The sequence below is a fragment of the Dipodomys spectabilis genome, unplaced genomic scaffold (genome assembly GCF_019054845.1).
Source record: "Dipodomys spectabilis isolate Male_0828 unplaced genomic scaffold, ASM1905484v1 ptg000305l, whole genome shotgun sequence".
Taxonomy (NCBI): Eukaryota; Metazoa; Chordata; class Mammalia; order Rodentia; family Heteromyidae; genus Dipodomys; species Dipodomys spectabilis.
Window position 1 is genome coordinate 1,551,056 of NW_024870982.1, and position 72,089 is coordinate 1,623,144.

A 72,089-nucleotide genomic window follows, 5' to 3' on the forward strand; every position below is an offset into this window, starting at 1 on the left:
GATTTCATCCCACTCCAGCCAATATGGCTAGAGCAGAAACAACATCACATAACACATGAGGATGCCAAGAGAAAGGAGTCCTGTTAGTGGGAATGCAAATTAGTGCAATTATTATGTAAATAAGCCTAAACTGATTTCCTAAAAAAAAAAATAGTACTGTATGCTGCAACCATGTCATGATTGGGTATTTTATTTATTGAATATTTTTAGTGGGAGTAGGTATTGAATTTAGAGCCTTGAACTTGCTAGGCTGGTGCTCTACCACTGGAGCCACACCTCCAGCTCTGCTTTATGCTGGTCATTTTCAAGATGGAGTCTAGCAAACATTCTTAGGCAGGTTGTCTTTAAACTGTGATCCTCCATATCTTAGCCTCCTGAGTAGGATTACATGTATAAGTTATCATCATTTGGCGCACACTTAGGCATTTATCTGAAGGAATGAAAGTCATAAAACAATAAATGTACTTATATATCCATGTTCATTACAGCACTTTTCTTAATAGCCAAACCTGAGAAAAACCCAGATGCCCTATAACTGATGAGTGACTCCAAATATGTGCTCTATATACACAATGGGCAAGGAAAAGAACCACATGGTCATCACAATAGATGGGGAAAAACATTTGACAAGATCCAACACCGCTTTATGATGAAAGCTCTGGAGAGTCCAGGAATATATGGGACATCCTTCAATATAATATAGGCATATATAATATAGACAGACCTACAGCCAGCATTTATTTAATGGTGAAAAGTTAAAACCATTCCCTCTAAAATCAAGAATGAGAGAAGGATGTTCACTCTCTCCACTCCTCTGCAATATAGTACTGGAATTTCTAGTCAGAGCAATAAGGCAGGAGACAAACATAAAAGGGACCCAAATAGGGAAAGAAGAAATAAAACTCTCCCATTTTCCAGATGACATGATCCTGTATCTAAAGAGCTCCATGGATTCCTTTCCTAAGTTACTTTGGCTGATTTGAAACTTGGTAAAGTAGCAGGGTATAAAATTAACCCCAAGCTAGGCATCCTAACCACTCAGAAGGCTGAGATCTGAGGATCGTGGTTCAAAGACAGCATAGGCAGGAAAGTCCGTGTGGCTTATCTCCAATTAAGCACCAGAAAGCCCGAAGTGTCATTGTTGCTTAAAAGTTAGAGCACTTACCTTGAGCTGAAGAGTGCTGGACAGAGCCCAAGCCCAGAGTTCAGGCCACATGACTACCAGAGGAACAAAGAAAGAAAGAAAGAAAGAAAGAAAGAAAGAAAGAAAGAAAGAAAGAAAGAAAGAAAGAAAGAAAGAAAGAAAGAAAGAAAGAAAGAAAGAAAGAAAGAAAGAAAGAAAGAAAGAGAGAGAGAGAGAAAGAAAGAAGGAGAGAAAGAAAGAAAGAGAAAGAAAGAGAGAGAGAAAGAAAGAGAGAAAGAAAGAAAGAGAGAAAGAAAGAAAAAGAATGAGAGAGAAAGAAAGAATGAGAGAGAGAAAGAAAGAGAGAAAGAAGGAAAGAGAAAAAAAGAGAGAAAGAAAGAAAGAAAGGAAGGAAGGAAGAAAGAAAGAAAGAAAGGAAGAGAGAGAGAGAGAAAGAAAGAAAGAGAGAGAGAGAGAGAGAGAAAGGAAGGAAGGAAGAAAGAAACCCACAAAAATCAGTAGCTTTTCTGTATGCCAATAAGGAGAAGAGTGAATCTAAAATCAGGAAAGAAAGTCCTTTTGTAATAGCCTCAAAAAATACTTTGGAATTACCAAAGAGAAGAAGGACCTCTGTGATTAAAACGTTAGAAACAGGTTTAAGGAAGTAGAAAAACCTCCCATGCTCCTGGATTGGAAGGTTTAACATCATGAAAATAGCAATATTGCCCAAAGCTACCTACAAATTCAATTCAATACCCATCAATATCCAACAAAATTCTTCAGTGATATAGAACAAACAATCCAAAAACTAATCTGGAATAATGGAAGACCTTGAATAGCACAACCAATCCTTAGTAGGAAGATCAGTGCTGGAGGAATATCAGTACCAGGAGGAATATCAGTACCAAGCTTTAATCTCAATTAAAAAGCTATAGAAATTAAAACAAACAAACCAAAACAACTTAGTACAGGCACAAAATAGGACAGAGGACCAATGGAATAAAATAGAAGAACCAGAAATGTATTTACAGACCCATAGCCACCTAGTATTTGATAAAGGAGCCAAAGGATGGCAAAAAGGACAGCCTCTTCAAAATTGATGCTGACAGAATTGGCTACCCAGTACTTGTCCAGAAAACTGAATTTAGATCCTTATATATCAACCTGCACCAGAAACAACTCCAAATTGATGAAAGACTTCAATGTAAGATCAGATACCATGATAATATTACAGGAAGATATAGGGGACATGTTAGGGGGGTGGTACAGTTCAAAACTTACTAAGTAATGATCCAGAATCAGAACAAATCAAAGGCTAGGTAAATGGGATTGCATACAACTGAAGAGTTTCTGCCTGGCAAAAGACATGCTTTAACAATTGCTGGTGGGGATGTGGCCAAAAGGGAACATTACTACACTGTGGTTAGGAATGCAAACTGGTTTAACTACTCTGGAAAGCAATATGGAGGTTCTTCAATAGACTAAACATATAACTTCCCAATGACCCAGCAATTTCACTCCTGGGTATGTATCTAACTGTCTAAAATCAGGCTATACAAAATGCCACCAGCATGACCATGTTCATTGCATCATTTATTACCATACACAAGACATGGAATCAGTTCAAATGTCTCTCAAAGGATGAATGGATCAAGAAAATGTGGCCAGGCACTGGTGGCTCATGCCTGTAATCCTAGCTACTCAGGAGGCTGAGATCTGAGGATCGTGGTTCAAAGCCAGCCTGGGCAGGCAAGTCCAATAAACCACTAGAAAAAAATAGAAGTGGTGTTGTGGCTCAAGCCGTAGTGCATTTGCCTTGAGCTGAAGAGCACAAGGACAGGGCCCAAGCCCAGAGTTCAAGCCCCACGATGACAAAAAAAAAGAAAAGAAAAAGAAAATATTGTATGTAACAATGCTCAACAAGAAATATACTCATTGCCTTACTCATGTAACTGTAACCACTCATGTTTAGAATAGAACAAAACTGTTTTTAAAAAAGAAAGAAAATGTGGTATGTATATACAGTGTAATTCTATGCTTCCATTGGAGAGCATGACATTGCCTCGTTCATAAGGAAATGAAAGACTTGGAAAAAAATTATACTAAGTGAAGTAAGACAGACCCAAAGAAATACAGGCTGCATAATTTCCCTCATTTGTAATAATTAAAATGTGTCTATAAATCTACAAAAAAATTCCAATGGATAGTAAAAGACAAATAGCTACACTTGGACATGATGAATTAAACAGAAGTCTAAACATTCATACAGTGAGACCAAAGGAGGATATCCTTAAGAGAAGGCTCAATAGTTATGTACATATGAGCATATAAAATGATATTTATAGAAATGAACTCCAAAAAATGGAAGTAAAAAGTTTTTTTTATTGTACTGTTTCAGTATTTTTAAAAAAAAAATCTTTCTTCTCTTCTTTTCTTTCTTTTTCTTTTAATTTTTTTTATTTTTTTTTACTGTGAATATACTGTACAGAGGGGATACAATTACATGGGCAAGATAATGAGTACATTTATTATCAAGCATGGTAGCCTCCTCCTTTGTTTCCCCTTCCCATCCCTTCCCAACCTCCTCCCGCTCCTCCACCCCAGCCTTCCAGGCCTCCCCCCACCAAAGCTGTAAAGTTCGTTTTCGACATGAGGACTTGTACACCTCATTGTTGCAATGGGCCCACCTGTATCCTTATTTAAACGACTTGTTTTTCCCCTTACTCTCCACAAATTAAACCGACATCAAATACAGTGAAAGCAGGGGTTATACTGTGGGGGAGGGACATACAAAGCAACAAAGAAATAATCTTACAAATGTGTTAGAAACAATCGCATGAAAGAAAAAAAAATATTTGAATAAAAATCTTAGGGTTCATTTTCCTAACATCACCTTATCTGACCTTTTTTGCTTGACTCAGACATATACTAGAGACTGCAAATGAGGGAAACCTTGGGAACTATGTTTCTTTGGGCTTGGCTTACTTCACTTAATATACTTTTTCCGAGTCTTTCCATTTCCTAACAAATGGGGCAATGTCATTCTTTCTGATGGAGGCATAGAATTCCATTGTGTATACGTACCAAATTTTCTTTATCCATTCATCAACTGAGGGGCATTGGGTTGGTTCCAGATCTTAGCTATGGTAAGTAATGCTGCAATAAACATAGTTGTGCTGGTAGCTTTAGTGTGGTCTTGTTTGTAAACAGTTGGGTAAATGCCCAAAGTGGGATTGCTGGGTCATAGGGGAGCTCTATGTGGAGACATTTAAGGAACCTCCATACTACTTCCCAAAGTGGTTAAACAAGTTTACACTCCCACCAACAATGCAGTAAGATTCCCTTCTGTCCAAATCCCCTCCAGCATCTGTTGTTGTTAGAGTTCTTGGATACAGCCATTCTAACTGGGGTGAGGTGGTATCTCAATGTTGTTTTGATTTGCATTTCTTTTATGGCTAGAGAGGTTGAGCATTTTTCATGTGTGTATTGGAAATCCTTCTTTCTTCTTCAGAGGAGTTTCTCTTTAAGTCTTTAGCCCCCTTATTTATTGGGCAGTTTTTTCTTTGAGGATTTGTTGTAGGGGGATTTAATTTTTTGAGTTCCAGGTATATTTTAGATATGAGACCATTGTCCGTTGTATGGCAGTGAAGATCTTGTCTCAATCTGAGGGCTTTCTATAGATCTTGCTTGCTATGTCTTTTGCCATGCAGAAGCTCTGCAACTTCATGCAATCCCATTTGTCCAACTTTTCTTTGATTTGTTGTGTTTCTGGGTCTCTATTAAGAAAATTTCGGCCTGCACCAAGGAGACCTAGGGTTTCTCCTATTCCATCCTGTAATGTTTTCAGAGTGTCTGCTTTGACTCCGAGGTCTCTGATCCATTTGGAGTTGATTCTGGTGCAGGGTGATATATAAGGATCAAGCATTAGTTTTCTACAAGTAGTTAACCAGTTTTGCCAGCACCATTTACTGAAGAGGCTGTCTATCTTCCATTCTATTTTTTTAGCTCCCTTATCGAACATTAGATGGCTATAGGTCTGAACATTCATTTCTGGGTTTTCAATTCTATTCCATTGGTCCTGAGGTCTGTTCTTCTGCCAGTACCAAGCTGTTTGATTACTATGGCTTTATACAACAGTTTGAAATTTGGTATTGATATTTCTCCAGCAGTGTTCTTTCCGTTGAGGAGCCTTTTAACTATTCGGGGTCTTTTATTATTCCATATGAATATTTGAATTGCCTCTTCTATTTCCTTGAAGAATGAGGTTGGAATTTTGCTAGGAATCACATTGAATTTGTAGATAGCCTTGGGAATTATTGCCATTTTGACGATGTTGATCTTTCCAATCCAGGAGCATGGGAGATTTTGCCATTTTCTAAGTTCTGCTTTGATATCCTTTTTTCACGTTTTTAAAATTTTCATCATAGAGTCCTTCACTTCTTTCGTTAAGCTTATTTCTAGGTATTTTATTTTTGTGGGGTTATTACAAATGGAGTTGCTTTCCTAATTACAGCCACACTTTTCTCATTGTTGGCATACAGAAAAGTCATTGATTTGGGGGGTTTAATTTTATACGCTGCTACTTTGCCAAAGTTTTGAATCAGCTTGAGTGATTTGGGAGTAGAGTCTATGGGTTGCTTTAAATACAAGATCCTGTCATCTGCAAACAGAGAGAGTTTTACTTCTTTTCTTATTTGGATCCTCTTTATGTTTGAATCTTGTCTTATTTCTGTAGCTAGGCATTGTAATAATAGATTGAAGAGAAGTGGAAAGAGTGGATATCCTTGTCTTCTTCCTGAGTTAAGACGAAATAACTTTAGTTTTTCACCATTAATATTATGCTGCCTGTAGGTATGTCATATACAGCTTTTATTGTATTGAGGAATGTTGCATGGATTCCTAATTTTTCAAAAACCTTCATCATAAAGGGGCGATTGATCTTATCAAATGCTTTTTCAACATCTATTGAGATAACCATGTGGGTCTTATCTTTGCTCCTGTTGATGTGATTAATTATATGAATTGATTTGTATATATTGAAGAAGCTTTGCATCCCTGAAATTAATCCTGTTTTATAATGGTGTATGATGTTTTTATGAATTGTTGATGTACCTGTTGACCTAGATTGTATCTGCAGACTATTGACTGTGCAAATACAGACTTTGGTTGATGCTTGCCTTAAGATAGTGTTCTAGCACAAAACTGGTGTTATTTTCATCCCAAATGGGCAGAGTAAGGCGGAAAAAACACAAGGAAAATGGCAAGTCCCGGTATCTCACTCCCACTCATGATAATCAGGGACAGAATAGATAATGAATAATCCAGAATAGAGTTCCCAAATAGCTCTATAAACACTGCTGGCCAACATGATAAATGAAAAGATTGAAAACCTACAAAGGACTCTGTATGAGCGTGATAGTGAGAGAGAGGAGGCAAACCAAAGGTTTATACAGGAATAGCATGAGTGTGAGGAAGATACTCAAAAACTAATACACGACTTGCATGAGCAGCTTGAGAATTCTCAAAGAGAAAGGCAGGAATGGCGTAGGAAGGCTAAGAACACTCAAAGAGAACTACAGGAATGGCGTGAACGTGAGGAAGCTAAGCAAAGAGTAATACAGGAATTGCGAGAGCAGGATGAGAATACACAAAGATCACTAAAAGCATGCATGGAATCCATTAACAAAGAGCTGAAGGAAGTCAGGTAAAGGGAATGCTGAATAGAACCCAACAGAAGGAATGGAAGTCCAAGGAAACCATAACCAATCAACTAAGTGATTTGAGAATAAACACTGAACACCAAATTAAGGAAGTAAAGAAGTTCATACAAGATCTAAAACAAAGCTTCAACAAAGAATTTGAAGCCATCAAAGCTGACCAATTAGAAGGAAAAGAAATAAAAAACAAAGTAGAAAGTCTTGACAGCAGGTTAGACCATGCAGAAAATCTAATCTCGGGGATTGAAGACAGCCTAGATATTATAGAGAAAGAACATACAACCATCCAAGACAATTCCAAGAAATATGATAGATCTACCCAACACTTGGAAAACACAAGCAAAAGGAATAATCTGAGGATAATGTGTGTAGAGGAGCACCTAGAAATAGAAGTTAATGGTCCAGGAAATTTGTTTAACAGGATCCTAGCAAAGAACTTCCCAAACATGCAAAAAGATAGGCCTATTCAGATACAAGAAACTTTTAGAACCCCAAATAGACAAGACGAGAAAAGGACATCCCACCGCAACATTATAATCCACACTCATTACCTGAATCATGCTACCCCTGTGTACATCACCTTTACAATAGAATTTTTAAGAAAGAAAATGTATTTTATTTCTAAATAGAAGAAAGAAGAAATGGTTGGAACTGGAAACACATTAATTGAAGTAAGCCATGTTCAGAATGACAAAGGTCAAATGTTTTCTCTCATATGTTAATGCTAGACCTAAAAAGTTAACATATACATAAACACATAAAGAATGTTTGTAATTTAGGGGATGGTTGAGGAATGATATAATGGAAAGGAAAAACAAATGTTAGCTGATGAACAATATAGAAATACAGTCCACCTGTGAAGAGACCAGAATGAAATTCAATGAAAGCATTTGAGTAATAGGTAGTACTGGAGATAGGAGAAAATTAGAGCAAAAGAGGATAGCAATAGAGTAAATTACACACATGTAAAAGGGCATGGTTAAACCCGTTGGAATAATAACCATACACTGAAACAAGCGAATGACAATCAGGAAAAACAGGTCTTATCCAGGGTATAGGTACTAGTGGCAAGGGGAAGGGAGAAGGAAAAAGAGAGTCAATAAGATCAAACTACTCTATGCTCAGGTATGAATAATGGTTAATGAAGCTTGTTGTGATTGGTTTGGGAAAGGTGGAAGGGAAAAGAGGGAGAGTGAGGAGGGATTGAGTCTAATGGAAGTGCATGGTATAAGTATGGACATGTCAAATTGTTCCTCTACAACTAATTGGTGCTAATAAAAATATACAAAAGGAATTGTTATGCACTAAAATGTGATTATTAATTTAAGCTAAAAAACGATTATATTTGTTGGAAGTGTGCTATTACATGTAAATAAAGAGATGGCATTAAGACTACTTTCAGCAATCATTTTTATAGTTTGTTACTAGAGAAACTCTGCTGATTGTGTAGAGTACCACTATACTATAATGGGAAAAAAATCAGAATCACTACAGATCTCTCCACACTGAATGCAACAAAGGCCTGGGAAAGTATGATCTGAGCTTTGAGAACCAATAACTGCCAGCGCAGACTGATTTAACCAGGAAAGCTAGCAATCACATCCAATGGAGAAACTAAAATTTTTAATAACAAAGAAAAAAATAAATGGATTCATAAACAATAAGCTATCATTACAAAGAATATTAATATGGGGAACACAACCTGAAGAAAGCAATCATGAACAGAAATTCACATCAGCAGATATCACTAGAAGTCTGATTTAATAAGCTCAGGAAGAAAGGAAAGAAGAAAAAGTTAGGAAAGCAGGAAATTGACCGGAAACACAATGCATCTCTCTATAATAATCATAAATATTAATGGGCTCAATTCATCAATAAAGAGAAAAAGAACTGAAGATTGGATCAGAAAACAAGACCTATACACCTGTTGCCTTCAGGAGACCCACCTCACAGACAAACATAAAAACAAACTCCGAGTGAAGGGTTGGAGTAAGATCTACCATGCAAATGTTCCCAGCAAGAAAGCAGGAGTAGCTATCATGATATCTGACAAAATAAATTTTTCATCAAAATCAATACAAGGAACAATCCAAGAAGAATATATTACCATGATTAGTTTATATTACCCAAATACTGGTGCACCCAAATATGTTAAGCAAATACTCTCAAACTGAAAGAATAAAATAGATCCAAATACTATAATACTGTTGTGCCCAGATCGCAGGACCCCCACCAAAAAGAACACGAGGGTCAGACTTTACAGCTGTTTTAAGTTTTAATTTAGATGGGCTGCAGCTCGGGCCTCTTCCTACACTCCAACACAACGGAGACTAGGAGGAGAGCCCTGAGATAAGAATTTGCAGGGCTTATAAATGCTCACAACCCGATGTACCACCACGTGTTGCCCTACTAGCTGAAACAAGCAACAAATGGTCACTGCCTCATAACCATTCATTCCTCGCCCCGCCCCGCCCCACTTGACTTACGGTCCTGAGACACAATCTTGTGGCTCCGGCCCAAAATTAACTCCAACAGTTCTCGATCTTGAATGAGTTCTTATATTTCTAGTCCCTCTCTGACAATAGCCATAAACAACAATTCCAATAACAATCAGTCCATTTTTCTTTTCTTGAAGCATATGTGAAATGGTTGGTTAGGATGCTTGGAGACTTCCCATGTTTCCCCTGGTCATCCAGGGCAAAGAGGTCAGCTGGTCTGGAATGGGAGCAGTGGATCCAAGCAGCAATGCCATCTACCTTAAGGGCAGGAGGAGTAGCCAGTAGCACCATGTAAGGTCCTTTCCACTGTGGTTCCAGAGATCTCAGGTTGTGTCTTTGAACAAGCACCCAGTCCCCTGGTTTAAACGAATGGGGGGTAGGAATAGAGGCAGAATCATATAATGCTCTAAACTGGGGCACACACTTTTGTGGACAAGCTGTAGATAGTCAAGTTTACATAGAAATTGAGTATCACTCAAATCAGCAAGCAATTCAGTCTGAAGGCTAGGGATAATGGGTGGAGGGTGTCCATACATTATTTCAAAAGGAGTAAAGCCAAGCTGATAGGGTGAATTTCTTACTCTAAACAGGGCAAAAGGAAGGAGCGATACCCAGTCTACACCAGTCTCCAAAGCCAATTTAGTTAAGGTCTCTTTTAGAGTCTGATTCATTCTTTCTACCTGCCCTGAACTCTGGGGTCTATAAGCACAGTGCAATTTCCAATCCATCTCCAGTGCTGCGGCTATTCCCTGAATTACTTTTGAGATGAAGGCCGGTCCATTATCCTACCCGATGGTGGATGGAAAGCCATACCTGGGTAGGATTTCTTCCAGGATCTTCTTAGCCATGACATTCACGGTCTCATGCTTTGTTGGGTAAGCTTCAACCCAACAAAAACTAGCAAATATTTATATCCAAATTTTCCAGTTTTATTTTCTGTGAAGTCTACTTCCCAATACACACCTGGCCTATCTCCATGGAGGCAAGCTTCTTTTGTAACCAGTTGAGTGGGGGCATTGGTGAGCTGACAGGATTTACAGTTTTTAACAATGTCCTCAATGAGTTGATTTCCTTGCCTAATTTTTACTTCTGAGTGTCAGAGCAAGTCCTGCATTCTTCGGGTTTCCATGTGAGAGGTCCAATGGATTTTCTTAAGTATCCCCTTTCCTAACCTTTGTGGCAAGATAAGTTTCTCCTCACCAGTTTTCCACCAGCCCGGGTTTTATAGGCCATGGGAATTTTCTTTATCCACTCCAATCTTCTTGGGAGTACTGAGGGTCATGAGGCAAAGCTCATGGCCCTGGATCTACTAGAGTCAGTACTTCAGCTCTGGGCTGGAGGGCCACCTCCTTAGCTGCCTGATCGGCCAAGTTATGTCCTTTGGTTATAGAATCAGTTCCCTTTTGCCGGGTGCTGGTTGCTCTCGCCTGTAATCCTAGCTACTCAGGAGGCTGAAATCTGAGGATCGCAGTTCAAAGCCAGCCCGGGCAGGAGAGACCGTGAGAATCCTATCTCCAATAAACCACCAGAAAACCGGAAGTGGCGCTGTAGCTCAAATGTTAGAGCACTCGCATTGAGGTGAAGAGCTGAAGGACAGTGCCCAGGCCCAGAGTTCAAGCCTCAGGACCGACCAAAAAAAAAAAAAAATCGGTTCCCTTTTGATGGCTCTGCAGTGCATAATGGCAATATTTGCTGGTTCCCATAAGGCCGGGATGAGGCTTAAAATTTCTTGTTTGCTTTTAATAGCCTTTCCCTCAGCTGTCAGTAGTCCCCTCTCTTGGTAAATGGCTCCATGGACATGCATGGTGGCAAAAACATACCGACTGTCTGTGTAAATGTTTAGTCTCTTCCCTTTTCCCATCTCTAGGGATTTTGTTAGCGCCACTAGTTCTGCTCTTTATGCAGACATTCCCTTAGGGAGTGCTTCTGCCCACACTATCTCAGTGTCTGTGGTGACTGCTGCGCCCGCGTACCTTTTTCCATCTTGAATGAAACTGCTACCGTCTGTGAACCAGGTATGTTCGGTATGCCATAGTGGCAAGTCCAACAAGTCTGGCCTCTTTTCTTTGGCCAAGTCTCTCTTTTCACGCTCAATTTCATGTTCTCTGTCCTTCCTTTCCTGTCTTTGCTCCTTTGTCTCTCTCATATTGTAAACCTTTTCCACCATGGATACTAGATCCCTAATAAACTTTTCACCAAGTCTGTCTAGAGCCTGCAACTTTCGCTTTATGTCTGGTGCAGCTTGATTTATATAGGCAAACATAATCATCTGAGTCGACTCCTGGGTCTCAAGGTTTTGACTAAAAACTTCCATGAGCCTCTCAAGATATGCTGCCAGACGTTCACTTCCTCCCTAACATCATAAACTTTGGCCATGTTAGTAGGTCAGTGAGCCGGCAACTTGAGACCTGCCAACAGAGCCTGGCGATAGAGGAGGAGTCACTTCCTAACTTCAACAATATTGTAGTACCATGTTGGTCAGATCTCAGGAAAATAGGCAGCAATCAGGGCAGGATCTGTGATGGGCGCTCCTGTGGGCCCAGGGATATGTTTCCAGGATGCCACTCGGATACGGTCTGTCTCTTCACTGATAAAAAGTACCTGCAAAAGCTGACTACAATCATCCCAAGTGGGCTGATGAGTAAAGAGAATAGTTTCAAGTAAACGAATTAAATTCTGGGGTTTCTCAGGAAAGGGGGCATTTTGGGCAAACCAAAATGGTAGAAAATGGCCATTTTTGGAATTGCTGTCGACCATCCGCATCCACAGGATCTACAGTGCATAAGAGAAAAACAGCTGCATTAGATGGCGTCGTCGAGTAACTGGCCCCTCAGAAATTTTAAGGGCAGGTGCCGAGTGTTCGGCTGCTGGTTCTATAGCTGCCTCCTCCTCTTAAATATTCTCAGGCTCCACAGAAGGAACCTGGGAAGAGGAGTATGGGGGAGGAACATTTCTTCTTCCAAATCATCTCCCTGAAAAAGCGGGGGGTACAATTTCTTTTCCTCTTTCTTAGTTTCTTTTTGTAAGTCTAGGAAGCTAGAGGGAGGGTTGCCCATGGTTTCCAGTTCCGTCAGTCGTACAGTCCAAAAAACAATAAATAATACAAACAAAACACATGCAGTCCTGACAATTACGAAGTGGAGATCTCCCAAATTGGTCCGCTGACTCCTGTCACGGCAGGGTTCCACAACACCCCACGCCTCACAGCAGCAGTAGCAGATCCACAGTGGGCGAATTGGGCCTTGGTTAGGAGGCCCTCTTGGTCAGTTCTGGCCCAACACCAAACAAACCCATACCCCACAATTCTCACGGTGGGGTTCCAAGAACCCCCCCCCCACAAGAGGATCTGGGACTTCTCCCAGTTCCTCCAGGTTTTTTGTGCCAGCGTGTCTATTTCAACAACCCTTTACACAATATGAATCGGAGCGTTTGTCCTCACAAAGGAAAATGAAAGTACAAACAGACAACAACAGGACAAGACAAATTAACAAAGACAGTGCTGTTTTACCTTTGGAGTCTGAGGTCTCAGGGGTCTTTGGGGGGATCTTGAATGAGTCCCCACTAATATGTTGTGTCCAGGTTGCAGGACCCCCACCAAGAAGACCACTGAGAGTCAGACATTACATCTGTTTTAAGGTTTTATTTAGATGGACTGCAGCTCAGGCCTCCTCCTACACTCTGTCACATCAGAGCCTTGGAGGAGAGTCCCGAGCTAAGGATTTGCAGGGCTTATAAAGTCTCACAACCAGGTGTACCACCATGTGTTGCTCTGCTAGGTGAAACAAGCAACAAATGGTCACTGCCTCATAACCTTTCAATACTAGGAGAGTTTAGTACCCCAATCTCACCAAAAGACAGATCTACCAACCAGAAGATTGGCAGAGAAGCCACAGAGTTAAGTGAGGCCATATTTCAAGTGGAATTAATTGACATTTACTGAGTTTGCAACCCTAAAATGACACAGTGCTTATTCTTCTAATAATCTCATGGAACTTTCTCAAAAATAGATCATATCAAACTTCATACAAGGAATTTAAACAAATACAAGGAGACTGACATAATCCCTTGAATCCTGTCTGACCACAATGGAACCAAGCTAGTTCTCAATAACAAAGGACACTGTAGAAATTGCTCAAATACATGGAAATTGAACAGCACACTTTTGAGCAATACCTGGGTAACAAGAAATTAAAGAAGAAATTTAAAAGTTCCTACAATTCAATGACAAGGAATACACATCACAAAGAAACCTGTGGGACAGGACAAAAGCAATCCTGAGGGGTAAATTTATAGCTTTCAGTGCCCACATGAAGAAAATAGACACAGACCAAGTAAATAATCTCATGTTGTGGCTGAAACTGCTGGAAAAGCATGGGAAAATAAATGAACCTAAGGTTACTAGATGGAGCAAGATAATCAAAATAAGAGCTGAGATCAATGAGAGAGAAACTAAGAAAACCATAAATAAAATTAATAAAACAAAAGGCTGTTTTAAAAAAATAATAAAATTGATAGAACTTTAGCAAGATAAACAAAAAAAAAGAGAAGAAACCCAAATCAATAAGATCAGGGATGCCACGGGAAAAGTTACAACAAATACCAAAGACACCCAAACAATTATAAAGAATTATTTCCAGAAACTATACTAAGGAAAGAAAACCTAGCAGAAATGGATGAAGTTTTAGAGAAGTACAAATTGTACAAACCGAACAATTAAATAAGCCAAGACCTTACAATGAGAAATAGGAATCAATCAGAAGTCTCCTAAGAAGGAAAAGCCCAGGACCAGATGGATTCACTACAGAACTCTATAAGACCTTTAAAGATGAACTAATACTCATACTCAGATGCTTCCGAGAAAGAGAAACAGGGGGAGATATCCCAAACTCATTGTATGATTCCAATATCATACTCATCCCCAAACCAGGCAAAGACCCAACAAAAAAAGAGAACTACAGAACAATCTCCTTGATAAACACAGATCTTAACCGAATTCTAGCCAAGAGAATCCAGAAAACACATTAAAAAAATCATACATTAAGACCAAGTAGGCTTCATTCCAGAGATGCAGAGATGGTTTAACATGCATAAATCAATAAATGCAATCCATCGCATCAACAAATCCAAGGTCAAGAACTACATGATTATCTCCATTGATGCAGAAAAGGCTTTGGATAAGATACAACATTCAATCATGCTAAAAGCTATGGAGAAAATAGGAATAGAAGGAACATTCTTTAAAACAATAAAAGCCATATACAACAGAACAATAGCCAATATTATACTCATTGGGGAAAACTACAACCAATTCTCCAAAAATCAGGAACAAGGCAAGGATGCCCACTTTCACCACTCCTCTTCAATATAGTTCTGGAATCCTTAGCCAGTGCAATAAGGCAGGAAAAGGCATTAAAGGGATCTCCATAGGGAAGGAAGTATTTAAATTACCTCTTTCTGCAGATGACATGGTACATATACCTCCATGATCCAAAAAAATCCAACCCCAAACTCCTAGAACTTATAAGTCACTTCTACAAAGTAGCAGTATACAAAATTAACTCACAAAAATCAGTTGCCTTTCTGTACACCAACAATATACAAGCAGAAAGGGAAATCAGGGAAACAACCCCATTCACAATAACCTCAAAAAAATTTAGAAATTAACTTAACTAAAGATGTAAAAGAACTATTTAATGAAGCCTATAAAAACTTAAAGATATTATAGAGGATACTAAGAAATCGAAAGACCTTCCATATTCTTGGATAGGCAAACTTAATATAGTGAAAAATGGCCATACTGCCAAAATTGATATACAAATTCAGTGCAGTTCCCATTTAAATCCCAATGACCGTTCATTACTGAAATAGAGAAAACAAATATAAAAATTCATCTGGAACAAAAAGGGACCTAGAATACCCAAAATTATTCTAGGCAAAACAGACAACACTGGAGGGATCTTGATGCCAGACTTCAAACTCTACTATAGAGCCGTAATAACAAAGACAGCTTGGTATTGGCACAAAAACAGACCCAAAGACCAATGGAATAGAATAGAAGATTCAGAAATAAAACCACACACATACATCAGCTGATATTTGACAAAGCGGCCAAAGTCACACAGTGGAAGAAGCACAGTCTCTTCAACTACTGGTGCTGGGAAAACTGGGTGGCCACCTGAAGAAAACTAAAAGTGGACCACAGCCTGTCACCATGCAGTAACGTAAACTCAAAATGAATTGAAGACCATAACATCAAACTTGAAACTAAAACTACTGCAGAACAGAGTAGGAGAGACACTTGAACTTATAATAGGCACAGGCAAGAACTTCCTGAGCAGAGGTCCAACAAATTGGAGAGAGACTCGACAAATGGGACTACCTTAAAATAACAAGCTTCTACACAGCTAAAGGCATTGCAATCACCCTAGAAAGACAGCCAACAACTGGGAAAAAAATACTTACCAGCAATATATCAGACAAGGAGCTAATATCCAGTATATGCAGGAACTCAAGAAAATAATTCCTCCCAAACCCAACAAACCAAATACAAATGGGAAAGGGAACTAAAGAAAGACTTCTCAGAAGAAGAGATAAAAATGGCAAAAAAAAAAAAAAAACCCATGAGGAAATGTTCACCTTTTCTGGTTGTAAAGGAAATGCAAATAAAGACAACCCAGAGATACCACCTTATCCCAGTCAGAATGGCCCACAATCTAAATTCTGCCAGTGACAAATGCTGGTGGGGATGCAGAGAAAGAAGAGCCCTATTACACTGCTGGTGGGAATGTACACTTATACAACCACTCTGGAAAGCATCTGGAGGCATCTCAGAAAGCTAAATATAAACCTCCCCTATGACCCATTCATACCATTCCTAGGCATCTATCCTGAGCAACAGGAACCAGGATTCAAGGACACATGCATCTCCATGTTTATTGTACCACTGTTTACAATAGCCAGAATATGCAAACAACCCAGATGCTCCACTACAGGTGAATGGATACAGAAATTGTAGTACCAATATACAATGGAATATTATGCAGCCATTAGGAAGGACAAAATAATGGCATTCACAGGGAAATGGATGGAACTAGAAGAAACAATGTTGAGTTAGGTAAACCAAGAGCAAAGAGACAAATGGCACATGGTCTCCCTGATAGGTGGATGTTAAATACAAAATGTAAAGAGAAAAGAAAAAGTAAATAAGACTTGAGAAACAAAGGACCTCCACTCATCTGGTCAAATCATTACTAAATGACCGCATGCTGCTGACCACATATATGGCATATATGTGCACATTGGAGGAGGACACAGAAATAGAGGGAAAGAGGGGAAAACATATAACAATGGGACCCATCAGCTGCACTGGATATTAATCAAAACGAAATAAGCAACTCAATGGCAGTGATGGGAGGGAAGGAATGAGTGGGAAAGAGGGAACAGCTGACATTAAGCAAAAGGAAAGAAATATACATATCACCTGATATTAAAAAAATAACTGTGTTGTCAAACCTCATAGAACTCATAAACTTTATAGACCATGATAAAGACAATTGCCCCATGAATCTTAGAATGTGTTTGTGATTTAACTATCCCACAATACAGTGAAATTTGTGAAATTTATGCAATCACTTAATCACAATTTAAAAATTGCAAAAAAGAAATGGTATCAAAGAGAGACACACACACATACACATATTTGTGTGTGTGTTTATATGTCTGTTTATGTATGTTTATATATATACACATATATTAATATCTATATTTCTATATCTATAGATATAGATACTTATATCTATAGATATAGAGCTACAGGTATAGATATATTACTCCAGTTCTATGGTTGTACTCAGGGCCTGGGCGCTGTGCTTGAGCTTCTTTGGCTCAAGGCTAGCACTCTAACACTTGAGCCACAGTGCCACTTCAGGCCTTTTCTGAACAGTGTACTATAGATAAGAGTCTCTCTGATTTTCCTCCCCAGGCTGGCTTCAAACCACAATCCTCAGATCTCAGCCTCCTGAATAGTGAGGATTACAGTTGAGAGCTATCAGGCCTGGCTCAGACTTATATTTGACCTTATACTAGTCAAGAGCAGTCAGCAGCAGAGAAATGTTATTTATTCATTTATCTATTTGTCTATTTATGTATTTGCAGTTCTATGGAGCAAGGAATTGCTTACATAGATGATAGGAAAAGGTAGGGTGGGCAATTCAAAGATCAGTGTGCACAGAAGCAATGACAAGTAATAGGCTACAACTCAGGGTAGCAGTTGATTTACCAGAGCTTCAAAGTGGAGGCCATGTAATGAAGCTAAAACTTTAGTTAGATTCCCCCAGTGGAACTAAGGTTCCATCGGAATTCAAACCTTACTTTCAGGTCCAGTGGGTCTAGTTGTAGTTTTTTGAGCTGGAGCTGCTTCTAGAAAGGTTATTTCAAGCACAGCAAAACAGGGGAGGTATTCAATCTTGAGTCCTCTTATCTCCGAGTATCTACTGGTCCTAACCATCCCACTCCATGGAAGCCATTCAAAAGTAGCTGTGTGCAAGAGCTCCTGCCAAAGAGTGGAGGACAAGGGGTGGGCAAGAAGAGGGCAGAGGATACATCTGAGAGCAAAGACACACTCAAGACACCATATTCAAATTCTTATCCACAATACTTGAAATACTGCACTGACAGAGTCTACTTTTTCATCTATAATGGACATTTACTCCCTAGGGTTTTCATAATTCTAAATGCATTAATATATATGCATAGTGTCTGGACATAGGTCTATTCCTTTTTAAGCATTGGTTTTCCTAGAGAGGTGAAGCGGCTAATGATTCTAAAGTGAACTTCTCCACAAAATCTTTTTTGGCAGTGCTTTCATTTTGGATATTTGATCAAAAACATCAGCAGAACCTAAAACTTCCTCAAAGAAGCAAATACTTAAAGCTCACATTTGTGCTAGAGGTCCCTGACAAGGTACTGCTTGTAAGAATGCTCACAAAGATCAATGTAAAAGTGTTATGAAAGACAAGTCAGTAGCAGCTAATCCTTGCTGGTAAGATAGAAACATAATTTTTCATAAATCTACAAATAGAGAGCCTTTAGTGGCTGCACCAAATTTTTCGGAGAGGCATGTTTCTTAACAGTAAAATCTGCTTTCAAGGTTAAAAGAGTTCTCAGAAAAAATATATCTGAGAAAAGGCAATATAACTTTAGTTAGTTAGTTAGTTAGTTTGACCTAATTTGAATTTAGAAGGAAAACTTGGTCTGGGAAAGATTTAGGTTCCTGCAAGAGGATCTAATTAATTAAACTCAGCCAGTTCCTGCCCACCACCTACAGCTGCACATGACCTAGAGCTGAGCCCAGGGTGAAAATGCATCATATTTCTCATACTGTCTCTACTTTCAAGGACTTTGTTTCTTGTTCTTTGTGCAAATTGTGATTTAGGGAGCAAATGAAATAAATCTATTTGATAATAAATAAACAAATAAATAATAGGCAAATTTTATGGATCACTGTAATTCTTTTCTGTGTGTGCTGGTCCTGGGGCTTGAACTGAGAATCTTGAGCGCTGTCCCTGAGCTATTATGCTCAAGTCTAGTGCTCTACCACTTGAGCCAGAGCTCCATTAACAGTTTTCTTTGTGTTTAACTGGAGATAAGAATCTTATGATCTTTCCTGCCTAGGCTGACTTTGAATAGTGATCCTTAAATCTTAATTCCTGGCCTGGATGAGCCACTGGCAACTGACTTCCATCTATATCTACATATGTAACATTTATATATATATATATATATATATATATATATATATATCACTATATATATATATATATATATATATATCACTTGATTAAAGTTAGCTGCATAAAACTCTTACTTTGTTTAAAGAGACATTTAATTTTAATGGAAATAATAAGGATTTTCAACAGCTTGTTCTGGAACAATATAGGACTTTGTCATTTACTAGCGGAATGGTTTGGGGAAAATCACCAGCTTGTGGACAATAATATTGACTCTTGTATTTCCATAGTGAGTACCTAAGGATCACCTAAGAGGGCTTGGTCTGCTGCCTGGTTCTACATTCACAAGTAACATGAGACTAATTCATGTGGACATACTCCATCTCGGAGCATCGAATTATTATTACAATTACTGGAGAGTAATAAATGTTACTCTAAGTTTTCTGCACTTCAAAATTATTTGCTGAACATTTGGGTAAATGCCCAAAACTGGGATTGCTGGATCATAGGGGAGCCCTATGTGGAGTCTTCTGAGGAACATCCATACTGCTTTTGATTGAACAAGTTTACACTCCAACCAACAATGCAGTAAGGTTCCCTTCTCTCCACACCCCTTCCAGCAGCTGTTGTTATTAGAGTTCTTGATTATAGCCTTTCTAACTGGGGTGACGTGGTATCTCAATGTTGTTTTGATTTGCATTTCTTTTATGGCTAGAGAGGTTGAGCATTTCTTCAAATATCTATTGGCCATCCTTCTTTCCTCTTCAGAGAAGGTGCTCTTTAAGTCTTTAGCCCACTTGTTTATTGGGCAGTTGTTTCTTTGAGGATTTGTTGTGGGGGGATTTAATTTTTTGAGTTCCAAGTATATTTTAGATATGAGACCTTTGTCTGTTGTGTGGCTAGTGAAGATCTTATCCCAATCAGTGGGCTTTCTATTGATCTTGTTAGCTATGTCCTTTGCCATGCAAAAGCTCTGCAACTTCATGCAATCCCATTTGTCCAACTTTTCTTTGATTTGTTGTGTTTCCGGGTCTCTATTACGAAAATTTCGGCCTGCACAAAAGAGACCTAGGGTTTCTCCTATTCCATCCTGTAATGTTTTCAGAGTGTCTGCTTTGACTCCGAGGTCTTTGATCCACTTGGAATTGATTCTGGCGCAGGGTGATATATAAAGATCCAGGTTCGTTATCTATAAGTAGTTAACCAATTTTTCCAGCACCATTTACTGAAGAGGCTGTCTTTCTTCCATTCTATTTTTTAGCTCCCTTATCAAAGATTAGATGGCTATAGGTCTGTGGGTTCATTTCTGGATTTTCAATTCTATTCCATTTGTCCTGAGGTCTGTTCTTGTGCCAGTACCAAGCTGTTTTGATTACTATGGCTTTAGAGTAGAGTTTGAAAATTGGTATTGATATTCCTCCAGCACTGTTCTTTCTGTTGAGGATCGTTTTTCTATTCGGGGTCTTTTATTGTTCCATATGAATTTTTGGCACACTAAAGCTATCAGCACGACTATGTTTATTGCAGCATTATTTTCCAAAGCTAAGATATGGAACCAACCCAGATGCCCCTCAGTACCTGAATGGATCAAGAATATGTGGTATATATACACAATGAAATTGTATGCCTCCATCAGAAAGAATGACATTGCCCCATTTGTTAGGACATGGAAAGGCTTGGAAAAAATTATATTAAGTAAAGTAAGCCAGGCCCAATGAAACTTAGGTCCCATGGTTTCCCTTATTTGCAATATCTAGTATATGTCTGAGTCAAGCAGAAAAAGTCAGATAAGTTGGTGTTAGGGAAATGAACCCTAAGGCATGTTTTCAAATGTTTTTTTTTCTTTCATGCAATTGTTTCTAACACATTTATAAGATTATTTCTTTGTTGTTTTGTATGTCCCTCCTCCACGGTATAACCCCTGCTTTCACTCTATTTGTTGTTGTTATAATTTTTGGAGGGGAAGGGAAAAGAACAAACCGTTTAAATAGGGATACAGGTGGACCCATTGCAACAATGAGACTTAAAAATCGTTATGTTGAAAACGAACTTTACAACTTTGGTGGGGTGGTGGGGAGGAGGGTTGGCTGGGGAGTGGGGAGCAGAGGGGATGTGAAGGGGAAACAATGGAGGAGGCTACAATGCTTGAAAAGAAATGTACTCATTATTTTGCCCCACATAATTGTAACCCCTCTGTACAATATTTTCACAATAAAAAAGAAAAAAATTATTTGATGACAGTACTTTTTTTCAATATTGGGGTTTGAACTCAGGACCTGTGCTTACTAGACAAGTAGACTGCTACTTGATGTATGCCCTCAGCCCTACAAAATTATGTTTAACAAACTATGCCTTGTTACCCTGTTGTGAGTTTACTTGAATTAGAAAGGAATTTTTCTAGTGTTTCTTATATTTATCTCCAAAATCACAATGAGTTGGGGTGCGGCAGATGGAATGAGATCGTTTTCTCCTGACGACCAGATTATTATGAGAATATTGTAAGGAAGCAGAAATTATTTTTCATAGCTTGATTCCTGAATAGTACCACTGCAAAATTATTGGCATATTTTTTTCTGTGCTTATTTTTTTCCCTTTCAGGAAATAAAGTTGTGCTGGAGGCTGAGTAGACCCTCTTTAACTGTGGAGCCGTGCATTTAGTCTTTATGTTTGATCATTACTTTTGAGTTAGGCTCTCACTTTCTGCCTGCGTTCATCCCTGGGCATGATCCACTTACATGAGGCTTGCTGGTAGTGAGTGTAGCATATCTATGTCACGACATCCAGGGCTCCATTAAAAAGAGGTTTCATTAATTTCTTTGTATCTGGGCTGGCCTTGAGCCACTATCCCAAAAATCTCAGCCTCCCAAGTTGTGAGGATTAAAGGCATGGACCACCAATATCTGGCTTCCTTTAGGCAGTTAATGGGCTATTTATAAATATTAAATTTGTACTATGTTCACTATGCATATTACTATCCTGCCTTTTGGTTAATTTTGCATTTTAAGGATTTTCTTATGTCAGTAAACATGCAGAGGTGCAATGCTCATAATGTTATAATATTTCTTAATTATAGAAATATTGCTTCACTGTTGGGCCCTTTGATAAAAATAGCATTAGTTTTACTATAAATAACAATATAGCTATCTTGGTGTATTCATATTTGCTTATACTGCTTGGTTGTTTCCTTATACACTAAGCATCAAAATTAAATGCATAAAATGTAAGCCTTTAAAAATATTTATCTCTAATCAATAAAGTAATGTGTATTATATCAGCTTTTATTTATTTTTACCAGTGTTGAAAGTTTTTTTTTGTTTTGTTTTGTTTTTGCTGGTATTGAAATTTGAACTCAAGGCTGTTGACCGTACTCAGCTTTCTTGGCTGGTGTTCCACCACTTGGGTCATGCCACCAACACATAATTTTCTAGTTATATTCATGGATTCATATTGATTTTTCTACCTGACTGGTTTAAAGCTGCAATCCTGCTGGTCTCAGCCTCCTGAATAGTCAATATCATAGAGTTGTGAGATTGAGGAGTTTTAAAAATATGCTTGGTAGCCATTTGAATATGAGTTTCTTCTTTGACAAATTATTTGTGAAGGAGAAAAGAATCTTTCTTTTATTTTCTGGGATTGAACCTAGAGTTGCTATATTAGCCCAGGATATTTTACTACTGGAGTCTACATATGCCTTTATCCTGTTTTTTTTTTCTTTTTCTTTCCTCAAGTTCTGTTGTTTTTGAAACAGGGTCCCACTTCTATCTTTGTTCAAGCTGGCTTTCAACTCATGATCCTCCTGCCTCCTGAGTACCTGAAAATATTTCTTGAACATAATTTATGATGTATTCATTGGAAAAGAAGTTTGATATGTAGAGATGCATAAAATATGAATTCTGTATTCAAGGAGCTCTGAATATAAAGTAAAGAGAAGAGTACAGTGTCACAGGATCAGCAATGGGAACCTTGAATGGCTTGTAGGTAGGCTGAAGAAAAGTTATTCATCCTTGAGAGTGACAATCTTTTGAAGAATGAGTAGGAATTTTCCAGGGAGATAATCAACAGAAGTTTTTCAGAGCAGAAAGTGAATACTATATATGAGCAAAGGCTGGAAGCCTGGAAGAACAAATATACAGAAATTTACAAAAGCTAGCAACTGCTGAACTATAAAATAGGTTAAGAGGAGATGGAATTAGAAGACATGAAGGTGGAAAAATGGAACTTAAAAGGACTGAATGGTGATGGACGTAGTACACTTCACTGACTTGATCCTGAAGGAGATACGTAGCCCCTGAAGTCTAATTTATGATCACATAGCTAAATAAGTAGATGGCAATTTGAGTTTTTTGAATGTCTCATCTGTAGGCCAGAATCTTCTGTTTAATAATTGGCATTTAGTAATTTGGCATTCTCAAAGAAACTCAATACTGATTATGTGCTGGTTATATTGGAGACGGGCATTATTTTAGGAAGAAGAATAATTGCCTTATCCATAGCTGAATCCCAGTAGGACCCAATTTTATTTCCCCAGCATCACACACATCATTTATCTACTTAGTTCTGGAGCACAGTGATTTTTTTTATGTCACAGTCAAATCAGTGAAGCAGTTTTCATCCTACATAGATACAACATCCATGTCTTTATCCAGCCATTGCATATCATTAGATTTAGGATGGAATAAAACCATATTTCCATTATAGATACTCATTTCATCACCTTGTCCCTTGGAGGTCAAGGAGTCCCAAATAGCCTCAGGCTAAACTATATAAATATACCTCTCTTGTATTTGTTCTGTCCCAGTAAAAACTGGAGCTATATTTGGTATAGGAGATTTGGATGGCATAGACTAATTTAAATAACAACTGACATCTAGTTATTTTTATGATTTAAAAAAAATAAACCTTTATATGATACATAACATATAAATAACTAAATAGCTAGAAGAATTATCACAAATGAAGCTTCCCTTATATCCACCTTTCAGGTCACAAAATTAAATTGGAAATAAAAGTTACCTGCTTATATCTGCCCCTTCACCCCAATTTCTATCCTAACATTTTTTTGGAGGGTGTCCGGTCGTGGGGCCTGAACTCTGGGACTGGGCGCTGTCCCTCAGCTCTTCAGCTCAAGGCTAGTGCTCTACTATTTGAGCCACAGCGCAACTTCCAGCTTTTTTCTTTTTTTGCTTATGTGTTGCTGAGGAATCGAACCCAGGACCTCATGCATGCAAGGCAAGTGCTCTACCACTGAGCCACCTTCCCAGCCCTATCCTAACTTTTATCATCATAGATTACCTTCTTTGTATCCATTCTGGATAATTATAATATTGTTTGATGTCTGGTGCTCCTCAACCTAGTTGTCTATTTTTCCCCCCACCGGCCATTTGGTACCTTCCAGTAGTAACATACTATTTCCACTCTAAGTTCACTGGCCTGAACTACTTAATAGTTTTTGGGTCATAAGAAGCCCAATTACTCCATGTATCCAGAGTGAGGGAAAATTGAAAATGCTTGTAAACATCACTGATGACAAGCCTCACCCCCACCATCAACTTGCACTCTGTGGAAATCTTCGGTCTTTACTTACAACTTGAAGATCAAAGAAAAACCCTATCAATATACTGAATGACAACAACGAATATTCCTTCTTCAACACCTCACATATTCTTGGAATTGCCATCTAAACAATTTAGCCTTCAAGTCCCCAGAGGCAGGTTTGTCTGAGAATAAGACATCTATTTTTTTGTCCCCCAAAATCTCAAGCTAAGTACCCCTCTGGTGTATATGTAGTCTGGGAAAGGGAGTCTGGGTGTTTCTTTGGTGTCTCTTAGTAAGAATCATTGATTGTTTAAAAATATTCTCTACATTCTAAAATATCGTATGGAATGACAATCTTCAAGAAATACCAGACAACACAAGGTCTAATTTATTTCTTTTGTAATGCAAATACATCACAATGTAGTTGTTTTGTAAATGTACCACAATGTAGTGTTAGTCCAACATATTAACCCAACATACCACAGTGTTTTCAGATTTAGTCTATTATATAATAATGCTACTTATTTTCTTCATGGTTTCTTTTTATGTATACCTATGTATTTCAGTTGGACACATACACATACATGCACACACACACACACACATGCATTTCTACGAGTGAGATGCCAGACCCTATAATGAATTAATAGTTATCCTTAAGCATCAATGTTACAAGGTAGTGTTCCACAATTGGATTTAACCTTCAATGTCTGCAGCTGCAGTGCATTCTGCTTGCATTCACATTTCTTTCCATTTTTGACCTTCTTCAAAGTACACTGGTACAGCACTTGGTTGGTTTTTTTTTAATTTAATTTAATTGTAAGAGTGATGTACAGAGGGGTTACAATTACACAAGTAAGGCTACGAGTACATTTCTTGTCGAACATTGTTACCTCCTCTGTCACTTTCCCTCCCCGACCAAGTTGTAAAGTTCATTTCCAACATTGTGTCTTGTGAGTATTGCTGTTGCATTGGTTCTTTGTCCTTTGTCTCACCATTTTGTTAGCCCCTTTCCATTCCCCAAATCACATAAATACATACACAAGACATGGGGTACCAAAATGAAGAACAGTGACAATAGGGAATAAACTACAAGAGGGAAAATGAAAGAAAAAAGAATTTCACACAGAACATAAAAATTAAAAACAAACAAAACCCCTCATTTCCATGGAGTTCATTTCAATTAGCATCATCTTATATGGTCATATGTATGTTTGGTCATATGTACATTGAGCTACTGCGATCCTCTGCTAGGACTATCATAGACATATGCTAATTATTACAAATAAGGGAAACCATGGAGCCTATATTTCTTTAGTCCTCGATTACTTCATTTGATATGATTTTTCCCAATCTTTCCATTTCCTTATGAATGAGGTGATGGTATTCTTCCTGATGGAAGCATAGAATTCTATTGTGTATATATGCCACATTTTCTTCATCCATTCATCTACTGAAGGGCATCTGGTTTGGTTGCTACAAAGAACATAGTTGTGCTGGTAGCTTTAATGTGGCTTTGTTTGCAAATGTTTGGGTAAATGCCCTGGAGTGGGATTACTGGATCATTAGGAGATCTATGTGGTTTCTTTTAAGGAACCTCCATAATGCTTTCCAAAGTGGTTGAACAAGTTTACATTTCCACCAACAGTGCAGTAGGGTTCCCTTTGGCCACATCCCCTCCAGCATCTGTTGTTATTAGACTTCTTGATTATAGACATTCGCACTGGGTGAGGTGGAATCTCAATGTTGTTTTGATTTGCATTTCTTTTATGGCCAGAGATGTTGAACATTTCTTCATGTGTCTATTGGCCATTCTTATTTCCTCTCCAGAGAAATCTTTTTATTCCTTAGCCCATTTTTAATGGGGTGGTTGTTTCTTTTTTAAAAAATAATTTTTATTGAAGTTGTGATTACAAAAATTTCACAGTACTGTGGAATTGTGATACATAGTTATAGTCACAAACACATTTTAACCTTCACAAGGCAACTTGCCTTTATCATGGTGTATAAAGTTTGTGAATTTTATAAGCTTTGGCAATACAACTATGTCTTCCAAATCGGGTGATATGTACATTTCTTTACTTTTTCTTAGTGTCAGCTGTTCCCTCTTTCCCTCTCATTCCCTCCCTCCCATCTCTGCCCTTGAGTTGCTTAGCTCATTTTCATCAATGTCCAGTGCAGCTGATGGGCCCCTCTGTTGTATATTTTCCCCTAATTCTATGTCCTCCTCTTAGCTTCCCTCAGATGTGCACATGTATATACCATATATGAGGTCAAGAACATGAAGTCATTTAGAAATGATATGACAAATTCAGTAGTGGTCCTTTGATTCTTGTGTCGTGTTTACATTGTCATATCTCCTTTCATTTTGGATTAACATACACATATCAGGGAGATCATGTGTCGTTTGTCTCTCTGATCTTGGTTTACCTCGCTTAACATGATTTGTTCTAGTTCCATCCATTTCCCTGTGAATGTCATTATTTTGTCCTTTCTAATGGCTGCATAATATTCCATTGTATACAGATACCACAATTCTTGGATCCATTCATCTGTAGTGGAGCATCTTGGTTGTTTTCATATCTTGGCTATTGTGAATAGCGCAGCAATAAACATGGAGGTGCATGTGTCCTTGTATCCTGGTTCCTGTTGCTCAGGGTAGATGCGTTGGGAGTGGTATGACTGGGTCATAGGGGAGGTCTATATTTAGCTTTCTGAGGTGCCTCCAGACTGCTTTGCAGAATGGTTGTATTAGTATACATTCCCATCAGCAATGAAGTAGGGTTTCTCTTCCTCTGCATCCCCACCAGCATTTGCTGTTGGCTGAATTTTGGATATAGGCCATTCTGACAGAGGTAAGGTGGTATCTCAGGATTGTTTCTATTTACATTTTCTTTATGGACAGGGATGGTGAACATTACCTCATGTGTTTCTTTGCCACTTTTTCTTTTTTTTATTTGTCAGTTGTGGGGCCTGAACTCTGGGCCTGGGCACTGTCCCTTAGCTCTGCAGCTCAAGTCTAGCACTCTACCACAACTCCACTTCCAGGTTTTTCTGCTTATGTGGTTCTGAGGAATCAAATCCAGGAGCTCATGCATCCAAGGCAAGCACTCTACCACTGAGCTACTTCCCAGCCCTTCTTTGACATTTTTATCTCTCCTTCTGAGAAGTGTCTCTTTAGTTCTCTTGCCCATTTAATGATTGGTTTGTTGGATTTGAGATGGATTGGTTTATTGAATTCCTTTTTTATTTTGGATATTAAGTCTTTGCCTGATATAGTGCTAATAAATATCTTTTCCCAATTTGTTGGCTGTCTTTCTAGTTTGGTAGCTATATCTTTAGCTGTGCAGAAAATTTTTATTTTAAGGGATTCCCATTTGTTGAGTCTTTCTCCAATTTATTGTGACCCTGGGACTTTGTTCAGGAAGTTCCTTCCTGTGCCTATAAGTTCATGCGTCTCTCTTACTCAGATTTGATGTTTAGGTCTTTAATCCATTTTGAGTTGGTGTTAGTGCACAGTGACAGGCTAGGATCCATTTTCAGTTTTCTGCATGTGACCACCCAGTTTTCCCAGCACCAATAGTTGAAGAGGCTATGTTCCTATCACTGTGTGTCTTTGGGTCCTTTGTCAATTATCAGCTGACTATAGATATGTGATTATATTTCGGGATCTTCTAATCTATTTCATTGGTCTTCAGGTCCATTTTGTGCCAATAGCAAGCAACTTTTGTTATTATGGCTTTATAGTACAGTTTGAAATCTGGAATCGAGGTCCCTCCCATGTTGTCTCTTTTGCCTAGAATTGTTTTGGTTATTCTAGGTCGTTTGTTGTTTCATATGAATTTTTGGATTGTTTTTTTTTCTATTTTTGGTAAAGAACATCATTGGGATTTTGATGGGAACTGCATTGAATTTGTATATCAACTTTGGCAGTATGGCCATTTTCACAATATTGATTCTGCCTCTCCAAGAACACGGAAGGTTTTTCCATTTCCTGGTGCTCTCTTTGATTTCTTTCTTTAGGCTTTTATACTTTTCACTAAATAGGTACTTTACATCTTTGGTTAGATTAATTCCTAAATATTTTACTTTATGTGATTATTGTGAATGGAGTTGTTTCTCTGATTTCCCTTTCTGCTTGTACATTGTTGGTGTACAGAAAGGCAACTGATTTTTTGGGTTAATTTTGTATCCTGCTACTTTGCTGAAATGATTCATAAGTTCTAGGAGTTTGGGAGTGGAGTTTTTGGTGTTGCTACGGTATAATATCATATCATCTGCAGAAAGGGATAGCTTAACTTTTTCCATCCCTATGGAGATCCCTTTAATGTTCTTTTCTTGCCTTATTGCTATGGCTAAGGATTTCAGAACTATATTGAAGAGGAGTGGTGAGAGTGGGCATCCTTGCCTTGTTCCTGATTTTTGGAGAATTGGTTGTGTTTTCCCCATTGAGTATAATATTGGCCATTATTCTGTTATATATGGCTTTTATTGTTTTAAGGAATGTTCCTTCTGTTCCTATTTTCTCCATAGCTTTTAGCATGAATGAATATTGTATCTTATCCAAGGTCTTTTCTGCATCAATGGAGATAATCATGTAGTTCTTACCTTGTATATGTTGATGTAATGGATTACATTTATTGATTTATATATGTTAATCTATCCCTGCATCTCTAGGATGAAGCCTAATTGATCATAGTGTTTCATTTTTTGATATGTTGATGGATTCTGTTTGCTAATATTTTATTGAGGACTTTGAATCTGTGTTCATCAAACAAATTGGTCTGTAGTTCTATTTTTGCTGTATCTTTGCCTGGTTTGGGGATAATTGTGATATTGGCTTCCTAGAATGAGTTTGGGTTGTCTCCCTCTACTTCTATTTCATGGAAGAGCTTGAGGAGTATGGGTATTAGTTCCTTTCTGAAGGTCTTATAAAATTCCTTAGTGAATCAATCTGTACCTGGGCTTTTCCTTATTTGAAGACTTCTGATTGCTTCCTCTTTCTCATTGTAAGATCTTGGCTTATTTGACTGATATCTTCTTTGTTCAGTTTGGGCAATTTGTATTACTCTAAAACTTCACCCATTTCTGCTAGGTTTCCCTACCTTAGAGAGTATAGATTCTGGAAATAGTTCTTTCTGAGTGTTTGGATGTCTTGGATGTTTGTTGTAATTTTTCCTGTGGCATCCCTGATCTTATTGATTTGGGTCTCCTCTCTTTTTTTCTTAAGCTTGACAGAGGTCCATCAATTTTATTAATGTCTTGAAAAAAGTTTCTTGTTAATTTTATTTATAGTTTTCTTAATCTCTACCTCATTAATATCAGCTCTTATTTTGGTTAACTTGTCCCATGTATTATTTTTAGGTTGAATTTTTTCTGGCTTTTCTAGCAGTTTTAGTTGCATCATGAGATTACTTACTTGGTCTTTCTCTATTTTCTTTCTTTCTTTTATTTTGGGGGGGGGGGGTCCGATCGTGGTGCCTGAACTCTGGACTTGGGCGCTGCCCCTCAGCCCTTCAGATCAAGGCTAGCGCTCTATCACTTGATCCCCGGCGCCATTTCTGGCTTTTTCCCTTTTGCTTATGTGGTGCTGAGGAATCAAACCCAGGGCCTCATGCAAGGCAAGTGCTCTACCACTGAGCCATCTTCCCAACCCCTGTCTCTATTTTCTTGATGTGTGCACTGACAGTGATAAAATTGCCCCTCAGGACCGCTTTTGTAGTGACCCATATATTTCTTTAAATTCATTAAATTGTAGGAACTTTAAAATTTCTTATTTAATTTCTTCTGTGACCCAGGTGTTTCTCAGAAGTGTGTTGTCCAATTTCCATGTATTTAGTAATTTCTATGGTATGCCTTGTTACTGAGAACTAGCTTGATTCCACTGTGGTCGGATAGAATACAAGGAATTAGTCGATCTTCTTGTATTTGCTTATATTCTTTGTACAAAATATGATGCTACTTTGGAGAAAGTTCCATGGGCTGCTGAAAAGAATGTGTACTGGGTTGTTGTTGGGTTGAAAACTGAGATATTGTATCATTGAATTCAGTGGCTTCTTTACTAATCCTCTGGTTGGTAGACCTGTCCTTTGGTAAGAGCGGAGTATTAGGATCTATTTTGAGAATATTTACTTAACATATGGATGCACCAATGTTTGGAGAGTTTAAACTGATAATGGTGATACCCTCTTCTTGGATTGTTCTCTGTATTAATATAAAGTGTCCTTCTTTGTCTTTTTGTGTTGATTTTAATGAAAAGTTTTTTTTGTCAGATATCAGGATGGCAACTCCTACCTTCTTGCAGGGAGCATTTGCATGGTGGATCTTCCTCTATCCCTTCACTTGGAGTTTGTTTTTATCTTTGGCTGTGAGATGGGTTTTTTTTTTGAGGATTTGTTTGGGGGGGCTAATTTTTTTTTTGAAGTATTTTTTGCCAACCCTATGGCTGGAACTTTAGGCCTGGACACAGTCCTTGAGATTCATTTGCTCAAGGCTAGAACTCTACTACTTGAGCCACATCACTGCTTCAGGCTTTTTCTGTGTATGTGGTACTGAGGAATTGAACTCAAGGCTTCAGACATGCTAGGCAAGCACTCTACCACTAGGCCAAAATTCCCAGCCCCTGAGCTTTAGGTATATTTTTGATATGAAGCCCTTGTCTGTTGTATAGCTAGTGAAGATCTTCTCCCAATCTATGGGCTTTTTATTTATCTTGCTAGATATGTCCTTTGCCATGCAGAAGCTTTACAGTTAAATGTAGTCCCATCAATCCAGTCTTTCTCTGATTTGTTGTGTTTCTGGATCTTTATGAAGTTTCTACCTGTGTCAATGATCCCTGGTATATCCCCTATCCCGTCCTGCAATATTTTCAGGGTATCTGGTCTTTCATTGAGGTCTTTGGTCTATTTGGAGTTGATTCTGGTACAGAGTGATACATAAGGATCTAACATCAGTTTTCTGCACATTTAGCCAATTCTGCCAGCACCATTTTTTAAAGAGGCTGTCTTTCTTCCATCTTAGAATTTTGACTCCCTTATCAAGGAGAGATCTGCGGGATCATTTCTGGGTTTGAATTCTATTCCATTATTCCTCAGGTCAGCACTTGGTTTTAACTTACAGTTTTCTGATCCTAATTAAGTGAAGAATCATTTCATACTTTATTGACTCTTTATACATTTTTAGTAAAGTGTCTATTCTGATAGACACTAGTCTCTAACCGAGGTTGTTTTTGTTTTTGTTGTTGTAGGTCATGGGCCTTGATCTCTGGGCCTGGGTGCTGGCTCTCAACTCTTCAGCTCAAGGCAAGCACTCTACCAATTGAGCCACAGTGCCACTTCCAGTTTTCTGGTGGTTTATTGGAGATAAGTGTCTCATGGACTTTCCTGCCTGGGCTGGCTTTGAACTGCAACCCTCAGATCTCAGCCTCCTGAGTAGTTAGGATTACCGGTGTGAACTATGGGCACCTAGCTAACCCAAGTTTTTATTTACTCATTTTTTACTTATTTAATTTTTGAAAGTATTTCCTATATTTTGGGTACTATTACATTCCTAATAAAATGTTTATAAGTATTTCTTCAACATGAGTTTGTCTCATCAAAGTATCACGTATGTGAGAAAAGTGTTCTGCCATTAAACTATATCCCTAGCTGTGTTTGTCCTTTTTACTTACTTCATTTGATTAACAACCACTTAATATTAATGTCACCTGCTTAATCTCTGTTTGTGTTAATCCTCCCCTTTATTGTCCTTGGCTAGACCTATTTTCTCCTTCTAGCCATGGAAAGGCAATGCTGAACAAAATTGCTTTTATTCAGAAAGTTTACTTAATTTCTTTGCATTAACATGGAGAAAGCACTTTGAGGGTACTGAGACACTTGGGACTGCACATGCTCAGATGGATTAAGGGATAGCATTTCTGAGTTGGATCTTTTTCAGAGCTAGGGATTATATACTGTCATTTGCCTGATGAGGCTTATTCTCAATCTGTATTATGGGAAAGTCAGGACCTTTGGTCCAAATAGATTGTATAATCTTTCTCTTGAGGAAGAGCGGTACAGAAAAGGAGGGTGGCTTACTAAGAAAGTATCATTCACCAGGCCCTTGTGGCTTATACCTGTAATTCTAGCTCTCAGGAGGCACAAATCTGAGGATTGAGGTTTGAAGCCAGCCTAGGATAGAAAAATTGGAGAGATTCTTATCTCCAGTTAACTAATAAAAAGCAAGAAATAGAGGTGTGACTCAAATGGTAGATCCATCAGTTTGAGTAAAAACACTAAGCAAGAGTAAAAGCACCAATTCCAGCATGCAGCTTTGAGTGAAAACACTAAGCAAGAGTTCAAGCACCAGTTCCAGCACATGCATGTGCATGCGCATATACACATGCACACACACAGTAGAAGAAGAAAAAGAAGAAGAAGAAGAAGAAGAAGAAGAAGAAGAAGAAGAAGAAGAAGAAGAAGAAGAAGAAGAAGAAGAAGAAGAAGAAGAAGAAGAAGAAGAAGAAGAAGAAGAAGAAGAAGAAGAAGAAGTAAAAGAAGGAGGAGGAGGAGGAGGAGGAGGAGGAAGAGGAGGAGGAAGAGGAGGAGGAGAATGGGCTGGAGGAGGAGGGGCTGGAGGAGACGGAGGAGAAAAAGAACAACAACAACAATAAGGAAAGGGGAAGGCAAGAAAGAAGAGAAGAAAGAAGAAGAAGGTGGAGGAGGGAGAAGGGGAGGAGGGAGAGGTGGAGGAGGAGGAAAAGGAGGAGGAGGAGGAGGAGGGGGATGATAAATAATTCATTTACCTTTTACCCTTTTGCCAGCATTGGTAAAGGTGAGATATTTGCAGAAATCTCACCCCCAAAAGACAAGTATTTCCTGGGAGGAGTGCATATCTACTTGTGTCATAGAGAAAGACAGCTTTGAGTTGAAAGATTAGGAAATTTGGTGAAGAACTACAAGATAATCTGGGCCAATCCCAGAAGAAAGTGGTCTTGATGATCCATTGTTTGGCTTCAATGTTTCAGAGCAAGTCACCTGAATGGAATTGAAACATATCTAGAAATGCTTGCATTTCAGACCCTTTCCATGTATTTTCTTCCTTTTTTAAATGTTAGACACTCCTATATCAATCAAATTCTCATAAGATCAAATCTGCTCATTATGAAGTATGACCATAATTTTAAAGAATTACAGTTCTTCTGAAAATCTCCCATAAGCAATAAAGATTATTTTTGAAAGTTGTATTTATATTAAGAGAACATTAGCGCTGTGTTCCCCTAAATATAATGAAGAAACGTAAAATGCTTCCCTTCTTCTCTGGAGATTGTTATTAATGGCCTTTTAAGGGTATAGGAACAATAGGCCAGAGTTTAACATAATTCTGCATTTCTACAGAATTCCTCTGATGGAAATGTGATGCTAAAAGCCAATCTGATTGTCTTTGGGTGTCATTCTTCATATTGGTGATCAAGTATGTACATCCTGCATGCCTTTTATCAATTAAAAGAGGCTATATGAGCCTGAGATTTTTTTTTTTTAACCAAAGAAGAATTCGTCAAGGAACTATTTAGAATTATTGGCCAGAATACTTAACTATTACATGCACTTCTCATTCCCATTAATATAGCATTCTTCACTTACTTTTCAGCCATTTCCTGTCTTCAAGTACAACCTTTTGCCACCTTCTCACATAACTAGTCTCCCTCTTTCTATGGACTTTAATTGCTCTTGGAATTCTGACTCTTGAGCCAAGTGTCTTGCTGTTAACTGCATTCTTGGACAACATAATCTTCTATTGGCAAGTGGCAAAATAGAACACAAATGCTTCTCTTTCATAAATACCAATTATCTCTTATATACATTCCATCCTTAATTATACCGAACTCTTTCTAAGCATCTAAGTACCTCTTGCCCCTCCACTCCTCCTTGATGTGCTTTTCCAGTCTCAATGTGGTGACTGAAGTGGCTTCTTCCACTTGTGCTTAGAAACATTATATCTCCATTCCATCTATTGACAGGAGTTAGTAGAAAACTGGTCAGGAAATTGAAGCTGATACAACTTGCAGATGACAGAATAAGCTGATAAACCAAAACTTGCCTAATGATAACTTGCCTGAGGACAAGGGCTACAGAAGAATAAGGAAGGAAGACGTTTGTTAAGTAAGAAAAAAAAAGAATGAAAAACTAAAGCTAGGATATTAAATCATTGGTGCCATAACTTGACAGAGAAAAGAAGGAACCTCACTAATATGGAGGTCTGTAGTTCTCCCTATTCTCCCTGAGGCTAATATCTCTATCCCTGAAGATGGGTGAAGATGAGCTGAAGTATTGTCTTCTCCTAGCATAGCTATTCTATATGTTCTCTCATATTGCTTATGTTCAACTTTTGCCTGACCTCTTTTCTTGCCAGATACAAAGACCCAAGGTCAATTTAGCTACCCTAAATTTCTGGTAACATGATCAACTTCTGGTTATATTTATCCTTCCTGGTTTCATTCATCAAAACTTACCTGGTTATTCCTTTATTTTTAAGTAGTTGTACAAATGGATTTCAATACAAAAGTCAGACTATGAGTACGATGAATAATGATCAATGTCATCTCTTCTCACTAGAGATTATTTAGAAAATGAAGTATATAACTTGCAAGTGGGGACAGGAGGGAAAAACTGGAAGAGAGGCAGGGAAGGGGTAATATTGTTGAAAAGGAAATGTACTTGTTACCTGACATGTAACTGTAAACCCTCTATACACCATTTTACAGTAAAAATTTAAAAAATATTACCCACATAAATGGAAACAGGGTTTATCTCTATGCATCTGTCTCTTATCTCTGTCTTATATGTGTTTTTACTTCATTTTATCCTTCTTCAGATGAATCTTTCCATCCATTAACAGCTCTAATTCATGGTATCCTCATACATCTGGACCCAAGAAGAAAAGACTTCTATTCTTAATATCCCTGTAGCACATAAAAGGAAAGAATCTGATTGGATCTGTCTGGATTAGCTCAGAATCAATCACCAAACCACTAAATATGGAAATATTTTATTCTTCTTGAGTGAATTTGGATCTTGACATCATGACAATGAATACAAATAAAGTTGAGCCCACCTAAACCACTGAATAAAAATATAGTTGAGCCCATATAAACCAAAGGAAAAGGAGAAATTTCCCAAAGGAAAGGGCACTTACCTATTGATAAAAACATAATAGTACACAAACAGATATCTGTTCAAAAGACAAGTTGTACTTAATGGAATCCAACACTTAAAATTAGAAAACTATATTTGTATTTCCTTACCTTAAAAAGAATATAATTTTAATCATATCAGGAACTACTAGGGATACTTAGCAGATGTAAAAGGCCCTCATGATTCTAGATCAGATTATAATAATAGTAGTAATATCTAGTTAACACTGAATGATTGGCCCGGAATAACACTAATTACATTCTTAAAATAAGTCTTCAGGTAAATTACATTTTCAAATGAATGTATTGAGACTTAGAGGGTAAGTTTTTTTAAGTCATTTAGCTAAATACTAGCAGAACTTTCTTTGTGTTATATTCATTGCCATGTTATGTGATCTTGTCTGAGATGTTATAAAACATTCTGAATTAGCCCTATTGTTTCCAAAGATACCTCTTAAGAACTGAAAAATAGGGGGTTCCGGGAAGATGGCGGAGGAGAAGCTGGAATCTGAACAAGCTCTTGCATAGAAAACAGTTTCAGAGTTCCAGTGAACAGTCCCAAGCCAGAGAATCACACCAAGTGTGCCATCACAGGACAGAGAGTTAGTCAAGAGAGGGGAAGCCAAGCAGACACATCTGAGCGCCTGGCAGCAGCTGCTGCTGCGGCGGCAGGGTCGCAGCAGCGACCACCGCCGCCGCGGGGGCACACCTGAGACACAGTCCGGGACGAAGGAGCCAGATGCAGCGGACGAGCGGATTCTACTCAACACCAGCAAGAACCGACAAGGAGCGGACAACTTCATCCTGCACTTTGCAGACCAGAGACGACCCAGGATCCAAGACTCGGCGTGAGTAGAAGCCCGACTTCCTCACTCCTTCTCTGGGAACAGAGGAGGGAAGGCCACCCCTCCCCCCCAGCACCGGTGATCTCCATCTTGGATACCAACAAAGCTCGGAGGAGCGGCTAGCTCCAGCTCAGGCCTTGGAATAAAACGAGTCATTTAGCAGGTCACAAGAACTTAACGGCGAAGTGACCTCACAGACTGAGTTCCATCCAGGGAAAAGTCACCCAGCTCAGGCGCCAGCCATTGGAGTGGCTCTCCTCACTGGGTAACCAGAGCCAGAGGCTGCCCCTCCCTCTAGCAGCCACCACAATCAATTGAAAAACAGAAACCCTGAGAATGGCTCCAGGCTGGGTGCTGTGAGTTTTTTTCACAAAATAGCCCCAGGGAAAAGCTACTGTTTGTTGAAAGGCCTCAACTCTACCCAGAACCTAGCCTCATCACTGCATCCCCCTCTTTTGTGATTCTCAAAGCAGATCACCCTCCCAGTAAACTAACCTGGGAGGGGGATCTCAAAATCTTGGGTAAAGCAGAGCATTTTTCTGCCTGTTCCAACAAACTGACTTAAGAAACCAATCAAGCCACAGGACCTCAAGCTGACCAGAGACTCCAACCAGACTCTGGTTACAGACAAAAGGGAGATACAGGACTCTTCCCACCCCTCCCAAAAAAAAAAAAAAAATCAAAGAACTTTTTTTTTTCTTCTTCTTCTTCTTTTCTTTTTTCTTTTTTTGTTTTTTTTTTCGTCTTTTGTTACCTTATATATATAAAAAAAATTTTTTTTTTGCTTTTCTAAAACTTTTATTAATCTTTAATTTTTGCCTCTTCTGAAAAAATAATTGTTTTCCATTAACTTTTTTTTTTCTTTCTCCTCTTATAATTTTTATTTTAGGAATACGTGAATGTGTGTTTTCCTTTCGTTTCTTGTCTTCTTTCTCTTTCTCTTTCATTCTTAATTATCTTTTTGTCTTTTGTCTAGCTCTACTGAATTTCTGATCTTTTTTTCTCACTCTCCTATCCTTTCCATCTCTTCCTCTTTGTTCTTCTTTATATGACTTAACTCTTGTCCTGCACATCCTCAGATAAACCTGTAGTTAACCAGTAGACCCTATCCCCCATTGTGTACACACTTAATCCACAAACTTATTACTCAATTCAAAACCTCTGAGACTTAAATTCATTAATAGCAGTACTACCTCTTTATACCTATATAATATTTTAAGCATTTTTTTAAAGTTTTTCACATCTCCTCTATGTCCCTCCCTTTCTCTCAACATATTCATATTCCTCTATAAATAGATGGTCCTTTAATCTCTAAAATAACATTAATTTTTACGTTTCTTTTTTTTTTCTGGTCTCTTTTCATTCCCCTTTCCCTTTCTTCTTTTTCTCTCTCTCTTTACTTGCATCCTGCCCAACCTATTTCCTGCATTGTGATTAGGACATAGTTAACTCTCCCTGTGCCTCCCCACACCAATCTATTCCTATTTTTTACCCACATCTCTCCCTAACCCTAATAATTTCTGGTTTTCCAAATTCTTCTCTGCGGTTCGAAGCCCTTTAACATATAGTTGTTTGATGTCGAATAGATGTATCTGTTGAACTAGATTGTATCTGTAGACTATTGACTGTACAAATGCAAACTTTGGTTGATGGTTGCCTTAAGATAGTGTTCTAGCACAAAACTGGTGCTATCTTCATCTCAAATGGGCAGAGTAAGCCGGAAAAACACAAGAAAAATGGCAAATTCGGGTATCTCAATTCCCAATCTTGATAATCAGGGGTTAGAACAGATAATGAATAATCCAGAGGAGAGTTCCCAAACAGCTCTACAAACACTGCTGGCAAACATGATAAATGAAAAGTTTGACAATGTACAAAGGACTCTGTATGAGCGTGATAGGGAGAGAGAGGAGGCATCCCAGAAGTTTATACAGGAATATCATAAGCGTGAGGAAGCTACTCAAAAACTGATACAGGATTTGCGTGAACAACTTGAGAATACTCAAAGAGAAAGGGAGGAATGGTGTGAGCAGGCTGAGAACACTCAAAGAGATCTGCAGGAATCCCACGAACGGGAGGAAGCTAATCAAAGAGTAATACAGGAATTGAGAGACCAGGTAGAGAACACACAAAGATCACTAAAGGCATTCATGGAATCCATTAACAAAGAGCTGAAGGAAGTCAGGGAGACCACAAAGGGAATGCTGAATGGAACCCAACAGAAGGAATGGGAGCCCAAAGAAACCATAACCAATCAACTAAGCGATTTGAGGACAAACACTGAACACCAAATTAAGGAAGTAAAGAAATTCATACAAGACCTAAAACAGAGCTTCAACAAAGAACTTGAAGCCATCAAAGCTGACCAACTAGAAGGAAAAGAGATAAAAAACAAAGTAGAGAGTCTTGACAGCAGGTTAGACCATGCAGAAGATCGAATCTCAGGGATTGAAGACAGCCTAGATATTGTAGAGAAAGAACATACAAACATCCAAGACAAGTCCAAGAAATATGATAGATCTATCCAACACCTGGAAGACACCATCAGAAGGCCTAATCTAAGGATAATGGGTGTAGAGGAGCACCTAGAAACAGAAGTTAATGGTCTAGGAAATTTGTTTAACAGGATCCTAGCAGAGAACTTCCCAAATATGCAAAAAGATAGGCCTGTCCAGATACAAGAAGCCTTTAGAACCCCAAATAGGCCAGACCAGAATAGGACATCCCACTGCCACATTATAATCCACACAGGATCAACTCAGAACAAGGAAAAGATCCTTAAAGCTGTCAGAGAGAAAAGGGTAATCACTTATAAAGGGAAACCAATTAGAATCACCTCAGATTTCTCAGCAGAGACAATCAAAGCAAGAAGAGTCTGGAATGATGTATGCCATGCCCTAAAAACAAACAACTATCAACCAAGAATACTGTACCCAGCTAAACTCTCCTTCATAACTGAAGGCCAAATAAAAACCTTCCATAGCAAAGAAAAATTGAAACAATACATCTCCACCAAACCAGCCCTACAAAAGATTCTTAAAGATGTCCTACACATAGAAAACAAACAAGACTGCAATAAAGGCCAAGAAACTGCACCCAAACTGAGAATCCAAGAACCATAGGAAGAACCCAGTTTTCGCAGCCCCCAAGAAGGTAGATAACATGGCAGGAATTCCCAAATACCTCTCAATCCTATCTCTTAATGTTAACGGACTGAACTCTCCAATTAAGCGACATAGACTGTCTAGTTGGATTAAAAAACAAGACCCTTCTATCTGCTGCCTGCAGGAATCACATCTTGCCCGTAAAAACAAACACATTTTCAATGTTATAGGCTGGAACAAAATCTACCAAACAAACGGACCGCGTAAACAGGTGGGAGTTGCAATCCTAATATCAGATAAAATAGACTTCAAATTAAAATTCGTGAAAAGAGATAAAGAGGGTCGCTACATACTAATTAAAGGATCTCTCCTTCAGGAGGATATTACAATTCTAAATATCTATTCGCCAAACAATGGAGCACCCAAATTTATCAAAGAAACACTATTGTCCCTCAAATCCCATATAGATCCAAAGACATTAATTGTTGGGGATTTTAACACACCACTCTCCACACTAGATAGATCAACTCGGCAAAAACTCAACAGAGAAACCGAAGATCTAAACAGCTGCATAGATCAACTAGACTTAACAGACATTTACCGAACATTTCACCCAGCAGCATCAGAATACACGTTTTTCTCAGCAGAACATGGAACGTTTTCTAAAATAGACCACATTTTAGGCCACAAAGCAAACTTGTCTAAATTCAGAAACATTGAAGTTATACCTTGCATTCTCTCTGACCACAAGGGAATAAAACTAGAACTCAACACCAAAAGAAACCAAAGAAAGTCCGGTATCACATGGAGGCTGAACAACACACTGCTGAATCATGAGTGGGTCATGGAAGAGATTAGAAAGGAAATTCAAATGCTCATGCTATTCAACAAAAATGAACACACAAAATACCAGTTCCTCTGGGACACAGCAAAGGCAGTACTCAGAGGCAAGTTTATAGCTCTGAGCTCCTACATCAACAAATTGGAGAGATCTGAAACTAACAATTTAATGACACATCTAAACCACCTTGAAAAAGAGCAGCAAGATAAACCCCAATCCAGTAGACGGAAAGAAATAATCAAAATTAAATCAGAATTAAATGAATTAGAATCCAAAAAAACTATAGAAAGAATCAACAAAACAAAGAGTTGGTTCTTCGAAAAAATTAACAAAATTGACAGACCCTTAGCAAATCTTATCAGAAAAAAAAGAGAACACACCCAAATTAATAAACTCAGAGATGAGAATGGAAACATCACCACGGAAACAACCAAGATTCAGAACAATATAAGGGAATACTTCTCAAAACTTTATGCTAATAAGTTTGAGAACTTGACAGAAATGGACCTCTTCCTAGCAAATATTGACATGCCAAAACTAAACCAAGATGAGTTAAACTATCTTAACAGACCCATATCACGCATTGAAATAGAAACAGCAATAAGAGACCTCCCAGCTAAGAAAAGTCCAGGACCAGATGGTTTTACAGCGGAATTTTACAAGGCCTTCAAAGCAGAGCTCACACCAATTCTCCTCCAACTCTTCAATGAAATTGGAAGAGAAAGCTCATTACCGAACTCATCCTATGAAGCCATCATAACCCTCATCCCAAAACCAGGCAGGGACTCATCAAAGAAAGAGAACTATAGACCCATTTCTTTGATGAACATTGATGCAAAACTTCTCAACAAAATTTTGGCCAATCGACTTCAACAGTTCATCCAAAAAAATCATACACCACGATCAAACAGGATTCATTTCAGGGATGCAAAGCTGGTTCAATATACGTAAATCAATTAATATTATTCATCACATAAACAGGAGCAAGGATAAGAACCACATGGTTATCTCAATAGACGCAGAAAAAGCATTCGACAAGATCCAACACCCCTTTATGATGAAGGTGTTGGAAAAATTAGGAATCCATGGAACATTCCTCAATACAATAAAGGCTGTATATGACAAACCTACAGCCAGCATTATACTCAATGGTGAAAAACTAAAGCCATTTCCTCTTAACTCAGGAACAAGACAAGGATGCCCACTCTCTCCACTTCTCTTCAATCTAGTATTAGAATGCCTAGCTACAGCAATAAGACAAGATGCAGACATAAAGGGGATCCAAATAGGGAAAGAAGAAATAAAACTCTCCCTCTTTGCAGATGACATGATCTTGTATTTAAAGAATCCCATAGACTCCACTCTCAAATTACTCAAGCTGATTCAAAACTTTGGCAAAGTAGCAGGTTATAAAATTAACCCCCAAAAATCAATGGCTTTTCTGTATGCCAACAATGAGAAAAGTGTGGCTGAAATTAGGAAAGCAACTCCATTTGTAATAGCCCCACAAAAAATAAAATACCTAGGAATTAACTTAACTAAAGAAGTGAAGGACCTCTATGATGAAAACTTTAAAATCTTGAAAAAGGAAATCAACACAGAACTTAAAAAATGGCAAAACCTCCCATGCTCCTGGATTGGAAAGATGAACATCGTGAAAATGGCAATACTTCCCAAGGCTATCTACAAATTCAACGCAATACCTATCAAAATTCCACCCTCATTCTTCAAGGAAATAGAAGAGGCAATCCAAAAATTCATATGGAACAATAAAAGACCCCGAATAGCAAAAACGCTCCTCAACGGAAAGAACACGGCTGGAGGAATATCAATAACAAATTTCAAACTCTACTATAAAGCCATAGTAATCAAAACAGCTTGGTATTGGCATAAGAACAGACCTCAGGACCAATGGATATAGAATTGAAAACCCAGAAATGAACCTACAGACCTATAGCCATCTAATCTTCGATAAGGGAGCTAAAACAATAGAATGGAAGACAGACAGCCTCTTCAGTAAATGGTGCTGGCAAAACTGGTTAACTACATGTAGAAAACTAAAGCTAGATCCTTATATATCACCCTGCACCAGAATCAACTCCAAATGGATCAAAGACCTTGAACTCAAGGCAGACACTCTGAAAACATTACAGGATGGAATAGGAGAAACCCTGGGTCTCCTTGGCTCAGGCCGAAATTTTCTGAATAGAGACCCGGAAACACAACAAATCAAAGAAAGGTTGGACAAATGGGCTTGTATAAGGTTGCAGAGCTTCTGCAGGGCAAATGACATAGCTAGCAAGATCAATAGAAAGCCCATGGACTGGGAGAAGATCTTTACTAGCCATACAACGGACAAGGGTCTCATATCTAAAATATACTTGGAACTCAAAAAATTAAACCACCCAACAACAAATCCTCAAAGAAACAACTGCCCAATAAGTAAGTGGGCGAAAGACTTAAAGAGAAGCTTCTCTGAAGAAGAAAGAAGGATGGCCAATAGACCCATGAAGAAATGTTCAACATCCCTAGCCATAAAAGAAATGCAAATCAAAACAACATTGAGATATCACCTCACTCCAGTTAGAACAGCAAAAATCAAGAACTCTAACAACAACAGATGCTGGAGGGGATGTGGACAGAAAGGAACCTTACTTCATTGTTGGTGGGAATGTAAACTTGTTCTACCACTTTGGAAAGCAGTATGGAGGTTCCTCAAAAGACTTCACATAGAACTCCCCTATGACCCAGCAATCCCACTTTTGGGCATTTACCCTAATGTTTACAAACAAGACCACACTAAAGCTACCAGCACAACTATGTTTATTGCAGCATTATTTACCATAGCTAAGATATGGAACCAACCCAGATGCCCCTCAATAAATGAATGGATCAAGAAAATTTGGTATATATACACAATGGAATTCTATGCCTCCATCAGAAAGAATGACATTGCCCCATTTGTTAGGAAATGGAAAGGCTTGGAAAAAATTATATTAAGTGAAGTAATCCAGGCCCAAAGAAACATAGGTCCCATGGTTTCCCTTATTTGCAATATCTAGTATAGGTATGAGTCAAGCGGAAAAAGTCAGAGAATGTGATGTTAGGAAAACGAACCCTCAAATATGTATTTTAATGTTTTTGTTTCTTTCATGCATGTGTTTCTAACGCATTTATAAGATTATTTCTTGGTTGCTTTGTATGTCCCTCCCCCACAGTGTAACCCCTGCTTTCACTATATTTGATGTCAGTATAACATGTGGAGGAGATGGGGACAAACAAGTCTTTTAAGGATTCAGGTGGACCTGTTGCAACAATGAGAAGTACAAAATGTCATGTCAAAACCAGCTTTACAATGTCGGAGGGGGGTGAGGGGGAGTATGATTGGGTGGGGGTAGGGGGGATGCTGGGAAGGGAGGTGAAGGGTAAACAAAGAGGAGGCTGCAATGCTTGGTAAGAAATGTATGCATTATCCTGACCATGTAATTTTAACCCCTCTGTACAGTATGTTCTCAAATAAAATAAAATAAAATTAAAAAAAAAAGAACTGAAAAAAAGTATTAACAGAAGGCTTTATTCTATCTATTTTATCTATTTATGTTTATAAATTAATGTATATATTAAGTTGAATGATAATTACTATATAATTTTACTGAGATTGTTAGTCCCTGAATAATTTAAACATAGTTATCTAAAAGTTAAATTGTAATAATTTTGAAGACATATTTGCCAAACGAGTTCAGTCCTTGTCTAAATTGTCACAAAATTTGAAATTAGTGGAAAAGAATTTAATGTGCTTTCATCTACTAAAAATGGTAAAATAAAACTCAGTCACTTTTCTATTAGGGTGTTTTCAGAGAAGTTTGGATAGAATGTTAAGGAGGATATTTGAAATCGTTAAAAATAAAATCATTTACAAAGAATTTAAAATTCACCAGATGTTAGTGGATTATACCTTTAATCCAAGCAACTCAGGAGACTTAGATCTGAGGATCACAATTTGAAGCCAGCCTAGACAGGAAAGCCTATGAGACATTTTTTGTAGATTATAAGTCTGGAATTCAGGACCTGGGAGCTGTCCCTGAGCTTTTTTGCGCAAGACTAGTGCTCTACCACTTTGAGACTTAGTTCCATTTGTCATTTTCAGGTAGTTAAATGGAGATACAAGTCTAATGGCCTTTCCTCTCCTGGCTGGCTTTGAATCACAATTCTCAGATCTCAGCCTCCTGAATAGCTAGGATAACAGGTTTAAGCCATCAGAGCCCAGACCTACGAAACTTACTTATCTACAATTCACTACCAAAAATGTCAGAACTGGAGCTGTGGCAAAAATGGTAGAAAACTATTCCCGAGCAAAAATGCTCATGGACAGTGCCCAGTCCCTGAGTTCAAACCCTAAGACCACACACACACACACACACACACACACACACACACACACACACACACACACACACATTTACCTAGGAACGGTTCATGGCTCACACTTATAATCCTAGCTTCTCAGGAGGCTGACATTTGAGGGTTGTGGTTCAAAGCCAGCCCTTTTAGGAAAGTTCCAGTGAATCTCTTATCTCTAAGTAACCACTTAACAACACAGAAATGGAGCTATGGCTCAAAGCACTCAAAGCACTAGCCTTGAGCAAAAATGCTCAGGGACAGCACCCAGGCCCTGTGTTCAAACCCCACAACTTCAGGGAGAAAAAAATGCCTGTAAAATGTATTTTTCCAGAATTCCTTTCACGTTATCATTTGTCAATCAATAAATGCATTTTGAGTATTGTATATTTAAAATATGGCTTAGAGTACGCATTTGGTATTTCTGTAGAAGGGGATCCCTTAATAATTAATAATCTCAATAAATAATAATACGGGATCCCTTACCTCACAGACCAAAGAGTGTATGAGAAACAGAAGAAAAGACTAATGCTGAGGAGTGCCACAAGCTATGGAAATGTATAAAAACACCCCAACACAGCTACTGTGCCTTTGAATATCTGTCTTTGGTCTCTGTGTGAATGCCTACAGTCCTGTATAATTTATCATGTCTCTGTGTATCTGTGCATCTGTCACGTGGATGTGATTGGGTCTTTGAAGAAGCACCATGGAAGATTTTTGTAATACATCATAGCTTCACAATAGAGTCCTGAAGTTTTCCTAGCAAGAAAATAATATAAAAATGAATTACTCTTGATGGGAAAATAAATAATTAAAACTATTTCAGCACCATAATAGTGTATGTTAATTAGCATGTATCAAAATAATAAATAATCTGCACTTGATACTTGAGATCAGACTAAAATACAAGCCTTTTAAAAGTTAAAATTAGAATCTATGTCCCTAAAGATGTACAGCAAATACTTTTTGACAAAAACTACTGGTGGACCCATTGAAACAATGAGATATACAAGTCGTTATGTCAAAAAATGAACTTCACAACTTTGGTGGAGGGGAGGATCGGGTGGGGGGAGGGAGGAGTATGGGAAGCGATGGGAAGGGGAAACAGAGGAGACAACAATGCTTGATAAGAAATGTACTCATTATCTTGCCCATGAAATTGTAGCTCCTCTGTACAGTATTCTCACAATAAAAAATAAATAAATAAATAAAAAACATATTCATGCCCTGTCTACCATTATCTTTCACAAACAGTAAGATCTGTGCAGAGGTAACATTCTTACTGATCAATATACACATAACTTTGAGAACTGAAGTTGTGGCTCAAGTGGTAAAGTGCTAGTCTTAGCAAACTTAAGAACTTGAGATCAAACCAAAAAGGCACTAAGTTTTGAATCAAATTATTTTTCTTAGGTACTTTCACAGATTTAAGAAATTCATTGGGTGTGGTTTGCACGATTATTTTTCCTAATTTTTGTTTCCAAATGAATACCTAGTTAGGTAACTCTAGCACTTTAACAAATAAATTCCAAAATTTGAAAGCTTAGTAGTTTATGAAATATTATATACTCATCCGTTGTATGTGTTCCTGGCTGGAGTGGAGCCTTTTACAAAAATAATTCAAGTACTCAAGCTGTTCTATCAGGTTGGTCACCCGTCTTCTCTGGTAAAGAAGAAACATTTTCTTCACAGGTTTGCCTAAAAGTGAATCACAACACCACCTTTTCCCTTTCCATTGTCTTTGACTTTGCTTAGGCCTGACCTAAGGCACTTACCATCTTACCAGGTTTTGTGTTCAGACTCAGGGCTTGAACTAAGGGCTTAGAAGTTGTCTCTGAGCTGTTTTGCTCAAGGATAGTGCTCTATCACTTGAGCCAAAGCTCCACTTCTGCTTTTTGGTGATTAATTAGAGATAAGAGTCTCAAGGACTTTCCTGCGTGGGTTGACCTTGAACCAGATCCCAGCCTTCTAAGTAGCTAGGTGTGAGCTACCTGCACCCAGCTCATATTCTAAGTTTTTTGGGTGAAGAAATGTTTAAAAAGTTCCTTTAATGAACAAACTTTTCTTACTTTAGCAAGTCAATAAATTTGGAAAATAAAATGCCTATAGTGAGAAAAAATTAAATAACTTACATAAAATATACATTGCAACCCTATTATATGTTAAGAATTAAATAAATTGGCTGCAGATTATAATAAATATAAAATTGAAATCTTACTTTTTGTTTGTTCATAGGAAAGTGAGCAATGTTTGGGGTTGTAGAGGAGGAGGGTATATATATTTTCCACGGTTTGTCCTTACAAACTGTTGAAAGGCAAATATTTGCATCTTGTTGGCTTCTGATTCTAAACTTCACAAATTTTACATAAACTTCAGCTCTTAAACATAGGCAATAGTTTGAAATCAAATTTTATAAATCTTGCAAGTGAAGTTTGTATTTTTGGCTAGGTTATCTTTGAATGGCTAGCTCCTTATTTGTATTCCTGTTGACTGGCTGGCTCTTTCTTGGACCATGTTTAAATTTTGGACATGGGGAACAGCTTGAGAGGGGGATTCTTATATCTGCATCTTATCTGTCCTATTTCATGCACTTGATCATCACTACATTTCATCTGGGCTTCAGTATTTCTCTGTCAGCACATTTCCTCTGATGAGACCTCCTCCAGAGCATTTAGGGCTCTGCTTGTTTTCAGGACACTTTCTACAAAACAAACAGCTTTCCTGTCAGACAGAATGGCGTCCATTACCAAATGGATAGGTTAGGTTAATTTGATTGGACACCTTATTGGTCTCACATTTCTTCTTTGCTTCAATTCCTTGTTTTAGCTGGACCATTACAATAGCCACTGAACAGGTCCCTATCTCCTTGTTATCATCTATCCTTAGCTTAAAGTCTTTTTATTTTTTTTTGCCTGAAGATTGAAATCTTAATCTTAACCACTTACCTACATTTCCTGGATCTTCATAGTAAGATACCTTAAAATCTTTTCAGATATATGCTTTTCTTGATTCTAACATCAGTCATCTAGCTGACTTAATACAAATATAAATTCAATTAAATTTGTTAGGTATATGAATTGAAAGCATCTTGTGTAGTTTCTGAAAGATTCATTAATGCACTCTACCTTCTACTAGATGTATGTGTGCCTGTGTGTATGTGTGTGTGTGTGTGTGTGTGTGTGTGTGTGTATGTGTGTGTGTGTGTGTGTGTGTGTGTGTGTGTGTGTGTTCTGGGCTTTGAAATCAGTGCCATAGAAATGTCCCATTGGTTTTTGCTTAAGGCTGTGCTTTACCACTTATACCAGAGCTCCACTTCAGCTTTTTGTTGGTTAATTGGAGATAAGCATCTCATAGACTTGTCTGCCTGGACTGGCTTCAATCTGTGAGTCTTAGATCTCAACCTCCTGAGTAGCTAGAATTACAGGTTTAAGCCACCAGCAATATCTGGCTTCCAATTTTATTGTCACAGTTATTATTTTCTCTTATTAATTGTAATGCTCAAATCTTAGCCTTCATTAAAACTTCCCAGATTATCTCTCTTCCTCATGTACCACAGCACAGTATTGAAATTTCTCTTATAAGTGATATTTCTATGTGCCATATATTTATTCTTTTCACTGTTTATTTTCATTCTGACAAAATTGAAATGAGATTTTTTTTTTACTTTAACAGACCTTATAGTTTCTACAATATTTTTTATAGGTAGGAAGATCTCCATACATTGCAAATATACTTTACGAAGTATAACCACACAATTTTGTTGTTTCAAAGAGAAACACTGTGAAAGTGAGAGAGGATTTTCCTGATAATTGTAAGGGAAAACAATGAAGTATATGGCTGAGAGGAAGAAAACTCCTCAAAAATAGAGCTCAATATTGCAAAGATTACCCTAATTGAATTAGCTGATTTGGTTTTGCTATAACAGAAGCAGCCCTTTTAGTGAAAAGGTTATGTTAGAGAATTTTTTAGTATATAGAGAGAGTAGAGATCTACAGGGTAGGTGGCACAGTTTGAGATAGTTAGAATTAGCCTCAGTTGACCAGAGCATCAAAGATTTGAAGTAAGCTCCCTTCTCCTGAGTGCTTGGGATGGAGAATCCGAGCAGATGTTGAAGACGTTGCCTGCTGTGATATACAGGAGTGTGATGGGGAATGTCCCAAGCCACAGGCCTGTGCCACTACTGGAGTGTAAACCCTTGCCTTGCTTCACTCCTTCCTTATTCAAGAAATTCTCAAGTTGGGGCTTTCATGGTCTGCACATCTTTGTGGTTCCTTTCCCTCTCTCATCTTTTAATGTTAGGTAGCTACTTTCAGAATGGTATATTCCTCCTTCCACACCTCTTAAGCACCCATGTTCTCAACTATGAAAATGTTATCCAGTAGGTGAAGGAAGGACACTTTTAAAGATGATGTCGTATTGTCTACTGGATGTGGTCCTGTGGCAGGCAGGCAAGGAGGTTGAGTAAACCAGATTCTGCACAGGGTGCATGCACACTGCAGAGGATCCATGAGAAGAAGACAATTCATCCTGACCCAGTCCTAGTTTAGGCTCTCCTCTACTCTCACCACTTGAGCAGCCAGCCATTTAAAAATTTAATACTAGCACAGAATGACCATATCACCCATGCTCCATAACAAACATGTCATGTGGAAGAAATCCAGAATTTACAGCCAAGAGATGGAGAGGTGAGGAATGATTCCTGCTTAACACTAGTACTATAACTCTTATATCAACCCTCTATCTAAAGTAATCAAAGACAGTAACAGAGCTTGGGTTGTAGTTCAGGGGCCGAACACTGACCTATCTTGTCTGAGACCTCGAACTTGATTTCAGCACTGAATAACAGAGTCCAGACAGTGACAATCACTGAATAAGGATTATATAAAGGCAAATGTGAAATCACATGGGAAAGTTTAATCACTTGTAATGTCTTGCCTTTTATTATGAAGACAGACTCTTTATTTCCTATATGTTATCCTCTAACATCATGGAGATTTGACTGTTTCATTAAACATCATTCTGCATGTAATTAATTGTTTTTTTTTATCATGATTCCAGTTTTTGGTGGCCATATCACCTCATGAAAAGTATTATTACTTTAAGAAAAACAAGTAAAAGGATTTTGCTTTTTAAATTAAGAAAATTATCTAAACATGACATAACTTTTGACAGCAGGAACACTTGTGAGGCAATCTGTATAATTTGGAATGCAGGAACATTCAACTATATATGATTTAATTGATTATGGAAGAACTTCATTTTTGGAATGCTATGTTACATTAATGTATTTAATTTCATAAATAAGATGAGGGGAAAATACCAGACTTTTGATCCAGCTCAACAACTTCTGATATTTATGACTGCTGGAAAGTCACATAGTGTCTTTGGGTTTAATTTTATTTGCGAATCACTCAGAATAAATATTATTTAAAGATTTAAGATTCATTCTAGTTTTAAAATCTAGACTATTTTAAATTATTGTAATTGTTCTGTATGCTGATTCTAGGTCTTTAACTCAAGGCCTAGGCACTGGCCCCTACAACTTGGGCCTTAGCTCCACTTCTTGCTTTTTAGTGGTTAACTGCAGATCAGAGTCTCACAGACTTTTCTGTCTGGGCTTGCTTTGTAATGTATTCATAAGAGCTCAGCCTCTTGAGTAGTTAGGATTACAGGTGGGAGCGACTAATACCCAGCAATTACTTTAAAAGTGTGTTTCCTAGGGTTTTTTTTCTTTTATTAAGTTACTAAATACTTGGCTGTGATTAACTTCCCCAGCACCATGAAAATAACACCCCAGGGGGTGGGAAGGTGGCTCAGTGGTAGAGCGCTTGCCTTGCATGCTCGAGGCCCTGGGTTCGATTCCTCAGCACCTCATTAGCAAAAAGAAAAATGCCGGAAGTGGCGCTGTGTCTCTAGTGGTAGAGTGCTAGCCTTGAGTTGAAGAGCTGAGGGACAGTGCCTAGGCCCAGAGTTCAGGCCCCACGACCGGACCCCAAAAAAAAAAAAAAAAGAAAATAACACCCCAAATAATGATATTCATAGAATAAAGTTGTCAAGATGAAAAGAGCAACTTATCAAACAAAGTATTAAAATGTAATTTACTTTGGAATAACCTGCCTAAGCATGGCTCTCAAATTCTACTGAAAACAACATTCTTGAGACTGTTTGCTTAGTGTGCAAATTATCATCATCATTAAAAGATCAGTGACCGTGTGGAGCCTCCATGATTAATGAATTTTATGGCCAAAGGGAGAGATCATAGTTAATTGGCCTAGTGGACCTCTTTATTTCTACCTCTTTTGGGGAAGAGCTGGATGCAGAGGTGCTTCCTTGAGGGACAGGCAGGAGTCCTCCTGTTGTGGAGGCCACACTCTTCATCTGAACCCCATGATCTCATCCACCTCCTCTCTTCTTGTTGAAACTGAGGGAAGGACATTCTTTGAAAGACAAGGAGATTATGGTCCCAAGAGAAGGTTAGATCATTATACTTGGTTGCTGATGGAAAGCAAAATAGGAAAACATGAAAATAAAATACTTTGCAAAAAGGAAGACAAAAGTAATAAGGGATAGCTAATTGCCCTGGCTAGGTAGTTAGGGACATAAAAAGGCAGCTGGAATGAATGGCAACACGACAAGAACTATGATACTGTGCAGAATGTCCCTCCTGTTCCATCAGTAACTGGGCTCAGATGACTTAGCGCACTCCCCTGACATGTGCTGGAGTGAAGCACCTGTCTCCCCATCCATGGTCATGGAAGGACCCATTCCCACTCCTGATCCCAGTGGAGGACCCAATAAAAGAAAATCCCAGCTCATAGGAGTCTCTTCTCGATTTTTCTTATGTTCTATCTGCTTCAAGCACTTTTCTGCCCTTTAATCTTTATTTTTTGTACCAGTACTGGGGTTTGAACTTAGTTCCTGAATACTGCCCTTTAGTGTTTTTGTTCAAGAATAATGCTTTGCCGTGCAATACAAAACTCCATTTGTGACTCTTTGGTGGTTAACTGTAGATACCAATCTCATGGACTTTCCTACCTATGCTGGCTTTGAGTCATGATCCTCAGATCTCAGCCTCCTGAAGAGCTAGGTTACAAGGATGTAATCAGCAGAGAAGAATTCAGACCTACATGATATTAGAAATGCAAATTGCTTACTGGAAAACTCCACACGCTTTCTTTTTACACATAACTTCTTTGCTTTTTCTTGTTCCTAAAGTAGTAGAAAAGACCATCTTTTGGTTTCCTACCACTTGATTTCACAAACATGAAAACTGACATCTTATCAGGGATTCAGTTTCTTTGTATAAAAAACATTTCTACTTGTAAAGATTCTTCAAGTGAGGAACTCCACAATTTCCTTAATTTTAATGAAAAGGAATATAAAAAGGTTATTGGTGAAGTCTCAAGATTAAAGTAGTGGTGGATCAAATTAAGTGTAGAGAATTTGAAAAGGTAAAGCAGAGATAGTTAAGAAGTCTAATCTTATTCAAGTGATCTTTGATCAGGTCAGCAAAACCTTAGAGGAATTAAGACTGTCTAACCTGTTCATGCCTTTCTGGTCACTATTTTCCTTTCCTGTACTCTTAGATTTTCCTCCTCTATGTTAGTGCTATTTTTATTTTCTTCTGCTGCTTTTGGTTTGCTTAACTATTGAGAAAATTCTTTTCCAGGACCTCTTCTGTGTTTCCCTTTCTGTTAATTCTTTCCCTTCTTAAAAAGTTGTCCTGAATTCTCTTGGGATATTACTTTCTTGTTTATTTCCCTACTTTCTTAACTAAGTCCCTAAGAGAAGGTTTAGTGTCCTTTATTCCTTGTCCTCTATTACCTCTTCATCAGTTTCTATCTGCGGTCTGGCTCCTCAGAAGCAGACTCTGGGACATGGATTCAAATGCAAATAGCTTAAATGGAAAATGATCCTGGGTCATACAACAGGAGTGGCACAACAGTGAGATATGAAGAAGGCAGCCATTGAGGGTATGCGGTCAGGGCTGATGCTGATGATTTTCAACTATTTGTCTCCAGCTTGTATCTCAGCTTCAGAGTCCAAATTTACAAAACTTCTGAACCCCAACTGCTACAAACATTGGCATAAGGAAAATATCCAAGTCCTAGCACTCCTAATCCCGGACTATATTGACATTGAATAAATTACTTCTCCAAGTTCCAGGCAATGCTCACGCAAGAACAGGAACAATAACAATGCCATCAACATAAATGTTTTAATTATGAAATGAGGTTGTTTATGTTAAGCAGTAAGAGGAGTGCCTATTACACTGAAAGCAGTAAATACTCACTCAGGATCTGTCAATGTTGATGACACAAACCAATTTCTTTTCTTACTTTTTAAAAATTAGAAACTTACCATTTATTAATCCCAAATGAAATAATGTCTCTGGTCACCATCTTTGAGATTTGCATATGCCATTAAGAGAGAGGTTTATGAGGAAACTTTAAAGTTGGTAAAATGATGGCACTGACATCACCCAAATCTACAGGTCTATACTAATATCTCACCACAAACTAATTTCCTCTTACACATTCCATGTCTTTGTTAATAGCAATTCCATCTATCACTTGCATCAGAAAGTTTAAAATGCTCCCAGAATCGTTCTCACTTTCAACATGAGGCACCACATCCTACCAACTCCGACTCCCACATACTTCTTAAAATTGTCATTTCCTCTACATCCTTCTTTTTCTGCCTAGTGCCAGCCCTCAGAATGCCTTGCTTATATTAGAATGCTTTGGAGGGTTATAGTATCTGATACAAAATAATCACTAAATAAATGTTTGAATGAATAAATATCATCAAATCATTTCTAATACAGCAAATGATACCATACTACTCTAGCTGCTTGGAGTTGCCCTAGATTTCACATTTTAACCTCTACCCTTTAACTTCTACCTTCAAATATACCTTGATTCTGAGTGGCTTTTAACACCACTCCTCATCTGTCCACCTAGACTTTGTTCCTCTTGACTTTTAAGGTGCCAAAGCATTTATTAGTCTCACTATTGAAAGGCCACCAATGAAAGATCTTCACATCTGCCTCAGAGGACCACGTGGAGGCAAGCAGGCAGAGCAGAAAGGTTATTACAAAGTTTATTAGATGAGCCATATTTCCTCCAAGAGGGAACACATGGCACCTGTCCAAATGCAGGTAGCAGGAGGTTCTGGGGCAGGAAGTGAGGTAGGTGGGAGATCAGGTGGGTCCTGGAAGAGAGAGAGAGGGAGGGGCCAGCTGTATGGCGGGAACTCCAGGGCTGGGAGGAGCTCAGGTCTGGGTGGAGCTGAGGACAAAAGGTGAGCAACATGCTTACAACTAGGCCTTTCTATGTTATCTTTCTGTGCTCTCTATTGACTTGTCTAACCTTATTGTTTCACCTGTCCATTCCCTCACCTTGTTTTGGTCATATTCACCTCTGTGACATACTATAAACAAACAAAACCCTCAGTCTTTGCAATTGTAGTTTTCCTGCTTGGACCACTCTTTCTCTGGGTCTTCACCAAGCTGTGAATTTACAGTAGTTTATCTTATTTTTTATGGGTCTTTGGATTAGAACTCATGGCCTGGGAGCATTTGTACTCCAAACTACCTTGCTACCATTTGAGCTACAGTGCCACTTCCAGTTTTTTGGTGTTCAATTGGAGATAGGCGTTCCATGGACTTTCTTGCCTAGGTTGGCTTCAAACCATGATCCTCAGATCTCAGCCTTTTGAATAGCTAGGATTACAGGCATTAGCCACAAGTGCCCAGCCATAGTTCAAAGTTTTAATTTCCCACAATTACCTCCTTCTCTGTATTTTTACATCTTACTGCCTTTCTCCATCTTAGAATGTAAGCTTCTTAACATAGAATTTATGGCTTCTCTTGATTGTCATCTAGATCTTAAGACCAAAGTTAACATATAGCAGCACCTCAATAAATATTTGTTAATAAATATTTATTGATTACTGTTTAAAATGAGCACTCAATGAGATGTACGAGACGTTATAAAAAAATGTACTTTACAATTTTGGGGGGAATGGGAGGGCAGGAATTTTAAGGGGCAACAAAGGAGGAGGCAACAATGCTTGACAAGAAATATACTCTCATTACCTTGCTCATGTAATATCAATATCAATAGGAAAACATCAATTGTCTTTTATAGGTCAGAATAGGAAATGAACCTGGAGAATTAGAAAACTGATTAATATGATAGTTCCACCTTGCTCCTTTTTTGAAAATTGCTTTATTGGATTTGAGGTCAAGATGGCAGAGGAGAAGCTGGAGGCTAAAGAAGCTCTCACATAGAAAGCAGTTTTAGAGTTCCAGTGAACAGTCCTAAGCCAGAGAATCACACCAAGTGTGCCATCACAGGACAGAGAGTTAGGCCAGAGAGGGAAAATCCAGGCAAGGAGACAGATCTGAGCTCTTGCCAGAAGCCGCTGCCACCCAGAGGCAGCAGTGGCAGTGGTATCCGAACCCGCCATACCTGAATCACACAGAGTCCCGGACGAAGGAGCCAGATACAGAGGGCGAGCAGATTCCACTCTATACAAGCAAGAACCGACAAGGAGTAGACATCTTCATCCTGCAATTCACAGACCAGAGACGACCCAGGAACCAAGACTCTGCGGGAGTAGAAGCCTGACGTCCTCACTCTTTCTCAGGGAGCAGAGGAGAGAAGGCCACCCCTCCACCCCCAGTACCGGAGATCTCCATCTTGGATACTGACAAAGCTTAGCGGAGCTGCTAGCTCCAACTCAGGCCTTGGAAGTAAACTAGAGTCATTTAGCAGGTCACAAGAACCTAAACTGACCTGCCAGACTCAGCTCCACCCAGGAAAAACTCAACCAGCTCAGGCACCAGCCCTAGGACTGGCTTTCTTCACTGGGTAATCAGAGCCAGAGGCTGCCCCTCCCTTTAGCAGCCTTGACAATCAATTGAAATTCAGTAAACAGAAACCCTGAGAATGGCTCCAGGCTTGACTCTGTGAGTTTCTCACAAACTAGGCCCTGGGAAAAGCTACTGTTTGCTGAAAGGCTTCAATTCTACCCAGAACCTAACCTCATCACAGCATCTCCAAACTTGAGGAAAAAGCCATCTCCCTCTATTATGTTACTCAAAACAGATCTCCCTCCCATTGAACTAACCTGGGAGGAGGATAGCAAAATCCTGGGTAAAGCAGAGCATGTTTTCTGCCTGTTCGAACAAACTGACTTAAGAAACCAACCAAGCCACAGGACCATAAGCAGACCAGAGACTCCAACAAGAGGCTGTTGACGGCCACAAGGGAGATACAGGACTTTTCCGAACGCTCCCTTAAAAATCAAAGAATTTTTCTTCTTCTTTTTTTTTGTACCTTTTATAAAAAATTTTTTTTCTTTTCTAAAACTTTTTTTAATTTTAAATTTTTACCATTTTTGAAAAAAAAATATTTTCTAGCAACTTTTTTTTTTCTTCTTATAATTGTTATTTTAGGGGTACGTATGTGTGTGCGTTTTTCTTTCCTTTTTTTTCTTTCTTTTTTTAAAAAAATTCTTTTGGTTTTTTGTTAATCTCTACTTAACTTCTGATCTTTTTTTCTTTCTTTCTTACCCTTTTCACCTTTTCTTCTCTTGCATTCTTCTTTATGTGACTTAATTTTTGTTCCGCACATCCTCAGATAAACACATAGTTGACTATTAGACCCTATCCACCAGGGTGTACACACTTAATCCATAAATTTATTACTCAATTCAAATCCTCTGAGACTAAAATTTCTTAATAGCAGTACTACCTCCTTATACTGATATAATATTTTAAGTATTTTTATTTTTAAATTTTTCAAATCTCTTTATATCCCCCTCCCTTCTCTCATTATATTCACATTCTTCTCTGCATAGTTTGTTTTCTTTTCTGCATAATATTTTTAATTTTTACCTTTCTATTTTTTCTGGTCTCTATTTTTTTCCCTTTCTCTTTCTTCTTCTTTTCTCTCTCTCTGCTTTCATCTTATCCAACCTATTTCCTGCTTTGAGATTAGGACTTAGTTAATTCTCCCTGTGCCTTCCGACAGCATTCTCTTCCTATTTTTTACCCACATCTCTCCCTAACCCTAATAATTTCTGGTTTTCCAAATTCTTCTTTGAGGTTCGGAGCCCATTAATATATAGTTGTTTGATGTTGAATAGAAGTATCTGTTGAACTAGACTGTATCTGCAGATTATTGATTGTGCAAATTCAGATTTTGGTTGATGCTTGCCTTAATTTAGTGTTCTAGCACAAAACTGGTGTTATTTTCATCCCAAATGGGCAGAGTAAGCCGTGAAAACACAAGAAAAATGGCAACTCCGGGTATCACAATTCCCACTCATGATTATCAGGGGACAGAACACATAATGAATAATCCAGAGAAGAGTTCCCAAATAGCTCTACAAACACTGTTGGAAAACATGATAAATAAAAAGATTGAAAACATACAAAGGACTCTGTATGATCGTGATAGGGAGAGAGATGAAGCAAACAAAAGGTCAATGCAGGAAAAGATTGAAAAATTACATAGGACTCTGTATGAGCATGAGAGGGAGAGAGAAGGGGAAATCCACAGGTTTATACAGGAATATCATGAGTGTGAGGAAACTACTCAAAAACTGATACAGGACTTGTGTGAGCAGCTTGAAAATACTCAAAGAGAAAGGCAGGAATACATGAACATGCTGAAAACACTCAAAGAAAACTACAGGAGTGGCGTAAATGGGAGAAGCTAAGCAAAGAGAAATACAGGAATTGAGAGAGCAGGATGAGAATGCACAAATATCACTAAAGGCATTCATGGGATCCATTAACAAAGAGCTGAAGGAAGTCAGGGAGACCACAAAGGGAATGCTGAATGGAACCCAACAGAAGGAATGGGAGTCCAAGGAAAACATAACCAATCAACTAAGTGATTTGAGAATAAACACTGGGCACCAAATTAAGGAAGTAAAGAAGTTCATACAAGATCTAAAACAAAGCTTCAACAAATTATTTGAAGCCATCAAAGCTGACAAATTATAAGGAAAAGAACAAAAAACAAAGTAGAGAGTCTTGACAGCAGGTTAATCCATGCAGAAGAACGAATCTCGGGAATTGAAGACACTCTCGATATTATAGAGAAAGAACATACAACCATCCAAGACTAGTGCAATTAATATGATAGATCTATTCAAAACTTGGAAGTCTCAGAAGGCCTAATCTACGGATAATCGTGTAGAGGAGGACTTAGAAACAGAAGTTAATGGGCTAGACAATTTGTTTAACAGCATCCTATCAGAAAACGTCCCAAATATGCAAAAAGATAGGCCTATTCACATACAAGAAGCTTTTAGAACTCCAGATAGACCAGACCCGAACAGGACATCCCACCATCACATTAAAATCCACACAGAGACAACTAAGACCAAGGAAAAGATCCTTAAAGCTGTCAAGGAGAAAAGATTAATCACCTATAAAGGGAAAACAATTAGAATCACCTCAGATTTCTCAGCAGAGACAATCAAACAAGAAGAGCCTGGAATGATGTATGCCATGCCTAAAAACAAACAACTATCAACCAAGAATACTGTAACCAGCTAAACTCTCCTTCATAACTGGAGGCCAAATAAAAACCTTCCATAGCAAAGAAAAATTGAAAAAGTACATCTCCACCAAACCAGCCCTACAAAAGATACTTAAAGATGTCCTACACATAGAAAACCAAGAAGACCACAATAAAGGCCAAGAAACTGCACTCAAACTGTGAATCCAAGAACCATAGGAAGAACCCAGTTATCACAGCCACCAAGAAGGTGTATAACATGGCAGGAACTCCCAAATACCTCTCAGCCCCATCTGTTAACATTAACGGACTTAACTCTCCAATTAAGTGACATAGACTGTCTAGTTGGATTAAAAAAAAAATCCTTCTATCTGCTGCTTTCAGGAGTCACATCTTGCCGTAAAACAAACACATTTTCAAGGTGAAAGGCTGGAACAAAACCTACGAAGCAAACGGCCCCCATAAACAGGCGGGAGTTGCAATCTTAATATCACATAAAATTGACTTCAAATTAAAATTTGTGAGAAGAGATAAAGAAGGTCTCTACATACTAATTAAGGGCTCTCTCCTTCAGGAGGATATTACAATTCTAAATATCCATTCGGCAAACAACGGAGCACACAAATTTATCCAAGAAACACTACTTTCCCTCAAATCCCTCACACATCCAAAGACATGAATTGTTGGGGATTTTAACACAACACTCTCCCCACCAGATAAATCAACACGGCAAAAACTCAACAGAGAAACCGCAGATCTAAACAGCTGCATAGATCAACTAGACTTAAAAGACATCTACCGAACATTTCACCCAGCAGCATCAGAATACACGTTTTTCTCAGCAGCACATGGAACATTTTCTAAAATAGACCACATTTCAGGCCACAAAGCAAGCTTTTCCAAATACAGAAACATTGAAGTTATACCTTGCATTCCCTCTGACCACAAGGGAATAAAATTAGATCTCAACACCAAAAGCCACCAAGGAAATTCCGGTAACATATGGAGGCTGAACAACACACTGCTGAATCACGAATGGGTCATGGAAGAGATTAGAAAGGAAATTCAAATGTTCATGCTATTCAACAAAAATGAACACACAAATTACTAGCTCCTCTGGGACACAGCAAAGGTAGTACTCAGAGGCAAGTTTATAGCTCTGAGCTCCTACATCAACAAATTGGAGAGATTTGAAACCAACAATTTAATGACACATCTAAACCTCCTTGAAAAAGAGCAGCAAAATAAACCCCAATCCAGTAGACGGAAAGAAATAATTACAATTAAATCAGAATTAAATGAATTACATTCCAAAAAACTATAGAAAGAATCAACAAAACAAAGAGTTGGTTCTTCGAAAAACTTAACAAAATTGACAGACCCTTAGCAAATCTCATCAGAAAAAGAAGAGAACACACACAAATAAATAAACTCAGATATGAGAAGGGAAACATCACCACGGAAACAACCAAGATTCAGAACATTATAAGGGAATACTTCTCAAAACTTTATGCTAATAAGTTTTAGAACTTGGCAGAATTGGACCTTTTTCTAGCAAATATTGACATGCCAAAACTAAACTAAGATGAGTTAAACCATCTTAACAGGCCCATATCAAGCATTGAAATAGAAACAGCAATAAGAGCCCTTCCATCTAAGAAAAGTCCAGGACCAGATTGTTTTACAGCAGAATTCTACAGGGCCTTCAAAGCAGAGCTCACGCCAATACTCCTCCAACTCTTCAATGAAATTGAAAGAGAAAGTTCACTACCGAACACATTCTATGAAGCCATCATAACCCTCATCCCAAAACCAGGCAGAGACTCATCAAAGAAAGAGAACTATAGACCTATTTCTTTGATGAACGTTGATACAAAACTTCTCCACGAAATTTGGCCAATCGACTTCAACAATTCATCCAAAAAATCATACACCATGATCAAACAGGGGTGATCATAGGGGATGCAAAGCTGGTTCAATATACGCAAATCAATGAATATTATTCATCACATCAAGAGGAGCAAGGATAAGAACCACATGGTTATCTCAATAGATGCACAAAAAGCATTCAACAAGATCCAACACCCCTTTATGATGAATGTTTTGGAAAAATTAGGAATCCATAGAACATTCCTCAATACAATAAAGTCTGTATATTAAAAACGTACAGCCGGTGAAAAACTAAAGCCATTTCCTCTTAACTCAGGAAAAAGACAAGGATGTCCACTCTCTCCACTTCTCTTCAATCTAGTATTAGGATGCCTAGCTACAGCAATAAGACAAGATGCAAATAAAAAGAGATCCAAATAGGGAAAGAAGAAATAAAATTCTCCCTCTTTGCAGATGGCATGATCTTGTATTTAAAGGATACCATAGACTTTACTCCCAAATTTCTCAAGCTGATTCAAAACTTTGGCAAATTAGCAGGGTATAAAATTAACCCCCAAAATCAATGGCTTTTCTGTATGCCAACAATGAGAAAAGTGTGGCTGAAATTAGGAGAGCAACTCCATTTGTAATAGCCCCACAAAAAATAAAATACCTACGAATTAGCTTAACCAAAGAAATGAAGGACTTCTATGATGAAAACTATTAAAACTTGAAAAAGGAAAACAAACAGAACTTAGAAAATGGCAAAACCTCCCATGCTCCTGGATTGGAAAGATTAACATCGTGAAAATGGCAATACTTCCCAAAGCTATCTACAAATTCAATGTGATACCTATCAAAATTCCAACCTCATTCTTCAAGGAAAAAGAAGAGGCAATCCAAACTTCATATGGAACAATAAAAGACCCCGAATAGCAAAAACACTCCTTAACAGAAAGAACTCTGCGGGAGGAATATCAATACCAAATTTCAAACTCTACTATAAAGCCATAGTAATCAAAACAGCTTGGTACCTGCACAAGAACAGACCTCAGGACCAATGGAATAAATTTAAAACCCAGAAATGAACCTACTGACCTATAGCCATCTAATCTTTGATAAGGGAGCTAAAAATATAGAATGGAAGAAAGACAGCCTCTTCAGTAAATGATGCTGGAAAAATTGGTTAACTACATGTAGAAAACTAAAGCTAGACCCTTATATGTCACCCTGCACCACAATCAACTCCAAATGGATCAAAGACCTCAGAGTCAAAGCAGACACTCTGAAAACATTACAGGCTGGAATAGGAGAAACCCTAGGTCTCCTTGGCGCAGGTCGAAATATTCTTAATAGAGACCCGGAACCACAACAAATCAAAGAATGGTTGGACAAGTGGGAATAATTTCCAGAGCATCTTTCAGCCCCTAAACCAGAATCATCTGTCAATTACACCCCCACCCCTTTCATCTAATTTCAACTCAGTCATCAAAGTAGTTAAACTGGGAATGCTCTATTTCATGAAGGTGGTAATGTATTGAGAGATGAAAGAATATTCAATATATATTATGTTAAATGGTTCTTTGTCTACTAAGTGATTTGAATAACAGAAGGTGGTCTTTGAATTCACCATTGTTATTTGATTTTTTTTCCCCTTAAGTTTGCTGCTGGACATTTTATCCCAGCAAACATATAGCAATTTGCTTTACCTTAGGAAATTTTCGTATTTCTTTAACTATCCTTCATTTTATTGGCAATAAAGGAATTTTCTTTTTTTTTTAAACTGAAAACAGAGGAAACTCTTTATTGAATATTTAGCAACCTCCACAAGAAAGAATGTTCTCACCACCAAAAATAGGATCAATGTATGAAGTCATAGATATCCTAAAGATTGCATTCCTACATTCTTCAGAGCTTTTTTTAATCATAAGAGTACACTAAATTTTGTCAAAGGCTTTTTTTTTCTGTAACAACTGAAATGATCATAGGATTTGAATTTTGATTCTGTTTAGATGGTAAATTACAATTAAAATTACATATGATAAATTACAATTCAAACCATGCTTGCACTCCTGGAATGAAGCCAACTTGATCCAAAAGTGAGAGAATTTTTGTTTTTGTATATTTTTTGTTTGCGTTTTGTTTCTGTTTTTTATTTTTCCAGCACTGGAACTTGAACTCGCCTTTTGCTCTCACTCAGCTTTTTCGTTCCTGGATGACCTTCCACCACTGGACTCACACTGTTTGTTCAGCTTGGTTGCTGGTTAATTGCAGGTAAAATCTTACTCTTCTGCCTAGCTTTAAACTATGATCCTTAGATCTCAGCTTCCTGAGTGGCAGAATTATAACTGTGAGCTACTGATACTCAACTGATCTATTAATATGTTGATGAGTTCTGTTTGTAAGTATTTGTTTAGAATATTTGGACCTATCTTCAGTACAGAAAGTGGTCTATAAGTTTGTTTCTTCTAGTCACCCTATCTGGCTTTGGAATTAGTATAATATGGGTTCCATAGAATGAGTTTGGTAGTTTTTCTTTTTTCATCTATTTCACCAGTAGGTACAGGAGTACTAATGGTAATTCTTTAGAAGTCTGGTAGATTTTGGCAGTAAATCCATCAGTTCTTGGGCTTTTCTTTGTTAGACTGCTTATTAAGGCTTTAAATTAATCATTTGTTTTAAGTCTATTTAAGTGGTTACTTCCTATTGGCTCAATTTTGGTAGGTCAATGTATCTAGAAATGTACCCATATTTTAGGTTTTCCAATTTGCTTGAATATCGATTTTTCAAAGAATTCCTTCATGATTGTATTAATTTCATTGGTATTTTTGTGTTGTGTATGTTTTTATCACTACTTTTATTTATTTGGATTTTTCTTTCCTTTTAGTCAAATTAGGTAAGGACTTATCTTTTATAGCTTTTCAAACAACTTTTTTTTTAAATTGTGAACATACTGTACAGAGGGGTTACAATTACATGGAGAAGATAATGAGTACATTTCTTATCAAGCATTGCAGCCTCCTTCTTTGTTTACCCTTCACATCCCTTTCCAGCCTCACCCCGCCCCTCCACCCAATTCTCCCCACCACGAACAAAGTTGTTAAGTTCATTTTAGACATGACAACTTGTACTTCTCATTGTTGCAACGGGTCCATCTGTATCCTTAAACAACTTGTTTTTCCCCTTCCCTTCCACAAATTATACCGACATCAAATATACTGAAAGCAGGGGTGATACTGTGGGGGAGGACATACAAAGCAACAAAGAGATAATCTTATAAATGCGTTAGAAACAAACGCATGAAATAAAAAGAATTGAAATACATATCTAAGGGTTCATTTTCCTAACATCACATTATCTGACCTTTTTTGCTTGACTCATACATATACTAGATATTGCAAATAAGGGAAACCATGGGACCTATGTTTCTTTGGGCTTGGCTTACTTCACTTAATATAATTTTTTCAAAGCCTTTCCATTTCCTAACAAATGGGGCAATGTCATTCTTTCTGATGGAGGCATAGAATTCCATTGTGTATATATACCACAATTTCTTGATTCATTCATCTACTGAGGGACATCTGGGTTGGTTTCAGATCTTAGCTATGGTAAATAATGCTGCAATAAACATAGTTGTGCTGGTAGCTTTAGTGTGGCCTTGTTTGTAAACATTTGGGTAAAGGCCCAAAAGTGGGATTGCTGGGTCATAGGGGAGTTCTATATGAAGTCTTTTGAGGAACCTCCTTACTGCTTTCCAAAGTGGTTGAAAAAGTTTACACTCCCACCAACAATGAAGTAAGGTTCCCATCTGTCAACATCCCCTCCAGCATCTGTTGTTATTAGAGTTCTTGATTTTTGCCATTCTACCTGGGGTGAGGTGGTATCTCAATGTTGTTTTGATTTGCATTTCTTTTATAGCTAGGGAGGTTGAGCATTTCTTCATGTGTCTATTGGCCATCCTTCTTTCTTCTTCAGAGAAGTTTCTCTTCAAGTCTTTAGCCCACTTATTTATTGGGCAGTTGTTTCTTTGAGGATTTGTTGTTGGGGGATTTAATTTATTGAGTTCCAAGTATATTTTAGATATGAGACCCTTGTCCGTTGTATGGCTAGTGAAGATCTTCTCCCAATCCGTGGGCTTTCTATTGATCTTGCTAGCTATCCTTTGCCATGCAGATGCTCTGCAATTTCTTAGTTACTATCATTTATTCCTTCCATCTGCAGTTATTCCTTCTCTTCTGCCACAACTGTTAATTAGCCTCTGCCTTTTTGGTGCCACGACTGAGCAAAACAAATTCCAAATCTTACTTGGACTGCACTTCGCTTGTGATTAGCAATGACCATTCAAATGCATGGAATCTTTGAATTTCCAGTATTAATCTTCACCTGATATCTAAGCACATTCCTGGCATTAATTTCCGTGACCTAATGAACAAAACTTTTTTTTTCAACACAGTATCCTAATATAGGTAAAGTACATGTATTAGAGACTATTGTCAGGTATCAGTATGGAAGGAGCAATTATATGTTCTAAGTACGGGTTCTTTATTGTGCATTCACTAATATTTTTTGTGAGTCCTGGGGCTTAAACTCAGGACTAAGGAATCATTCCTGGGCATATTTTTTCTCAAGACTAACACTCTACCACTTGAGGCACAGAACCACTTCCAGTGTTCTTTTTCTGTTTATGTGGTACTGAGGAATTGAACCCAGGGTTTCGTGCATGCTAGGCAATCAGTGTACCATGAAGCCACATTCCCAGAGCCCTAAATGAATTTCTTAAGATGGCATTACATTTTCATTCTGTAACTATGTATCATAATTTTGGCCAGGTGCTAGAAAATGATGTAGAAAACAATACTAGTCCAAGAAGGCTGGAAATACTATACATCACTAGGGAAGTACAGTGTTAAGACTTGCAGGACTCTTAGGACTCCTAGGGTTCATAGAACACTATCCTTGAGCTGAAGAGCTGACATGCCATGCCCAGGCCCAGAATTCAGGCCCCACAACCGACCCAAAATGGCCATATTTTCATACCATTCCATGGATAAATGTCTAATAGCACATAGTTTTAGAACTCTCCCTCTGATTTGAATATTGCCTATACTTCAATCTACGGTTGATTATTTTTCTGCTCTATCTTCCTTATGGAATTTCTTACATATCTGAAGACAAAATAAAATATTTTGCCTACTACTAAGCTACATGAATCTACTTATATAGGTTGTTCTATATACTATGATTCTGTTACTAAGCATGTGATTTTAGCTCTCAAGTTTTTTCAGCTTTAACATGAGAGGACAGAGCCTGTGACATGTCAACACCTCTAGTAATTATGATTAAAAGGATAACTAAAGCTAAAATGTACAGATGCAAGCACAAACCATCTATAATTCTTGTAGTAACACCTAGAACTAAGTACATAGAGATTCTCAGAAAATTTTTTCCACCAAACAAAGATGTCATCTTTTATATTTGCAGCTAGAGAATGCAAAGTATCCTTCTGTGCTGGTTAATAGTTCTTTCCTAGATCAGACTTGGCAGATTGGTCTTTAATGGCACATAGTTAAGAGTTTCTGGTGACAAATAATGAAGCAAGGTAACCGTGAATGCCTACAGACAATTATCCTGGGCTCATGACTTTTTATCTTCCATGGTGCCCTGAAAAGGGACTGTGTAGCTCTAGAATTGAGAACAAATTGAAGAACAAAAAAAGAAACAAAATACAATTCCATCTGTCAAACTGATGATGGATACTGTCCTAACCTGCCGAAAAAAAATGAAATGCTTATTCTATGCACTACTGATGCCTTTATTTATGCAAATATGACAGATGGAAAGATCATTATGCAGCTTTTATTTAAGAAACTCATGCAACTGTACAGTTTGTGCCAAGTGTAATCCGTCACATGAAAGAATCCACAAGTATACCTCTACCTTTTTTTATACCTTACTAGATCCTAATTATATTTCATAAATGGAGAGTCAAATAAGGAAAATAGAAAATATGTATGACTGTAAATTAGAATGTAGAAACAGGGAGCCTTTTTCTGTGCCTGTTCTAAGGCTTGAATTCAGGTCCTGGACTGTGTCCTGAAATTTTTTTACTCAAGGTTAGCATTCTAACATTTGAATCACAGGTCCAGTTCTGGGGGGTTTGGTGGTTAATTGGAGATAAGAATCTCACAGTGTTTGCTTCTTCAGACTGGTTACGAACTGCAATCCTTAGATCTCAGCCACCTGAGTAGCTAGGAATTCAAGTCTGAGACACCTAACCCTGCTTAGGCAGCCATTTTCAAATGGCACAGTAATTTTCTAGCAAGCAACCCACAGCAAGAGCACAATGAAGATAATACCACTGTTACAGGATTCCTGATCCCTGATGTCCCAGAGAGGAGGTCTCCAAAAGGGAAGACTCATCTGCCTGCATACTGAGTTCCTTATGTTGTCTCGCAAAAGAATTTGAGGATACAAAATAAAGGCCAAGAACGTTTATTAGTGAAGCAGAGTGAAGCAAAGATAAAAAGATAGTGCGCAACACAGACATGTGTATGGGAATATCTGACCATAAACACTTCATGATGTTAAAGCATTCAGCACACCTGTGCTCAAAGGGAGGTTGAGAGTGATCAAATGTACCAAATCTGAGAACAGAGTTAATCACATAAGGTACACTTTCATCAATTAGGCTGAGAGGCTTCTAGACTGAACTATTTGTTCAATTTTCGTCATTGATGTCTGGTAAGCCCTTAAAAGAAAGGATGAATACCTATCTTAGGGTTCATTTCCCTAACATCAACTTATCTGACCTTTTCTGTTGACTCAGGCATATACCAGATATTGCAAATAAGGGAAACCATGGTACCTATATTTCTTTGGGTCTGGCTTACTCCACTTAATATAATTTTTTCCAAGCCTTTCCATTTCCTAACAAATGGGGCAGTGCCATTCTTTCTGATGGAGGCATAGAATTCCATTGTGTATATATACCACATTTTCTTGATCCATTCATCAATTGAGGGGCATTGGGTGGAGGGGGCAGGGAGAGGATGGGCAGGGATGGGAAGGGGAAAGAAAGGAGGAGGCTACAATGCTTGATAAGAAATGTACTCATTATCTTGCCCATGTAATTGTAACCCCTCTGTACAGTATTTTCACAATTAAAAAAAAAAAGATGAATTTTGCCACATAGTCCAAGGTTTACCATAAGATAAATAAAACTTTTAAACACGTTTTTTTTTTTAAATTTTTAGAAGTATTTTTATTATGAAAATACCATACAGAGGAGTTACAATTACTTGGGAAAGATAATGAGTACATTTCTTATCAAGCATTGTTGCTTCCTCCTTTGTTTCCCCTTGCAAACCCTTCCCATATTCCTCCCTTCCCCCCCACATCCACATCCCACCTCCCACCCCTGTTCAAAGTTGTAAAGTTCTTATCAAGAAAAGTTATTTTTCTCAAGTGTTTGTTTTTTCCAGGATGTCTCTGTTTTTTAATTGTGAAAATACCATACACAGGGGTTAAAATTATATGAGCAAGGTAATGAGTATATTTCTTTTTTTGGGGGGAGGGGTCCGGTCATGGGGCCTGAACTCTGGGTCTGGGTGCTCTCCCTCAGCTCTTCACCTCAAGGCTAGTGAGCTACCACTTGAGCCACAGTGCCACTTCAAGCTTTTTCTTTTTGCTTATGTGGTGCTGAAGAATCGAACCCAGGACCTCATGCATGCAACGCAAGCCCTCTACCTCTGAGCCACCTTCCCAGCCTGGAAATGAGTATATTTCTAATCAAGCATTGTTTCCTTCTCCTTTGTTTCCCCTTACCATCCATGTCTTCCCACACCTACCCACCCCATCCCACCCCCGCGCCAAAATTGTAAAGTTCGTTTTTTGACATAGTACCTTGTAATCCCATTGTTGCAATGGGTCCACCTGTATCCCTATTTAAAGACAAGACATAAACCATGCTCATTCACTTTACTAATATAATGTGAAACATCTTATAACAGGATGAGTCTCTTTAAGATATTGTTGTTCAATTTTCAGATCACTCTTTATATTGGACAAGCAGGCTAAGTCAGAGGAAGAGATCTACACTTTTCCTTTATTCTTTTTCTTTTAACTAATACTGCAGCTTATAATAGAAGGTAGGCCTTAAAGATAAAGCTTTTGTGCTTGTAATAGAATTACTAATAAAGTGCCTCTGAATTCCATGATGCTTGTTCCCATCCCTCTTTCCCTGATTTATGTCACCTCACCTTGTAGAGGTAGTATTTCAAAGGTGTGAAATATTTTTCTATAGTCGTAATTTCATCAAGATCTCCAGGAAATAAAAAACAAAATAATTGCTGTTTTCCTGAAGCATGCCTATCTTGGCTTATAGTGGCTTATCTGATTCTGATTGTTTTCTCTGTCCCTACTGGTAGTTCCTTGAGGTACAACTGTTTCCTATCATGTACTTTGGTATCTCACTTGCCCTGATACTTTAGAACATTTCCTTTGGTGTTCACACATTGGGGCAGGTCTTCTGCTCATCTCTCCAACACTCTGTTGTCATCTTTTTTCTAGAGAGGAGACGAGTGCCTGGCAGCTCTGCAGATATATAATCTCAGGACAGTTAGTAAGTAGTTGGAAGTGTCTTCTCTTTTTGACTCCATGACTGCCTCTCAGTCCATGCCTTCACCACCATGAAGTTATTTACATGTGCTCAGACATAGTTTCCATACTCTTCTATTCCTCTACCTCTTGATTCATCCTGTTCATTCTTGTCCGATGGATTTTAAAACACAGTTCTTGACATAGTCCTCCTATTTAAGATCTTTAGTGAGTCAACTTCATTTAAAGTTTTAATCTTTCTTTTCTTCTCCCTCTGCTAAACAATATATACCCTCATCTAATCATCAAGGGTCTGTCATTTCCTAGTTTTTCTCTTCTCATCTTTTTTTGTGCATCTGCATTTACCTGCCTTGAGCATCTTCCAAACCATCTAAACTTCTTTGAAACCTACTTCTTTTTCAATTGATAAAATATAGGATTCAAAGAAGTGTGACTACTCCAAACTATTTACCTTCCATTCAGTTATGAAACATGGCCATGTGTAAAGTTATAAAAATAGCAACTTAGACTGCAAATACTAAGTGAATGTCTTTGATAAAGTTGTAAAAGTTTAGATTTTGAGATTCTGAGAGGTAAAATAAGGTAGCATGAAGAACACAAGGATTAGTCTTGGGTATATTTCAACTCTGGGCCTGACTTCTTTATGCCATTGAATATATTACCTAACTCTTGAAACCTTATGCATTGATAAAATTTAGATGGATATTGTAAAACTAGTATCATGAATTAAAAGTTTACATAAATTAAAGCTATTAATATATTTAATTTACTTGACTTTTTCAATGTTAACCATAGTGACTGTTAAATAATTGGCATTTAATAAACCTTAATGCAATCAACTGACTACATTCTCATTTAACTCTAGCCATTGCACCTACAGATATTAGATAATAAATCATCTGGATTTAACTAGGTTAAATGTGCAGAACTTATTACTACAAAATCATTTAAACTTATGTTTTTCATCAATAAACTTGTCTCAGTTATAAACATGTATATTTCAGTTGAGTTTACTTTTACACAGGTTGGATGGTTGAAATGCCTTTTGACAACCAAATGAAGACACCTGCGGAAACGGTGGCCTGAATACAATAAAAACAGGTGTCAACTGAATTTCATCAGAACAGCCTGTTGACACCAAAGAAATTTTTAGAGATAACAAAAACAAAGAGAGAAAGGGCCTTTCATTTTAGGGAGGTTAGTAGAGGAGACAGCATGACTAGGTCTTTATTTTGAACACTTATTTGTAATTCAGGGGATTGGAATAAGCTACAATTTCATATACAAAACAGAGCATCTTTTAAAAAATAAAACTAGCTAGATGAGGTTTCCCAGTAAAAATTCAAGCTTGATTCTTCCCTTCCTTTAATAAAGGGGAGATTATCATTGTTATGACAAAGTAGTCTAAAACTACCATTCCCTCCCTCATGTTGTATGATGTACCAAAATAAATTTATGGGGAACACTGGTTAACTGTGATGCTTGCTCCTTCATTGCCAGATTCCTTTGACGTTTCAAGAGTGGTGATGACCCTTCTAGGTACTCTCCATCAAGTTCTTTGTTTCCAAAGGTGCTTAATGAGATCAACAAAGCAGAAGTATCATATTCAAAAGTTGATGGTAAGAAGAAATTTGTATGAACTGGGAACAGATCCAAGTCATTTTACAAACAAGGTAGATTTACTCATTTCCTCATGCTCACAATCATAGAGAGTGATGACATTTGATCTATTTTATGAAATGAAATGACACAAAGTAACAGGATTTCTGTATAAACAAATAGGACCCATTGTGTGCAAAGAAATTAATACCTAATGGAATTTCAAAATTGGTAGATCCTCTACTCCTCTGCATAAAGTTCCACCAAGTCTTCAAGACGCAACAGTGAAGGTCAAAGCAAATATATTGGGATATTATTGGGTACCTGGTAAACAGACATGCCTTAACTCTGACAAAGTGCATACGATGGTCATTAATGTGACCTTTCTGAACAACTACATAGACTATATGTTCCAGTTTGAGCCCATGGGTGGCACAATCATATCTGAGACTGAGAAGCTTGTCATCAATGTAAAACCCCTCCTCATCTTCCACCAACATCAAAGGGGTGACCCTGGAACTATTTGTGTAGTTCTCTGATGTCTTCACGAGGAGGAGGATGGGCTTAAAGAGGGAAGACAAAAAGATGATCATTTGTGTCCCTTCTCTGGTATTTCAGTGTTTCTGAAGAATGTGAACACTGAGAAATTTAACTTCACCAATGTCATCAACAAATGCCACTAGCTTCAACAAATACTTACACTTCTTGGTTATAGGTCATCATGATAATTTTGAAATCATAGAGTGACTCATCATCATAATCCATGCCACCCAGACCATAAATTCCCTTTCAGAAATTGTCACTTGTAACCTGTCGAGTTGCAACATATCCAATGCTTTTAGCTATAAATCTGACCTGTCATCACATTTGGTAGCTGTTTTCAGATGTCATCAAGAAGTATGGTGATCCACAAGAAAATGTGTTATATATACACAATGGAATTCCATGCCTCCATCAGGAAGAAAGATGACATTGCCCCATTTGTTAGGAAATGGAAAGACTTGGAAAAAACCATATTAAGTGAAGTAAACCAGGCCTAAATAAATATATGTCCCATGGTTTCCCTTATTTGCAATAACTAGTATATGTCTGAGACAAGCAAAAACTATCAGATACGTTGATGTTAAGCTAAATGAACCCCAAGATAAGGATTCAAATTTTTTTCTTTATTGCGATTGTTTGCAACATACTTATAAGATGATTCCTTTGTTGCTTTTTATATAACTTCCCCAGGGTATGATCCCTGCTTTCACTGTTTGATGTAGATATAATTGGTAGAGGGGAAAGGGAAAAACAAACTGTTTAAATAGGGTTACAAGTGTACCCATTACTACAATGAGATATACAAGATGTTACGTTGAAAAATAAACTTTACAATGTTGGTGGGGTGGGGTGTGGGGTGAGGGGGTGGTACAGGTTGTGCGGGTGGATGGGTAGAGAGGGGAAGGGATGGTATGGGAAAACAAAGGAGGAGGCAATAATGCTGGATAAGAAATTGTAACCCC